The following is a 50,880-nucleotide window of genomic DNA, read 5'->3' as shown; positions in this document are numbered from 1 at the left end:
ACCAAATTCAACCACATATATACTACCTTATCAATATTATAAAAACTGAAAGAATTCTTCAATTACTTCTACACTACAATTAATTAATTCGTATGAAAAGTATATTTTACGGTAATCTATTTATAGTATCAGTGATACATGGAACGGCTAAACATTGAATAAATAACTTTTTTTCCCACAAACGAACGTGTTGTTGTTCGAATAATTGTACTTTTATCTCATTTTTGGTAATATTGACCCATTATTTTACAGAAATTGTACGATTTTAATAGTATGGGTTAATACTTGTTAGGATCAAGATGATCAAGGGGAAATAACTGGAATAGCGAGGCTTTGGCCATCACTTGTACCGTACATGTTTTGCAAGTTTTCCACGAATTAACATCTCTGATTTAAAATAAAATTGAAGTATTGTTTAGTTTTTTACAATAATGAGGTAGTGCTTGGTAGTATTTATTGGGTTGTATTGGGTAGTATTGGGTATATCGTCCTGCACTACCAGTTCAGTCATTACTTAGCACATTATGTCGTTTCGTTAAAACAGAGGCAGTATGCATGATCTGATTTATTATATATATACATGTATATATATATATTGTTTGTAATCAATTGTTTTCAGGGTTATAATCAAGTTATAAAATATTAATATCACCTATGTATTCGTATGTTATATGATGTCTTTGTATGCTATTTTGTATTCGTATGCCACATTATGTTATCATTGTATGCTATTTTATATTTGTATGTCATATGATATCATATATTGCAAATTCAAATTAATAATTCATTATTTCTATTTTAAATGGATTATTGAATGCTATGGCGGTTGAATGCAGTTGACTCAATAGCAAACTCGGCCATCCAAACCCCACAAAAAGTTTAAAAGTAGTCCCTTAAAAACATAGCGAGAGAGAGAGAGAGAGTGAGAGCGCGCGCGCGAGAGAGGGAGAGAGAGAGACAGACAGACACAGAGAGAGAGAGAGAGAGAGAGAGAGAGAGATGGGTTTAACGTCCACTCGACACAAACTAGGTCATTTCGGGACTAACATATGGTTTAATTTTATTTCAATAATTCGCTAGCGCGTAGGGGTCTTTAACAGTGGGAGGACCCGGAGAAAACCCACGAGGTTGGACAGGCGACCCCACTCCATGTCACGTACAAACGCGAGGAATCGAAACCACGCCAGTTGACTCAATAGCAGACTCGGCCATCCACCCCCCCCCCACACACACACACACACAAAAAGTTTAAAAATAGTCCCTTATAAAAACATAGTGAGAGAGAGAGAGAGAGAGAGAGAGAGAGAGAGATGGGGTTTAACGTCCACTCGACACAAACTAGGTCATTTCGGGACTATGGTTTAATTTTATTTCAATAAATCGCCTGCGCGTAGGGGTCTTTAGCTGTGGGAGGAAACCGGAGGACCCGGAGAAAACCCACGAGGTTGGACAGGCGACCCTACTCCTTGTCACGTACAACCGGGGAATCGAAACCACGCCACTTGACTCAATGACAGACTTTATGATACAGCGCGAACACGCTAACCATTCAGCCCCCCGCCCCCCCCCCCCCCCCCCCAAAAAAAAACAAACAAAACAACATAGCAGATATTATAGACCGAAAAAATAGTTTAATGCTAAAACAAAGACGGTTTTCCACATTTATTGATTGTAATGTAAGTCTTATTGATTGTAATGTATATATCCAGGCATCCTTGTAGGAATTTGTGACTTACAATGTTGTGTTGTGTAACCTGTAGATGTGTAGCGCTGAATATTGCTTCATATTTTCCAAAGTTCCAAATTCCAAAGTCACTACTAATTATTTTCATCCATTTTAGTATTGTTCAGTATCATCTCAAGCACATTTGATACCAAAAACAGGGCATTAAAATAGTTGTAAATGCTTTTTTGAGGACTCCATTTTAGGTGTTGTGACAATTTCTGCCAGTTTACCGTTCCCTTCGATGAAATCCGTTATCCCCTTTCTTCTGTTTTCGACAGAAGACGAAGGGATAGGCCTCTAATATATCCCCGAGTGATTGCACTTGATTCTGAGATTTCAATCGTCAAGTTTAAACAACTCGAACTCTCAGTTACAAATTTTATTGTAATGCAAACAAGTCAACTGAAAAGATACAAAAATTAAACAGAACGCCACCAATCATATTATCGTTTCGTTTTGTTTTATACTTTAGATGGCCTACACTACATGAAGTTGTAGCGATAGGTCGCGTCAGAGGTCATACGGGCGGCTTTTGACCCTATGACGTCAGATATTTGATTAACCAATCAGCATTGATGTTTCTAATGGATTATCCACAGTTCCATGCAAAACATGCCTAAAGCTCGCCGTAATAGACCGTTCCATTGGCTAATTCCTAACACCATCCATAACCCGTCAATGATAACAACTCTTCCAGATCCTAGTGTAGTAAAGACAAGTAAAACGAAATTTTGAACTATAAAAAACGAAACGAATGACACTGATATTTTTATCGGCGTTTAGCACGTGAAAATAAAGTTAGTTCCGTGACACGTTTAGACATTGTACTTACTTTAACAGAGGGATTATGGAGAAATACATTTTAGATTATTTTTAAGACTTGGTCGCCTTATTTTGGAAGGATTTGCGAGTTTATGGCCACCTTTTTAATGGCGCTTGTGAACTCGACTTTTTTCATCACTGTTTTCATACAAGTAAATTTGCTTAGCTCTAAGTAAATATTTATAAATGCACAATTTTGATTGCCTACATAACTATGTTATGTTACTATTTTTTTTTAGAATATGTCTCATAAACTTGAAATGAAATCTTCCTACAGAAGCATTAAAGTGACACTACCACTTTTTGAAATATTAAAAAATAAAAAAAGTGAAATTTGCCAAAAGTTCACGACACTTTTGTACATTTCACATATTCCGCATAAGTCAACATCACCACTGTGTAAAAATGGAACGTTTGTAAATCGTGTAATGGTAAAAGGGTAATGCACAAATTGGGTTTTAATTTTATTAGAAATTCGTCCGTTTGTTTTGCAGCAGTAATACCTGTTTTCTAGAATTATTTTCAGGGCTGTTTCTAAACGTTTATTTAAGATAAATACACGTATTCTTACATTAATTTTTGTGTCTCTTTTTTGGTTACCTGGGCCCTTATTCACGAAAACTTAAACTAAGATACAATCGAAATTTTAAGAAATACTGCAATTCGATTGGCTGACCAGTAAAATCAATTTGCATATATCCAATTTGCATATTGGTCAGCCAATCGAATTGCAGTATTTCTTAAAATTTCGATTGTATCTTAGTTTAAGTTTTCGAGAATAAGGGCCCAGTATTTTAAAATTTCTCACTGTTCATTAGATAGGGAGCCACGGTGGCTCAGTGAGTAATATGTTGGCTCGCTAACTTGGAGGTTCCGTGTTCGATCCCTATATTGTCAGTGGTGCAAGACGGGGGCTTGGCAAGGGACAACGTTTAGTCCTTAGGATGGACGGAAAACCGAGGTCGCGCGTGTACACATTGGCGTACATGTCAAAGAACCCTTGGCGGTTGGAATTCGATGTAATAGTAGGTCGGGGTGCCGTTGTCCGGGTAACATTTCCCTCGCGTCACACTGTATGGCGTATGCCAGTCTTCATTAGCTCAGTCGGAGCAGGACAGTAGGACGTTAATCCACATTTCATTTCTTAGATAGATATTCATAATATTGCATTGCTACCAAAATGTTTCCCACAGAACACTTATTTTCAGCAGTAGAATGCATGTTAAACTCTAGAATAATGTGTCAATTTCGTACAATATCTTTTAATTTCATTAGTGAGTGTGAGACTGGGGATGGAGGGTGGGGAGATGTGGGAGAGAACTAGGATATTTGTGAAGGTTTGAAAGTTCCCGTGCGAAAAAACCCGGATCATTGTTTTGCCTCCTATTTATAGACCAAACATAAATCTCTCTTATCTACCGTTTTCATGCTAGAACTGTTGGAAAGTCTTTGAAATTTGAGCGTAGGAGTAAGTAGGCAAACCGCCATGACTATTGCATATTATGGAGCGGGTCTGGTTAATTTTGGGTATGTCATCTAATAATAAATAATAATAATACATTCTTAATATAGCGCATTCTACAAACATAACATAAATATCACTAAAAATGCATGGCAAAGTCTCAACGCGCTTTACAGAGACATGGGTTATAAAAATATATTATGATTTAAAAATTCAACGATGATATGTTGTTCATATAATAAAGTCTAGTGAATAAAAATACGTAAAAGACAGTAAAGGTGATTTGGCTAGTAAGATATTTCGTCACACGATTCAGAGAATTGATCAGCAAGTGAAATGACGTTTGAAGAGCATGGTATAATTAGTATAATTACTACAGTACCAGGTTTAACTTTATCACACTGATCCGCAGTGAATATTTGCTTGGCCGCAACAATCACTGATAAGGATGACATTGATGCGGCTTAATGAGCTAGAAATATTAACTTTTTTCCTGCGACAAATTAAATTCTAAAACATTTTTTGTATATATTGGAAAAATAAATAAAGGCGTTTGACGTATTTGTAGGTAAAAATTATTTCCGATTTAGTGTAAATGGGTATTAAATTGACTAAAATGCAGCATTCTCTCCGAAGCAGTTATGTCTTATGTAAACAATGCACGCGCCATTCAGCCAATGATTCACACGGCGTGCTGTGACAGCACGTGTTAAGGCAGTCATCTATGACAGAGATATTATACGAGACTCGTAATTCTCTGTGAAACAGATTGTAACTTTATATGTAGATTATATCAATATTACAAAGTTACAACCCTCGGACTGTCAGTGGGGCAAATTCTACTGGGCCGAAACAACTATCTAAACATCAAAGTATGCCCAAACGACTCAAATTCAAAAGGATTCTTCTTGGGCTGTTCCAAATAACTAGGCAAGGCATGGTTAATCTTTAATACTGCAATGTAAACAAATCACTCACGACGGGTTATAAAGAGAGAGAGAGAGAAATGGGGTTTAACGTCCACTCGACACAACCAGGTCATTTCGGGACTAACATATGGTTCAACTTTATTTCAATAATTCGCTTGCGCATAGAGGTCTTTAGCAGTGGGAGGAAACCGGAGTGCCCGGAGGAAACCCACGAGGTTGAGAAGGCGCCCCTATCTCCATGCCACATACGCTCACACCAGGGCTCGAAACCACAGCCGCAAGCCAGAGGTGACCGGCCAGCCAGAGGTCGAAGCGCGGCACTCTAGACCACTAGGCCATCCCAACCCCCCCACGACGGGTTATAGTTTGATCTGAAGTTAGTTCCCATCCCGTATCATACAAATTGATACAATAGACAATAGAACCAGTGTTTTGTAATGAAAATATTATATCTTGTTTTGTTACATATTTTATACAATTTCTATATAAATTAATTTTTCATTCTCTTTTCTGTTTGTTTTGTTATAATCTGTTATACGCTGTAGCCTGAATGGGATATGGAAGAATCTATTTTAGCTATAGAGAGGGTATATAAGTAGGGATAATAAAACCACCAGACCGTATAATCTCTTGTTATAAGCTGTAGTCGAAATGGGACGTAGTCGAAATGGGAGGATACCCCCGTAGAAAGTCAAGGTACGGCGTATGTCACTAAACTTTAATTAAATGGCAAGCAATTTTCGAGTCGGAACCGACTGTAATTCCTTACATATACTATTCAAAAAAAGTAGGGGATATTTGATTTTTAAGTGTTATTAAAGTCACCTAATGAAACTGACGAAGAAACAAATGACAAAATGAAATGAAGTTCACATTCATCGATTTATTCCAAATGATCGTTAGACTAAGTAAGGCACAGACTGACCATTATAAGGGTAAAATGATACCCGGGGTCAAACAGCAAAGTTACCACAGCATCACAACCAAGTCAGTAACGGGTAAATCCTCCTCTGTTTGCCAAACAAGCATTGATCCGACGTGGCATACTCCTAATGAGACGTCTAAGGTCATTTTGGTCCAGATTGTCCCATTCCTGTTGCAACGCAGCAGCAAGTTCTTGGACATTGGCAGGACGTTGTTGACGTTGACGTAACCTCTGTCCAAGCATGTCCCAGACATGCTCGATGGGGGAGAGGTCGGGACTCAGTGCTGGCCAAGGTAATGTGGTGATGTTCTGTTGTTGGAGGTAACCTGTAACGATCCTGGCCCTGTGACATCTTGCGTTGTCATCCTGGAAGATGAAACGGCGGCCATGACGTCGTGCGAACGGCACAACATGGACTGCCAAGATGTTGTCCCGGTAGTACTGGCCTGTAACACGCCCTGCAACAACATGTAAAGCCGTTCTTCCAGCAACAGTGATGCCTCCCCACACCATAACAGAACCACCCCCAAATCGATCATGTCTGATGACGTTAACGTCTTGGAAGCGCTCGTTTCGACGACGCCACACCCTCCTACGTCTGTCCAAAAAATCAACAGTGAACCTTGACTCATCTGAAAACATCACATTGCTCCAGCGTCGATTATCCCAGTGTTGACGATCCCTACACCAACGACGTCTTGCCTGAATGTGATGATCTCTCAAACAAGGGATCACGCGAGGACGTCGGGCGCGAAGGTGACCCCTATGCAGTCGATTCCGAATCGTCTGGCCACTCACTCTCACACCAGTGTCTGTTTGAAGACGAGCGCTGATCTGATTTGCTGTGATGACACGATTTCTCAAGGCCAAGGTACGGATAAATCGATCCTGGGCTTGAGTTGTCGCCCTTGGTCGACCTGAGCGTGGTCTGTCCTGTACAGATTGTGTATCACGGTATCTGGACCATAGCCTGCTTATGACAGACCGAGAAACATTCATCGTCCGCGCCACAACCGCCTGTGTTGTGCCGATCTGTAACATGCCAAGGGCACGTAACCTTTCATTTTGGGTAAGCCGACGCATATCAAAATTTGTATTCTGGTCACTAAAACAATTAAACTGATGTTTCCACCCTGGAATTCAATGCCACAATGACTGTAACATTCAAAGTCAGAGTCGTGCAAATCTTGGGTTGGACCCCCATGATGATCCCAAGCATCACCTGCATTCCATGCGGTAGCTATTGGTGCGTTTGGGCGTCACATGTAACTGGAAATGTTTCTTCTGTTAGGTTCTATAGTGACTTTTTTCGTAGTCATTTGCATATTTTAGTATTATGCCCCAAAAATCAAATATCCCCTACTTTTTTTGAATAGTATATAATGTTCAATCCATTTAGAGAATAAAGCATGCGAAACTTTATAAAACGCTTTTAATATATTACCATCATCAGTTCAAATTTCGTTGCATTTAACAAAATTACTTATTATAGCAACATAAAAGTTGATTTATCGTAGAATCGTTCGTTTCAAACCAAGTTGATAATTATATAATAAATTATTTATAAAATTATAAAGATTTAGCAAGATAAGGTGTGGTGAATGAACCATGTGTTAGTCCCGAAATTATCTAGTTTTTGTCGAGTGGACGTTAAACTCCATTTCTCATTCTCTCTCTTGCTCATCCGTGGTTGGACTATTTCCAAACGCCTGCATCTTTTAATTCCTGTATATAATTTAACAGAATTTGTATTTTCCACATATTCTGTCATGTTATATGTATTAAATGTTGGCACATGATATTTGTGTAAAACAGAGTCTATTTCAGATATAAAATGCAGCACTGAAGCCTTTGCATGAACTGGGTTGTTGCCCGTTTTGAATATTCCCGGAGAATGGGGAGATGCCCATAATAATTTAGGCCAATTGTTATGTCCTTTTGTTTTTACTGCAGGTTTGATATACTTTTTGTTAATGTTTGATATATTAAAACCGTCATGGAGGCCAACACCAAACATTACCAACGATTTCGGTGCACGTTTTATAGTTTGTATCCTCTTGACGAAGCCGGCGCCGAAACCAGAAGAGTAAAAGTAGTTAAACATTAGTTTAAACTTTCCACCACACACATCTTGTAATCGAGAATCAGATTCTAGCTTGAGTCTACAAACCTTCTCTGTAAACATATACATCCCTGTACATTGCTCATGGATAGTTGAAACATACAATGAACAAATACTTAATAAAGTGAAATTGGGTTTAACGTCCTATTTTTCTGCAACAACCAGGATAATGATAACCGGTACATGTTACTATGAGGGCCATGGTGGCAAGTTTGGCAATTTCCGTCTACTCTGCATCTAATTTCAATTATCATGGATTTTTCGTTACGTGCACGCCATCGAGTACACGAAATGGAGCTCGCTCGGAATTTTGTACCATCCAAAAGATTTTTATTTATTTTTTTCGTGGGGGGGGGGGAGTTTTGCAGCACAGAAATGGTGAACTTAACTGGACAACCTTGAAGATCTTTCGCGGCCAAAACCAGGGCCGAGACAATCTGGTAAGTGAACCAGCACTTCTGGGCTGTCGTGGCCTCTTATATAATATAATATAGCATCAAAGTGCTTTTAGGAGATCACGTGGCTAAGTGGGTAAGACGCTGGCTCGCTATCTTGGAGGTCGGGTGTTCGATCCCTGCATTGGCCGAGAAAGTTCATTCAGATTTTCCGGCGTGCTTTCCCCTTGTCAGTGATGCAGGATGGAGGGCCTGACAAGGACAGCTGTCTAGTCGTTCGGATGGGACGAAAAACCGAGGTCCCGTGTACACATTGGTGTGCACGTAAAAGATCCCTTGGTAGTTTGAATTCGATATAAGAGTAGGCCGTAGTGCCGCTGCCCGGGCAAAATTTCCCTCATAGAACACTTTATGGCGTATGCCCGTCTTCATTAGCCCAGGTTTGGAGCAGAACAGTAGGACGTTAAACCTCATTTCATTTCATTTCTTTGCAAGTTTGTGTCAGATATCCTCTCACAATCTCATACAACAACTTTTGGTCTTCGAATGAATTATTAGTGAGCAGAAATTCGCCCGTAGATCCGTTATCACTCGTCACATCAGTCAGTTATATAGAGAGATGACTCGTGTTTTCCTTTGGCGTTCGTCACTTCCGATTCTGGAAAACTGTATTACTCAGCTATCGAAGCAATGATCTCTGTGTTAAAATTATATTTGGAATGTGTTTAACCAGCTCTATCACATATGTGATAATCACTGGCACCAATATTGTCCTTTAAGTCTGAAGTCTCTATCACTTTTACAGAGTTTTCAGAAATGGGATTAACTCCGGAACGAACGGCCGTGGAATGGTGAATATCAATCCGGTTTGTCCTTTCAAGCTGCACAAAATCCGTCAAACACCGCCACTCCTTTCCCGTCCACAAGCAAATTGTTGACGGGCGGATTGGCGCACAAGGTGGATGGCGGCACAATATGCCTAAACAGAAATGTAGGCGTATAAAAATAACAGCTGATTCTACAAAAAAAACATTTCATCATTAACCATAGACAATAATATTAAATAAAGCATAGATAAATAGACAACTGTATAATAATACGAGTATTTATGTTAGACATATATTTTATTGAATAAAGCATAGATAAATAGCTAACTGTAAAATAATATTTATGTTAGAATTGGAATTTATATTAAATAAAACATAAAACAGATAAACAAAGAACTGTATAATAATATTTATTTTAGATTTGGAATTTATATTAAATGAAATATAAATAAATACACAACTAGAGGTATGATAAGACACCAACAGGAGCTGGTTATAATCACTGCGTCATCATTTGCTGGAACATAAAAATCATTTGTTTCATATTTAATCGCTGACATATTGTTAACATCGACAAAATACAGCTACAAAAATTTCTAATAAAGAAACATCATGATTGCAATCCTAATTCAAATACTATGAAAGCATGATCTGCACGAATACAATTACAATTCGAATATTATCGCATGACTTGTAAAAAAGCGAAAAGTTAAAGGAGCTAAATAACTATTCTTTGGCATCTAGAAATGGACATAAATGGGTTTCAACGCATTAAAATAATGTAATATGAGAGAGAGAGAGAGAGAGAGAGAGAAAGACAGATAGATGGAGTTTAACGTCCACTCGACACAAACTAAGTCATTTCGCGACTAACGTATGATTTTTAATGATATTTTAATAATTCGCTTGTGCGTAGGGGTCTTTAGCAGTGGGGGGGGGGGGAACCGGAGGACCCGGAGAAGACCCAGGCCACGTACGTACAACCGGGGAATCGAAAGCACGCTAGTTGACTCAATGACAGACTTAATGATACAGCGTGCACACGCTAACCATTCAGCCACCCAACCCCCCTAATGTAATATGAATGTATATAAAGTGATCTACATTCAATCGATTCTGTTTTTACTGTAATTTCTAATCAGTTATGTTCGGCGAAATACGCCGGTAGTATTCTACACGAGATATGTTTAGCCTCGTTCATTAAGTCGCCTCATACAACTGGCACTCGAAAGCATTCTGACACATGATTCGTGTGCCAATTCTAAATTTTTTATTTTGTCTTAAATATTGGATATCAGGAGCCCAACTTTTCACGGCAAGATAACACCATCAATGTTGATATAAAATGACCAAAAAGCCGTGTTTGCAATGTCGAAGACTATGGATTATACCGTCTTCATTAGCCCAGTATAGGAGCAGAACAGTAGGACGTTAAACCCCATTTCATTTCATTTCGATATTGATTTAAAGACCTGGCTCCTTTAAACAAACATATCTTCACTATTTAATCATCCAACAAGAGTTGAAAGTCAACACTGCCAGTAATTTTTCAAACAGACTTTAAGTTACTCTAGCCCTAAACTTCGTCGCTTATTAAAGCGAGAATTTCAATTTTTTTAAGAAAGTCAAAACGTAATTATTTCTATGTCTTTTGCTCAATAGGTTGTCAACTCACAATGATACGATCATAGGTGTCATTCTCACACTTAAAACTCATTTACACAGGAAATAATAACACAATTACCTCCCAATTACCTCCCTTGTTTTCTATTCTCCACCATGGAGTAGCTTTTATCAAACGTTTGAAAATGAAGAGGAAAATGATATTTTTGCCAATTTCTCAGCTGACAATAGTGAATTATAGGATTAATAGGATTATTCTTTAACAAGGTAGGACTGTTTATGGATACCATCTATTTTCAGGCTTTATTTTAATAAATTTTAAAAATATAACTTAAAAATTTGAAATTTCCGCTTTAAGTAAATTGAATACATTTTATTTCGTTCCAGTAAATCCTGACGTACATCCTATATTTTAACGAAGCCCTTAATATCAGTCAAAAAGACACAGCGTCTATGTAGTTTGTATATATTGCCTGCAGGTTTGTGTTAACGGTTTTGTTTGACTGTATTGTTTTCGTCCTGTACTTAATAATAGCACAAAGTATTCAAAATCTTTACTTACGTTTAGGACAAGCTGCAAATAAAAAAAATGAAGATAGAAATATTTTTCAATGCCTGTTCAAAAGCCGAAAGTACTAACTACAAAGAGTTAAATGTGGGGAGGGAATTGATATCACAACGTGGTGCAGAGTGGTTGACATCAAATTCAATTTCGAATTTGCTTTGTTTTCTTTTAAACTATTTTCTAAGGGGGTAATCATTGATCGTATTTTATAATAATCGCTCCTTCTTGCCTTTGCGGTCACTTATGCCTGGGATGCATTATGCGAGTTGGTTCGCGTATAGGTATTCGCCGCCGAAGTTACTCGGGAACTGCAGTCGCCTATATGCACTTTTGGCAACATTATGTCATTGGATAAATATAAAACATCTTTAATATTGGAAAATGATGTCGGCAAAAGCTCGGGCGAATTTGTAAGGTCGCGAATCTTAGAAGCCGCGATAAATTGTCCTAAATCTCACCCTGTCGTTTCGCTATGAGTCTATAACCAGAAGGCGAAGGCAAGGGATCTCGCCCTGTCACGGCTTCCCTTCGTTTGAAGTTAAAAGCGCGAAGCAAGAAATGCTCATGTCGAAGCTAAGAAATGAATCGACTTCCTGGCTTTACACTGATGATTTTTGACCTTCGCACAGAACCTTATAGCGAATATAATTAGAAAAAGGATACTTATTGGCTTCCTAGGTGAAACATATACCATTATTATACCCATGTGACGGATCGTCACTTAATGATGCATCAAAGGGAGATAATACCCTTTAATTATTTCACTCTTGCCTGTGAAGATTTAGTTAGATGATACGGAGGATATTTTATATGCTACAATGTGTATGTCAATAAACCTTTTGATGAACTAAATTTTAAACGTATTTAATTCCTATCTATACACATTGCCATGGTATCATTTTGGGGTAACACAATTGGGGTATTGAACATTACATAAAACCAGTGAGCCGTCTAATGTCAACCCCATGTATACAACCCAAGAGGATATCTTAATCCTTTAAACAAATATTAATCGGTACCTTCTTCAGTATGACTGGTTGTGATCAGAGATGATGTATCTACACACAATTCCTCCAATAACATTTCAGCTGACTTTAACGAAGTCGGAGAGATGGACGTCTTTCTACTCCAAATCCACGAGCGAGTTTTACCACAGGTTCCATTAGACAGTGTCTCGCCACATGCATAAACCAGAGCATAGTTTACATAATCTGTGTCTATAACCCAGTATGTATATGTGTCACCGCCACCTGAAGTTGGGAGAAAATAAATTGAGAGTAGACATGTAATGGTGGTCATCGGGCCCGTTTACTCAGCAAGATTTCTTGAAAGGTTTAGAAAAATATGAATATATTCCATAACGACCAATATGTACACATGTAATGGTGGTCATCGGGCCCGTTTACTCAGCAAGATTTCTTGAAAGGTTTAGAAAAATATGAATATATTCCATAACGACCAATATGTACACATATAGTGGTGTTCTTACGGTTTGCTTGTTGAGCAATATTTCTGAATAGTTTGGAAAAATAAGAATATAAACACCAAACAGCCATTTGTGTTATTACCTCCAGTTGAAGTTGGAAGAAAGTAAATTGCTGGTAACGTTTCTTATACACATACTGACCTTGCCACGGGTTATCAAGGAGAAGCAGATTCTAAGATACACGTTTTAAAAAGGATTTCACTTAGAAATAACTCTAAAATTTTGTTGGAATAGCACATCTAATGCTACAACATTAGCTGTCTTACCGTCTGGCTGTGATGATAACACCATTGTTCCTGGAGTTGCTGTTAGATTCAGATAGGCATTGGAATACAAACAATGTTTAGAGGAATTTCTAATAAAGAAAAAAGAAAATAAAAACAATATATCAGTTTCAGGTGTCGTGTAAAAGGCATATCTGAAGGTGTCCGGGAATTTTATTTTAATTGCCCATTCATTTTATTCTAAACAATTCTCCCCAGTTATCTGATTACTGTGTACAGATACCAGTAGATTCGTTCGAGCTGTGCATAAATCTTTCAAGAACACCCGATGCCATTCTTTTTTTTTTTTTTAAAATCAGTTAGCTAAAATATTTGCTCGATTAAATTATTACTAACTTGATTGAATTTAGAATACATTCGCAGTATTGCCTTCTTTAATTTAATACCCACTTAGATAAACTAAACGGTTTACGTTATAATAGGATACACGTGTAAATATTAAACGGATGATAATCACTTGGAATGCGTGACTCAACCATTATAGTCGTGGATAACAGGGTGGCGCATATATTGTCTACGGTCATGCAAGGTTCCAATCAGAGACTTTACACCTGCCGTTATAATAGTATAAAATCTTTCAAGTTAAAAACTACACTGTTCTGTTTAGAGTATCGTAGTCATTACCTACAGTTAGATTTGTGGTAGATAAGATGCCATAATGTTAAACTAGTTATGGTAATACTATTATTAGATATAGATAGATTGTTGTTATTGCTTAAGACAATTGCCTTCATGCATATGGGAGGTCCGTCTGGATTGCAAATAAGATTTTGGATGTCCTGGAAATAAACTGGTTCAGTGACGTCAAGTGTCCGGTAAAGCAAAGTTGTTCATAGTCTTTGGTACTCGAAAGAATCCCAGTCTTTACAGATCATCAAGAGACAGCTTTGGTTCTAGTCAGCCTGCAAGAGTGCCCGGACAGTCATTAGGTCTGAAAGTTTTTTTTGTTTTTTTTATTAACAATATTTTTATTCAGAGTTGTATTAGGTTCATGTATTACAACTTATATATGTAACAGCATACAAGTTAAATATGTAATAGCAACCTCCTGTGTCACTGTTATATAAACACACATTTAGAAAAATACACTTTTCCCGAGTTTCATCATTTTAAAAGCACACAACGTGAAGTCCATTCAAAATATCGAAGTCCATTGATATAGACGTTTTAGAAAGAAGAATCCAGCATTGCACGACAGTCTTAAACTAATCTTTCTGAAGGCGGTAGTGAACGAGATAATCTATATTTAGAAGCCCGTGGCAAGTATTGTATTACGTATCGTAGGATCAACAGGATTGAATTGTCACATTGGTTATTTGGAACCGTATCGTGTCAAGCAGCATTCTGGGAATGCCAGTTATATAATGTTGAGTGTACTCACCTTGCTGTGATGGAAACCAATACTTGATTATCAGTATTCATAGTGTAGTTATGTCGGTAGTCCAAATAACGATCGGCTACCGGAACATCAAATGGGACAATCCATTTCATCTCATACCATGTTCCGAGATACTGAAATAATTTGTTAGAAGTAATTAAAGCACGAAATGATGAAGGTGCAATATCAAAACCGCCAAGTTCTGTTTAAAAAAAAAGATTTAATATTCAGGAGGAATTATACTGCTATTTGGGTCATACATATACGCTGGATATGAAATACAGCTGTCTTACTATCGCCAAAATATGTACGTTTTGACTGTCAATTTACGAATCGTTAAATGCAATTATTTTTGGCCAAATTATTTTCCCCAGATTTCTTATATATCTATAGCAGAAACTATTTGTCGGAACTTTTCGATGTCTTTGATTTTTACCGGGAAAGTAGGTGCGACAATGCGAAATGTCCGAACTCTTCGAATGAGGAATGTCATAACTCGCCGGATTTGTTAAAACTTTTTAAAACATATTGCTGTTGATGAGACGAAACTGGGAGGGGCTTGAAGTGGTCACTTCTACAACGCGTCCATAACATTTCCAACGAACTAAAGAAGATAGAAGTGATATGGAAGTGGGGATGAAAACATATCAAAAATTGATTTCTAAAGCGTTTACACTTTTTTTCTTCATTTTCTGCTTCTAGGGTGTTTTGATTCTATAGAAATTAAACACGCATTTCGATTCTTTAGAGAGTATATACCATGTACATTTGTTGGGAGAGATCGTTACTGTCCAAGAGACACCATCTGGATTCAGTAAACCCGTTGATTTATAGGACAGCCATGTGGTGTAGGAGATCCGTCAGTAAACTCGATCTGCGAGTTAGGGGGTTGAGAGAGTGACATGTTAATTTTAAGCATTGTAATGTAGACTATTGAATCTGAGTTGATATAAAGATATATTCAAGTAACTGTGGTGTTGTTGTTCCTGGTAGACAAACGTCTTAGCAGCTGATAAAATAAATACACAACGTGATTCCTAGCCAAGAGAAAAGAATTACAAAATATGACCCGAGACAAATCTAGACGATCAGAGGCTTATAAAATCTGTAGCAGTAGAGGATATGCGTCACAAGTTGGATGTGTTGGGATTTTGGAGAATTTTGTGCTTTCCACATCTAACCAGCGACATATATCACTACATCTTACATACTTTACATTTTGAAAATTTAAAGCTAGTATTCCCCCCAAGGAACTTCATTTTAACAAAAGCTGTATTTTCAGCCTTTGGAACAAATATTTTATTCAATTGAGCGTTATTAGTTATATGTCAAAAATCATGACTTATTATTCCATATTCAATGAATCAATACGATCATATAGATATCAAATATTAGTTTCTAATTTATTCCATTAGGCCTCACAAATGCTTAATTCTGCCCACTTTCTGAAGTTATTGCTTATGGCCAACCCATGTTTATGGTAATCTTACAGCATATTAAAAAGCTCACCCCGTACAGTGGTGGTGATGTTTTTTGTTACTAAGAATTAAATAGAAGGCTTCCCGTCAATGATAGAAATTTGAACATTATATATATATTATGATGTTCTGTTCCTGGAACAAGAACACAACACAATCACTTATATCATATAACAGAAAGACATTTGTACGCAAGAAAACCCCCAGCTCATTATATTTGATGAAACATATATGAGAAAATTGACATGTACTGCATAACATACAATGTAGCATTTAAAGGAGCTAAATCGCTAATATTTTGGACCTAGAAAATGGCACAAATGGGTCGCAACACATATTATAATGTAATATGAATTTATGTAAACTGTTTTACATTCAATCGTGTCCGTTTTACTGTGAATTGTCATCAGTTATGTTCGGCGAAATACGCCAGAAGTCTCAACCGCAAGTCAGTTTCTAGCGTCTGGGTATTCCTTTCAACACAGATATTATTTATTGCACATGCTCTCCAAATAAAAATATGATATCACCGTTTGACATGACTAGTGGAATATGTCTAGCCTCATTCTTTGAACACCTTGTTACAAATGGCGCAGAAACGCATTATGGTACACGATTCGTGTACTAATGGTAAAATGTTTATTTTGTTTTAAATATTGGATATCTTTTCCAGGTAAGATCACAACACCAATGCTGATTTAAATTGCAAAACAAATTCGTGTTTTCAATGTCGAAGATTTTTGGATGATATTGAGTTACGGACTTAGCTACTTTAAGTATAAGATTGAGTACCCCCCCCCCCCCCCCACCAAAAAAAAAAAAAACAACAACAAAAAAAAACCCCAACCCAACAACATAATAAATGGATACATTTGATAATCATTTGGGGTTACCCTAGCATAGAATAACACAAAGAGAACGAAATTTATTTATAATTAGAAATACACAATAAATATATAAATGCTCCGTAGCACTAATGTATACGAAAACAACCTATGTCAAAATAACTTTCGAACTTGAGCTGAGGCGGAGAAATATCAAGTATTGCATGAATAACTTCTCAAGGTGTATAAGAATTAATTATTATACTCAATGGTTACCCAATTTTCATTTTGATACATATTGCAAACATCCATTACAAGCCATTAATTAAAATTATTCATGGTCGCAAGAAAGGGATGATCATTTTGTGTTTACTTTTTGACAATGTATACAATTACACAGACATCGAAAACTAGTTTGTAAAGGGTGAGTTATCCGCAAGCCATGCATTTGCCCATAAAAAAGTAGTCAGTGTTCATAAACATGTTAACATTTGATGCTTATTACGTGTTATTATATCAACTGAAAGTGGCGTCATTGGACTGAAAACTGCATTTTTAGTCTGCCGAACAAATATTTTATTCAAAAGAGCCCTTTTGTTGATTGTTTAGTTTTTAAGATACTTTAAGGGGCGATTTGATGATATATTTGGACTAAAAAACATATTCAAACTAATTTATCTATCAAAGCTGTTTCTTCACATCCCTCTCAAAACATTTTAATTGCAAGAAAATTACCCATGACGCAATAATCTATTGTCACGTGACTTGATTGGGGGAAAATCCATTCAGATTGTATTTGCCGTTAGTCGCTGCCCATTTACCATAAATGTCGATTTATAAATATAATTCTTGAATTATCCTCTGGAACTTTTTACCGCCGTTTAATCGTAGAGATTGGACTTTTTAAGTCTCTCAATGTTCTCACAGCAGTTAGCCATTATATCAACACATAAATACCGCTCCTTACGCCACGCGAGGAGACAGACTGTCAGTTACGGATATTCTAACATTTTTGTTCTGTGGGTGGCCTTTGACTGACTTTCGGGGAATCTAGTATTTTGAGTGTCTCTATTTCACATATACATGTATGCCCATGTTCCTGAAGCAACGACTGCTAGTTTCACAACATCTGGCCGTTGCTTGTTTACTTCACAATTCCCGAACTTATAGCTATGTTATCTACAGACACGTGAGCAGTAGCGTCTAATCAGAGGTTGTGACATCGCGACCTCCACGGAAACCTTGACATTGAATGAACCTTGAACTTTGCAACTCGATTATCACAGGGAGACATTTTAGCTTGTAAGCGCGAGACTTGATATTCACGACGATCGAGGAATCTGATAGGCTCACAAGTTGGGCTTGTACCCAATCGAAATTAGTGGCGCAATATGAGTCGTTAAAGCGAGGTCAAGCCTTCTATTGAAGATGACCATACTGTTATTGGAAATAACTATCCGATAATGGCAATCTTGTATGTTTCGTAGGTTAATAAGTCCTAAGAAAAGGATAATCTGCCCAATTTCTAGTAAAATTCAAATGAGACATTTTACGAATGTTCTTATTTATATTTTATGCTCTATATACCAACTGTGTTTACAGTATTTTTTGATGAACTTTATCAAACAATGTAGTGTTCACCCCTACATCACCAACCCTGTGAGCAGGAACCATGTCTGTATTAATAAGTATATTATCTCTATGTATGACCTAAAAGATGTGCAACACTTGAAAGAACATGTGTAACGTTATTTCAGGTATATAGATCGTGTAGATAGGTATTTATTGCAAATAATATACACTATCAAGGATGGTATTACATAAAGGTCCACATGGCCTGATGTTTGTCGATATATGTTTGTATTTGGAAAATGCGGTGGTGCGGTAGCTAGGAGGTCATGGGTTCGCCGAGGAAGTTCCTCGGGATTTTCCGGCGTGGTTCCTCCTTTTCAGTGCGGTGTAGGATGAAGGCCTGACAAGGAAAGTTTTGTTTGGACGGGGCCTAAAACTAGTTGACGCTGGCGTAAAACAGTCCTTGTCAAGGTTTCTTTAACGTGCACGCCAATGTGTAAAAGGGACCTCAGTTTATCGTTCCATCTGATCGACTATAGACACTGTCCTTGCCGGGCCCGCCTTCCTGCACCACTGGCAGGGAGAAATCGCGCCGAGAAGCGAACCCAATATATTTTATTAACAACGGATGAGATGTCTTGTATTTTTTCTTTATTTAATATTAAGTAAAGTTTTGATGTCTGAGAGTTAATATTTTAATGTATAGTGAACAATGGGGCGCTGTCTGCGTCCTACTGTTCTGCTCCGACTGGGCTAATGAAGACGGACAAACGCAATGCAGTGGTGTTCTACGAGGGACATTTTGCCCAGACAGTGGAGCTACGGTCTACTCATATCGAATTCCAGCTGTCAAGTGTTTATGACGTGCATACAAATGTGTACCAGGGACCTCGACTGTTCGTCACATCCGAAGGACTATACGTTTCCCTAGCCAGGCCCTCTGTCCTACACCATGTCGGGAGAGATAAAGAAACATGAAATAGAAAAAATGCAGCGTAGAATAATTAGAACCAAGGAAGAAGATTACAATTCATACTAACGTTTAAATACATACCTGTTTTAAATCGAAATTCTCTTTCGTTTGAACAGTATTAACTTGACAGTTGACAGTCTTATTTTCACTTACAACTATCTGTATTAATACCAGAAATACTACATTTCTTAATAAACACTTTGCTTCCATCTTAAACATCCCTAAGTTTACTCGATACGTAGATTTGTACTGTTCGTGGGATGGATCTTCTTTAGAACACTGATGTGTACCGTTTCATATGCGTTGTTTTATTCAGCGGTATGTGTTAGATTTAAAGTGACGACCTGTCTCCACTGGTCCGTTTCTCGTTAGATAACTGTCTACGGAGATAGATCTTTCATAACAAACATAGTACATGTCTTGATTTATCCAGCGGAGCTGAACCACGGTGGCTCAGTAAGGTACTAGGTCACTAACCAGGAGGCGTTGTGTTCACTCCAGATTTTAGAGCGTGGTTCCCGCTTGTCCGTGGTGCAGGACGGAGAGCCTGAGAAGGACAGCGAATGGGAGCAACCTACTCTTATATCAAATTCCAATTGACAAGTGTTGTTTTACGTGCATGCTAACGTGTACAGGGGACCTCAGTTTTGCGTCCCATCCGAAGGACTATATACTTTCCGTTATCAGACTATGCCTTGACAACAATTTAGACACCCACTATACGATGGCTTCTTTGCACCGAAAAAAACATTGCACAAAACAGTCGGTTTATTATGATTTTGTTAAGAAACGTGCGTAAGTACACCCCTTAACTATCTCTGTTTATTGATCCATCTTTGTCGAAACAAATTGTATTTCCAAAATCATGGAATTATTTCATCATACGTCGTATTTGTGTGGTGGAAACAGCCTTGTCAGTAAGTACAATGATTCTAGATAATAAGACAGGACCCCAGGTAGCGGCATGGTATAAAATCCTTGTTTCTTGCCTATTTACATCATAGCTTGATAATGACTAGAGAAGCCTAGTCGAAACGTCGCTCAGTAAAAAGCAGTAATTGTATTCTATAGAATTGTGACCTGTATGATTAGACGGGTTTCACATCAGGTGGCAGACCACCATTAAATTTCACCACCTCGGTACCCACAAATTGTAGTTTGTCTATTTATAGCAACTCTCTCTCTGTCTCTTTTCTCACCTTTTGCATGTTCATTTTTGTTCTAGAATTGACGAAGAGGGTTCGAATTAACATTTTCTGCCAGGTTTTGGTAAATATTCATTATTACAGATTATATTATCAAAACTGGCCGAAAACGTAAGAACGAGTTGAATAGTGACGATTCTTAGCGAGAAAACAGTTCGCTATTTGTATCATATTACGGTCGCCAAAATGCTCTAAAAGTGATGACGAGTATAATTGTAAGCATCTCTTACAAATATAATTGATATTTATATCATTCTATCAGAGATTCAGATTCCGATAACTTTACGGTACCTGAAAATAACAATAGGCCCATTGTACACGCAACACATAAATTTATAGAAAATTGACATTCCTTGGATGAGAATTGACGTGTAAAACTCACTGAAAATGATGCTTTTTATCATATATCGTGATGTTTTCAGCCTATGTACAAATTCTATGTCTGGCAGTCTTATCGGAAATTAATTTTTGAACCCCGTATTGAACTCAGTAACTCTGACAACTTTAATTTTCAAGGGATATCCAAAAGAACAAAAATCGCCATATTGAATTCTGTTTTTATAGTTTTAAATTTACCTCATCTGGGCTATTCATAATTAGTTTTGTGGATAAAAATTGAACCCTGCACCCTTAAAACCCTTAGCCTATAGGCTATAAGACATATTGTACATGTCATATCTAACGGAAGTAAAAAAAAAAAAATAATGACGATTAATTAAAATTCCGACGTTTGGGATTTCATTTCTGCCATCATGGATTCTTGAATTTTATTTTTGAGATCAGAAATGAACCCAGCGACACCGAAAACCATATAAATGACATATCCAATAGGAATTCTTTTTTTCTTTAAATTCAGAGACATCGAAAATACATTTTTTGAGGGTTTTTTTTTGATCCAATTCGTTATTTCAGCACATTTCGCCTCTTATCGCCATTTGTGTTTGAAGAATTTAAAAAAAAAGATTTATTCTCCCTACACTAAAACATACTGAACCTTGTGGAAGACTGCCATATTGAATTATGTTAATTACGTCATTCCGCCATGGCCGAATTTGAGTATGGTGTTGTCTGATATATGGATCATTGTATAATACTTTGGGGTCTATTTACTGTAGAGGTTACCTAAGTTCTGTAGAGGTGTTCTGGTTAATGTTTTGTCGTCGTTAGCTAGTACCACTGACAACAAGAAATAGGCTAACAAGAATGTGTCTGGTGGTCTAAAGTCGGGCAATGACATCATAGTCTGATAATACAAATATGGTAATCCCATGTGTTAGAATCGTGGTGCCCATATAAGTACACTGTGTTGAAATCGAGGGTAGCATCTTTGCACCTGACCAATCCGGTAAAGGAAGCACCTGGTCAATTTCCCGGGGCTCAATACATGACTCATGCACGCAACCTCTTTATAATAACGTGCGCGGTTGAATTTCCTTTAGATATCATTGAGAGCCTTCCCAGGGGAAGGTCGATTATACAAACAGCCTCCTAGGCTGAGAGGCTGGGAAACAAACATCGTTCGGATTAGAGCACCCTTTAAGTCGTAGGAGAACCATAGGATGTTAGGAGGTACGTCAGTAAACCTGTCCTACGAAGTGGTGGGGTAAAAAGAATGATGGTAATCGTAATCTAGTAAACACAAGCTCGGGAAAGAGAACTCATATTTAGCTTATATTTAATGTCATAGCAGTGTGCGTTATTTCCTGTATTATGGATGTTATAAAGATATAAAAACATAGTTAACATAAACAGTGTTTCAGACTTAATAGATCATTGGAAATAGTTATCACGGGCCGTATCACAAAAGGGAAGTAATTCATCATTGATCTATTTAACGACACCGTAGTGTCACAATTGAACCAAACTTTATTGGTTTCTTTTGAAATTCGTTTTGGGGTAAAACGCTATCCGTCCCATCCTACACAATCATACGCGACGTCATAGGTTGCACGCGATGGTGCAGCGTCAGCTAAGTCACGTGACACAAACTGACAAACATGACTTCTTTTATACATTTTTATTGCGTGGGGTATTTCCTCTCGAATACAATGTTTTGAGAAGGATTTGAAGAAAAATTTAGTTTGATTATGCTTTTAGTCCAAATATATCATCAGATCGCCCTGTTTGTAAAACCAGGAGTGGGTTTAACTTTCCATAATAATATAAGTACTGACCTTGGATGGTGGAGGCCCAGTTCGTGATGAAAGAATAATTATATGGTAAAAAATATATAAAATAAACGAAAGCGCCTATGTGTATTAATCTGTTTAGAGAATGGCAATATACGGTGGAAATCTTGAAATGTTTTGTTTTGTTTTCATACTAACTTGATAGATTACACGGAGTTCTTTATTTTTATCATACTCCTCGCAGTGTTATGTTTGATTAGACCTAATCCCACTCAAACACTGCTGTAACGAAAGCAAATTTCTGTTCCAAATTATGACTGGTCAATAGTCCGATTACCAACCAATACCTAACTGCGTAACAATATCATTCGAGTTTAAACAGAGTTCCAGATATGTTTACATAACGTTACTTCAAGACTCAAGAAATTTAATACGCCCGATTAACCAGAGCATAGCAGAATATTGCAGAAAAACTAATTGTGTGACAAACGAGGCTATCAAAACGACTCAATGTAAACAATACTGCTTGGAGATGAATGATGCCTTCGCCGTTTTTAATACCTTAAATCACTGTCCAAAGTTTTAGAGAAGATCCCAGATTAAATGAAGGGCTGTCATGTTGCTGTACTTAGGAGAGATTTAATTGAACGGGAAGAATAGACACACTCCCTCAAAATCTCAAGTATCAGAAGTCAATCCAGCAATTGCCAGAGAGGGATTTCTCGGGTCATTGCTTCAGGAATGTGTATTAATATGTTTTTATTAGGCACATATTCATATAAACAAAAGTAACTAGACATTGAAATTTGAAATACAACGTTTAAATTACAGCAATATTTCTTAATCAAATTACAGCAATATTTCGTAAATTATAGCAATATTTCTTAATCAAATTACAGCAATATTTCTTATTCAAATTACAGCAATTTTTCTTAAAATCACAGATTTCTTGATTTCCGACAATTCTAACAGCGTGAAAATACAAACTACGAAACGATCCCATGAAATAGCGAAGTGGAAAAATATAGTGATAATAACACAGTTTGAAATCCATATAATAATTCTAACAATTTTGTGAAATACCAAACAACTTTTTACTTAATTATACTGATAACAGATCTGCCAGATATTTTATCCGGCATATAGGCAAGTAACTTCAAAATGATCCAAATGTTTTATGTTGTAAAGATCATCGGATGCAATAATTACATTACATGAACAACTTTAGAAGCATTTATATCTTCTAACTGGTCGGAGTTAAATATTATAACTAGTTCTCTCTCACCAATCTTTCTAGGGGTCAACTCGACGCTCGTTACAAGCGTTTGCTTAGGTTTGACATTTCTGAAAAAAAGAACCATTAAATGAATTGACACCTGATTATCCGACTAATAGAGAGAGAAATGGGGTTTAAAGTCCACTCGACACAAACTAGGTCATTTCGGGACTAACATATGGTTTAATTTTATATCCATAATTTGCTTGCGCGTAGGGGTCTTTAGCAGTGGGAGGAAACCGGAGGACCCGGAGAAAACCCTCGAGGTTGGACAGGCGATCCTATTCCTTGTCACGTACAACCGGGGATTCGAAACCACGCCAGTTGACTCAATGACAGGCTTTATTATACAGCGCGCATGTGCTAACCATTCAGCCAGCCAACCCCCCGGGACTAATAATAAGAAATACAAAACAAACAAGAACATGAACATCCTGAATATCACAAAATCTAAGTCAAAATTATTTCCATGAAAAAAAAACCAATATTAATTCTCGAAAATGTTTTCTAATTATAAAAACCATCACTATTATTTTAAGATGATGCGTGTAAAAAATCTTATAAACAAGGTTTACGAGATATGCTCCGGAACCAATACCGAGAATCGAAACGACAAGACAGAGTCCATTTTAATCTCCATTGGGATAAAAAAAAAGTAACATGGAACCAACTATATAACCGCAGTGACCTTTATTATTGTTTTCTAGGTAGATTCGACTTCTGAAATCCAAGTATTACTCAGCTATTCGTGGAGGTTATGCTTAATCTTTCTTGAACACGGAATTCATCTTCTGATGTCTTTGAGAAGTTTACATAGTAATAATGATTTTCAATAGTGAACGAATACATCGAAACGTACCTTTGTGGGTGTTTTTGCCTCTTTTGTAAACCAGGACCCTCAACTTCTAAATAACAATTAGTTAAACTTTGGTCTAGAGGATTAGTAAACGATACTTCTACGTCGAATGATTTCTTCTGATATATAATGGATGGAACCTAGAGTGAAAAAGATAGCTACAAACACTGGTGTGTTGCTTTATAAATAGACTATTGCTAATCTGGGGAACCCCGTTGATTTATGTCAAAATAAAGTCTAAACTTGAACGATCTGATGTGCCATCTCGTTTAGTGGTTTAACCAGCTCGATACACAAATAAATCTTGTTTCTAAATATTAAACATTAGTTTGCTGACATTTCTATCGAGGACAGGCGTCCATAATAGAGAGGTTCAGATGCACTCCGGGATCGAGAACGATGTGATTCCCTTTTTGCATGCTACGTCATCAGTTCTCGAGATCCCCCGCTGCCAACGGCGGCTGACGAACTCGCTCGTGAATTTGTCTTGGTGGCTTAAGCAATCTTTTAATATAATTATATCGAAACACACCCCTGTCAAATATACCAGCCTTTGTTAGGCACTGTTTGACTGGTTGAATAAATTCAAAATGATGAACAAATCGACACTTTCAAACCGTGCACATGTTGCTCTATTTAACTGAACTGACCATCGCGTTTTGTCTAGAATGGGGATTTTGCTGAACCGTGAAGTGCGTCACGTCTTCCGAGAACGCTTTGTTGTTTTATCTGTTAACGTCACTAGCATCTTTCCGACTTTATAGCATATATATATATGCAACACAACAGATTATTTAAAATCATTTATTATTTTAAAAACAGCTTAATCGCCTATCGTTGGGTTAAATTTGACTACTGATATATTAATAACACCTCTGTAAGCAAAATGTCTACATTTGCCCATGCTTGTTACCAAGAAACTTTACTTAAACATAGGTAGACAGAGCACATTCTGTTCCCCATTGTAACGTCATCAATAGTAGGAGTCCAAACAGAGTTACCTTGATGGTTAAAGATGGCTTTGATAGCTTAAGAATTTTCTGCAGAGTCAATACTTGATTAGTTTCTTGAACCCTGGCTATAGCCGTCAGTTTTATCATACACATGTCCTTTAATTTAGATCTATAATCTTCAACTTGAACTTCTATTACTTGTTCCATACCTGGAAAATATATAACGTGTCACTTGACATTAAAGTGGAATTCTGATCGTCCGTAAAATTCACTTGAAACAAATATGTAAGACAGAACTATATTTTCCAGCTCCATCGGGTAAAAGTTGTGCCAATATCTAGTGTGTTGTATAATTTAATCAATTTGAATTTCAGTACTCACATTTTCCTCCTTGTACGGAATCTTGAAATTGTAGTTTTTTAACTTTATCGCCTTCTACACCAGTATAAAACATGGTCTTAATTGCTAGTCGGCCCCCTACGGTTCTATTTTCGCTACTTTTATTTTTCACTTGGAGAACAACATCGAAGTCCTGACCAACCGACACACCATCTTTTACTACTAGCTCACACTCAACATCCTAGAGAGACAAACAGAGTTAAAAGTCAGCTGATTACGAGACTAACACTTAAAAATAGGGACTAGGGTTTAACGTCTCTTGAACGTAATACGTTGGTCGTCTTGAGACTAATAAATCATAATCGTCAATTATATGGTTACGTGTCCAGGGAGGGGGGGGGGGGTATTCTGCCCGGACAGCGCCGTTTCCTATTATTTTTGTTCTATTTCCAACTGCTAAAGCTCCGCATATTTCCGTTTACACTAGGCCCTATTGATTACACGGCATCATCTTTGTTACATTGTATTGCTGTCAAACATAATATGGTTTGTATTCGCGAACATCAAGGCCATGATATTACATAACCTTCGAATTCTGTTTAATCTCCAATATAACTATCTATATACCATTTTAAGACCTCACAAACACTGCATTTATTCTAAATGACACTGGTAACAGACCTGATGAAATCAAAATCCCAAACAGATTCAAATTGAAACAGGTGCGGGTTGGGTAGCTCTGGGTCCCCGGACAAAATGGTTTCAATCGACCCTACCCACGGTGAAGAATACGTGAATTGACTAGACAATGGAACTAGTGTGAAACACCTTTTCTGCACTCCACTCATGGGTCATTTTTCTCCTTGGAATTGTATTTAAATTTTAAAGAAACTAATTATCAATTTTATTTTCAAATCCGCAGCCCCTGAATTGAAATTTTCCATTTTATTTACCCCTCCCCCCCCCCCCCCAAAAAAAAAATTGTATCAGGTATAAGGTATAAGGCCACAAACTGTAGAGCCCTTCTGCAAATAAAAGTAAAAGGTGGTCCCCATTACAATTGGATTGAAGATCAGTTGTGGTTAAAGGTTTATTTTAGGACTGTACTTGCTGGGGCTGTGCCGGGGGCTGTTTCGGATTTTGTGACAGGCTATATTAGAACACTTACTTTTGGTCCTACGTCATACATGCTTTCATACTGTTGGTCTCTTTGGTTTAACCTTCTATCGTCCCGTTTTCCAAGGGCGTTAAGTAAAGCTGCTCTTTCTTCTGGTGAATCTATATTCGTACGTCAATAACAAATATTATTATTTTTATTAATAAAAGAAGACTTTCTGTGTGATTCGATGATACATTTGGACTAAAATAATATTCATACTAATATATCTATCAAAAGTTTGCTTCAGACCCATCTAAAAACATTTGAATTGAACTGCTACGACATCAGCATTTATCAGTCTTTTATATCCAGTGAGTTATGAATTAATTGAGGGTGAATCCTTTTCCTGCTTGTGTTTGTCGTTAGTCGCTGTCTATTTACCATCAATATTGAAGTCGAAGTCAATGCCTTGGTTATCCTCTGCAGTTTAATCTCGATGTTCTCACAACCGTTAGATATTAGACTATCACATAAGCAGCCTTCCTGACGTTATTCTAGGAGACAGACTGACTTTTAGGGGTACCTTTACATTTTTGGGGTGCTTTTCAGGGAATACAGTATTTTTTGAGTAATACTGGGTGTCTGTCCTTTCCATATACACAAACTGCAATAGTTTTATTGGAAATAAATACTTTCGTGGGACTATTTCTTAAAAGGGACGATATTAATTACTGCCCATAATTGTTTTGCAAAACCATAGAATAGGGTCAAGATATCAAAATTGTAATTCTAAAATAAACATTTATATTTGCAGTGACTCACATATTGTGCCCAACTGACTCCCACTGTTAAAGACCCTGACACACAAACGATTTATTTAAATGAAAGCTGTCAAAATATTTAGTTTGTGTTGAGTGAACAAGACATATAACAACGACGATCTCAAATAATCTACGATTATTCGTAGGCGTTCACCAGCCATGGTCTTAGGCCAAGGAGGAAGTGCAGAAAGACAAATGTTTTATGTGGAGAATGCCATCGGACCGTACTATACTCACAGATTTTGTCATCGGCGATTACCCCCTCACTTTATAATCCTCATTTCTGTCCCTCGTATAAATCTGAAACATTGACGATCTGGTCTATGTTTTTTACAATATCTTTGATATCCACCGAGCTTAATATATTTTGAACTACAATGTCTAATGTCAGGTCTGTGTCACGTGATGACATTAGATTAATTGACCATTTGGTGTAATGTACCTGGACCAAAGAGATGGGTGTCAGATATATGTCAACCTGTGATGTTAATTAGACGGAAGATTCCTGCAACATATCGACTATCATAATCTTCATCTGTGAAAACATTTTTGATAGATATGATATTTAATCACCTTGGTGAATACCTATGAATTTAGGGTGAACAGATAACAGAGGTAAGACTTTGGTTACGTTGGAATATGTGGGGGATAGTTACCATTTACTTGTATGCTACTTCCAGTTTGTGTTTATCAAGATTTCCATGGTGAACCTCATACAATGCTTTTGGGCACGTCGTTACTGTGTTTGTCTTCGACCCAGCGAAAATTAGGGGAACTATTGAGTCGATCGAAGAGATGAGTCAACAGGGATGGTGATCTGTTGTATAAGACTACCACTGACATACATAAGGCAAAAGAGATCCACGTAATTTTACCCTGTCAACATCGGGTATCATTCTACTTTACCTTCCTGATATTTATAATGGCCATACGTTATTTCTTCTCTTTCGTCACCTACCGCAGATTTGGTACTTATTTCAAGGCCAACACTGAAATAAAAATAATAATGGGGTATATTACACTGCTACGCTGATACTGGATATCTTTGAACCCATGCCTTTTAGTCATGGGTAAATTTCTGCCATTCGTCATCAGTACTGTAAACTAATAGTTTATTAAATGGGTGATTACTTTCTATCATTTATAGCATGTTTTCATGATACAAGAATGGCTGCGCATTCACTTTCAGTGCAAATGACCCCGAATATCTCGAAAACGCCTCAACGGTGGACTGGTTACGGCATCGTATTCTACGCAAAATTTTACTATAGAAAAGTTGGGTCTGGGTTTTGTGGCTATTTGATGGACACCCACGCGCACTGTGCCTCCGGTCTATAATGTTTTGTATGTATTATACAGTGGTCATTAAAAAACCCCATGTGTGTAACTAGTTAGTGTAACAAGGTGACTAATTCTAATATATAATTTTAATTCTAATAATTATATTATTAGAGTGGTACAATTAATTATATGGAAAACAAGTTACGTGGATGTAACTAACTTGTTTGTCTGTTCGGGATTGGCACCAGACTAGGGCTGCGCAGGGGCTGAATTGGACTATACTACTTCTGAATCAGAGCTCTATCTGTTTCATATATTTGTGTCATGTTTTCCTATTCATTATCTTTTCTTAGCAGAGATAAACTATAATTATTCTACACACAGTATTAAGTTCCAACCGAGAGTTGAAGTTACTGTGAACCATGAAATGAGGGCCAGAGTATACAATTTGCATCACGTTCAAAATCACCAAACAATTGATAAAATGTTTTAAATAAGAGTAGTCCGTAATGCCAATCTCCTGGAAACACTGCATGCCATAGCATAATATTATATTATCATGGTTTGTTGAATTAGGACGTTGAAGTGACTAATTAGCAAATCCCTACCAGTTGTTTATGGTCTTTGTTCTAACAAAGGAACCATCACGTGGGTACCAATGTACAATATCAGCATTGACTTCAGCAAATACAAAATCTACATCGTACAATAGACCCAATTCGCCTTTTCTAACAGCGACAACAGAAGCTGGGCCACAACAGTATCCTTCATCTAAAAATAATATGTAAAGTATATTAAAACTATATAATTTAATTCACTGATAGCATCTAACTGAATTGAAAGGTTTATCGTTTATAGAAAGCTGATATGGACAAAGAATGGGCCGCAATTGATCACCTCCCTTTGATTAGTATTCACATGTCTTAGAATATCCGAGAAGTAGAATCAGCGCTATAATTTTACACAATAATTCTTCCTCCATAGCAAACGTTTAAGATTCTGGTACTTTCTAATATTTTGTAGATTTGATTTCTCATCTTTGTTTCTTTTCTTTTTGTTAAATTACATACCACCACTGATCTCCTGTGGTGTGGCATCCACAACCTGCCAGCCTCCATAACCTGGTGGTAAATCGGGTCTAGCCATCCAAACTTCATTCCATACATGAAAATTCCTAGAAAAGTATTAACATATCGATCATTTATAACTGTAAAGAGCCCAACATGTCAACATCATCTGATAAATATATTAAGGGGTGAGGCTACCCGAAAAATGCTTTCTGAAATTCTAAAGCTAGTGAATTAAAGATGGCACAAGTAGTTAGGAAATGTAATAAACAAGGGAAAACTAACATTAAAAAAAAGACAAAAAGTTGTTGCCAGGGTAACACATGTTTTTGGAAAAAGTATGAAAAACGTAGGTACACCATATCTCTGATAATAATAAAGATAAATGTCTCATTTTCGGACTGCTTATTCCTAAATGATAACCCTAAAACCAGACAGAGCGTTTTTCTCTATAATTTTTATAGTTTCTTGGAAAATGATGTTTAAAACATTTGTCTCACAACAATATTTTGCCTTTGGAGAAATATTTTGATAACTTTTGAAATATTAATGATAATTCAAACTGCTTTCTGTCTGATTCTGTGGTAGATATTAGTTTATATACCCTGCAAATTTGGCGAAGATATCTTAATTAGTTACAGAGATATAGCGTACCTACGTTTTTCATAATTTTTTCCCCAAAAATGGGTTACCCTGGCAACAACTTTTTTTTAATGTTAATTTCCCTTCTTTATTACATTTTCGAACTATTTGTACTATTTTCAATTCAACAGCTTTAACATTTCAGAAGAAAAATGTTCGGATAGCCTCCCCACTTAAAGGGGTCTACGTCAGGTCAAAGGAATACCTTATATAGACTCATATAGGCTCTGCTACGATTCTAGACACCAAAAATCAACACAAATGGTCATGCAAAAGGGGAGAACGGAAAAAGGATGTATTATATATAGATGAACTACATTTGTCTAGGGGATTACGTGGCTAAGTGGGTAAGGCGCTGGGTCGCTAGCCTTGAGGTCGGGTGTTCGATCCCTGCATTGGCCGAGAAAGTTCATCGGGATTTTCCGACGTGGTTCCCCCTTGTCAGTGATGCAGGACGGAGGGCCTGACAAGGACAGCTGTCTAGTCCTTCGGATGAGACGAAAAACCGAGGTCCCGTGTATACATTGGAATTCACGTAAAAGATCCCTTGGCAGTTGGAATTCGATATAAGAGTAGACGATAGTGCCGCTGCCCGGGCACAATTTCCCTCATAGCACACTGTATGGCGTATGCCCGTCTTCATTATCCCAGGTTAGGAGCAGAACAGTAGGACGTTAAACCCCATTTCATTTCATTTTCATTAGTCTATATGAAATCAAGGGAAATAACTGTTAATATTAGTCGTCTATCACAGAGCTTCAAGTTAATGGTTGAGAGTTGAAATAAATTACATATAGCGTATATAATGGATTTAATTACCAGACAGAATCCGAGTTGGTCTTTTCATCGACTTCGCCGTATGAATTAAAATGGATGTCGATGCAAACACTGCCATCTGTATCGTGAGCAGAACTAAAGTTGGTGACACTTCTGGCGGGAATGCCGAGAGCGCGACATACTGAAAGGTATTCAAGCATGACTTACAGAATATTAAAAACACTATCCATATTATAGGCTCTGAAAGTTGTTACTCTCGACTAAGGCTCACCTGAAATCAAATTGCCAGAGGCCCAGGGTTTTTTTTATTACGTATAAGCAGGTTGAATGTAAAGTCAATCACTTGTAAGACATTCTGAGCACAGAGACACAAAACAACAGGTATAATTTCCGCATGAAAGTATAAGTTGTTGCTAAGACACCAGAAAAGACCCAATATTGGGATTATACATATATAGCAGATATAATTATAGTTTTGTAAGATATTTGTTAAAACGGTTAATTGAAGTGGCGTGTATCTCCTGATGTTTTTGTTTCAAAACGATTCTACTTGTGATCATCCAGGCAGTGGGCCAGTTATATTTCAAAACAGATTCAATGTAAAGTTACCTGTTGTTAAGACACCAGAGAAGACCCAGCATTGTCCAAATTTAACAGGTTGTTTCTTGGTGTAAAATTCTTGTAGTATAGGTGCACTGCCAGTCCAGGTTAAAGGTGGTTTGCCACCTTTGTAATCTCCAGACCAGTTACCCTCTAATACCCCTCCTTCATCAGGCGCATTTACCTGTAATAATGGACAAACGAGATTCGTCTAAAGGCGTTACGTTGGTGCCACTATTACTTCTTCAGTCCAGATACGCCATTTCGTATTAGTTAGTTACTCATATTTCGATCAATCATTTAATTTACGTTGGGATCAGCTCCCTTAAACATACATTATGCAAGAGCTAAATCTATCTATTGCAGGTCTTTCTTTAGGCCTGAAATGTTACCTAAATTATTAATTTGACATTAATTAACCTATCCAGACCATAATCAACTCCAGATGACATCGCTAGCCTACGATCTTTAGTGGATTATGAGCTGATTTACTGAATAACTTTCCTTTACGATTTCACGATTAAGTGGACAATCGATCGAGACTATGCTGTTTATCGTACTGACTTTAGTAATGATGATCGAGGCTAGGCGGAAATTTCAATCGCTTAATTCTCGGTTCATAGTGGATCAATTTGAATGAAATTTCCAGCAAATTGCCTTTACATTATCTAGTTTTTAACTATTATAGTGAGAATTGCCAACTCGTTATCGAGAGATTAGATAAAGAGCTCGCAGTTCTCACTATAAGATTTAAAAACTAGATTATTTAAAGGCAATTTGCTATAAATGTCTGTTAAACTGATCCACTATGAACCGAGAACTAAGCGATTGAAATTTCGACCTAGCCTCAATCATCATTACTAACGTCAGTACAAACAAATAAAAAAAATAGTCTTGATTATCCATTTCATGATTTAATCATGAATGAAAGTTGAGCAGCAAATCGGAGCATAATCCAATACATTTCGCAGGCTAGCGTTGACATCGAGAGTTGATTATTTTCTAGATAGGTTAATTAACGTCTAATTAATAATTTAGATAACATTTCAGGCCTAAAGAAAGACCTGCAATAGACAGATTTAGCTCTTGTATGTTTAATATATTATTATCTAACTGAACTGAAGTACAAATATGCATGCATGAAATCGAGAACACCGATTAAATTATGAGGAACAAGTGGCTTTAATTTATACATTAAAGTTCCGTTTCCGACACGCGAATCCATCTGCTTAACAAAATGTAATTTGTACATGTAAGCCTCACTGATTTGCGGTGTGTAAGGCACTATCCAGGAGGTTCCTGCTTGATCCTGGTGTTGGTCAATATATCTCCTTGGGATTTTCTAGCTTGGTTTCCGCTTGTCATTGGTGCAGAACGGAGGGTCTGCCAAGGTGAAGTGGTTAGTTCAGATGGAAAGATAACGTGAGTTCCCCTATGTATGTGTAATTGACGGCACTTTAAAGATCCCCCTGGCAGTTGAAAATCATACAGCCTATGACAGGGCAGATCACTCATAGAACAATGCATACCGTGTGTCCATCTTTACTGACATTATCCCGGTTAGTTCATAAAGGTATAACGTTACTCCCCACCCCCGCCCCGCCCCCATTTGATTTCATTACAATTTATATATAACCCACGCCAATACAAAAACACCAACAGAGATTTGACATAATCTTACCAATGCAGTTAACTGTCTGATTATCTTGATTGAGTTTCCACGTGCCGGCCATTTTAATTGTGATCTATTTAACAGATACATGGCACAGTCCAATACTTGCTCTTCAAACTAAAATTATATTAAATATGTGGAACTGGATGAAAGTAGTTAAATAACCTAGAAACATTATTGTAGGTATCCTTATTTACACTAACCTGGGAGGGGGGGGGGTCAGAGATACCAATCTAAAATACAGGTCCATGTTAAATAGAAATTCTCTAATCTCTTATATAATAAAATTCAGTTGCTATCTTTGCCGAGAAGTTAAGTTATTGCGTTTCGAGCAGTCGTTCAATTATATTGCACTGAGCCAATTCGGAATATATACGCCGATAGTATTATTATCAACATTTGACAATATTTCAAGTATTTCCAAAATCCTGTCAATAAAAGTACAATTATTGGATTGCACACAATCAACCAATCAGACTGCTATAAGTCAATTAAATATTCACAGTGGCGAACGAAGTCGAGTCGGTGTGAAAATAAAGGTATATTCTTAAAAATCCATTTACTACAAGTAACATTACTGTTTTTCAAAGAACCAGCGGATCAGCCTGCAGAAAGCTAATAATAGGCTTATGCGGGGATGGCGTTGATGTTCGGACTTAGTCAGGTGACTGTAATAATGAATGCATAGTCCACGTTGTATCAAAGCCAATCAACTATAAGTAAAATCAAGGCAGACAAGCAAACAGTGAGGCTGATGTCCTTCGCCACAATTCCAAAATAAATAGATGACACATATTAATTAATTGCACTTTTATCTTGTTGAAAGATATCGAGCTGTCATACTGATTATCTATACTTAGTCTAAGCGGAAAAATGTTTACGGCCGAACTCAGTCGAGGTTTTGAAGTACCTGGTAGTGGAAGTATACACTAGGTTACATCACTCTCCATCAGTCTGAATCAAAGTAATCTTGTCCCAAATCATCGACCAATGAAATTGCTTAGCCCTGCTTAGCTTTAGGGGAATATGTTAATCATTGAACTCAATCTAGACATTCTACATCAAGTTTAAATATTCTACCTCAATTACATAGCCTAAGCAGAAAATTCTCATCTTCGAACTTAGTCAAGATATTGATATAATGAATCTACACTCTGAGATTAACCACTCTAATCCAATTAGAACCAAAGTTTTATGTTCTAAAGTTTCAACCAATCAAATTGCTTATCTCTCCTTCGCCTTGGTGGAAAATATGCGAGACGGACGAACCCATTTTTAATGGCCCCTTACTTTCTTCGAAAGGCAAGGGACAAAGAAATAGTCAGCAGTAGGCCGATAGCATTTAGGTTTGAACATAGTCGAGTGGTGGTGATAATGGGACTATATTAAGCGTCCTCGCTAACCGAATGGCTCTATTTTCAACTTACTTGTCCAAAGTTCCACGGTCTAGATTCGATATCTTCCTCCGTGCCAGCATAAATTTTCCCAGTATCTTTTAATACATATTCCTGTAACCCATCTTCTTTATAGACCATGTCATCTGTCAAAAAAATGATGACTCGAATCAAGGGTAAACCTATTGAAATTTTTTTACTGGGACAGGGAGTCTTGTGCATTCACGAATAGTACATAAATAAATATATATTTGATCAATGGAATATTTGGCATTTGTAATTGTCGTTGGTTATCGAAACAAACTTAACTAAATGTTATTGTAGCTTTTCTGCAAGTTCTCTATGCATACCCTTACACCAGGGGTGAAACAGAATATAAAAAGGTTATCTATAAGTACCTTAACACCAAGGGTTAAACATTATATAAAGGGGTTATCTATACGTACCCTTACACCAGGGGTTAAACAGAATACAAAGATTATCTACACGTATCTTAACACCAAGGGTTAACCATAGTATAAATGAGTTATCTATACGAATCATTACACCAGGGCTTAAACAGAATAAAAACGGGTTATCTATACGTCCCGTTGCACCAGGGGTTAAACGGGATATTAGTCTCGGTCACCCAGAACCTTCTAGTCTTCAACGTACGGAGGGTCTGGGACAGCTGCCAATATTTGACCAGGTTTTTTTTATGTGATTGATTATCCAGTATCTTTGGCCAAGTCAAGTACGAGTTGCGCCCCTTCCCGCAATAAATCCCATAATTCTTGCATTAGTATAAACAAACACGACTCGTGACGACGAATTAGGATTAATTTTTTAAAAAAAACCATAGATATGGCAAATGAAAGGAGAGAACCTTTACAATATTTTTTTTTAGGGGTGTTGGATATTGGACTGGCAATGCAATCAAATGGATTTTCTGAAATGCCTTTCTTAAATTAATTTCATGGGTGTCAACATCTTGTTTTCGGACTAGTTACCTCCCTTATACTTTGTTTATATAATGTAAAAGACCCAACAATCTAGCCAATGACCTATTATTCTCAAATGTTGACAAAGCTAATGCTGTATTCGTTACCGCTTGGAAATATCATGTTTCCCACTAGGAAATAGTAAATACCATACTTGTCGTGTTCGGGTACACAGGTGGTGAAAATCAACATGGCCCGCTGTCATTATCCATTCAAGGATTATTAATATCCCTATAATCACTATTTGTGAAATTTAAATCGCTAAAAGGAAATGAAATGAAATGAAATGGAGTTTAACGTCCTACTGTTCTGCTCCTAACCTGAACTAATGAAGACGGGCATACGCCATACAGTGTGCTATGAGGGAAATTTTGCCCGGACGGGGGGGGGGGGGGGGGTTGGATGGCTGAATGGTTAGCGTGCGCGCGCTGTATCATAAAGTCTGTCATTGTGTCGACTGGCGTGGTTTCGAATCCCCGGTTGTACGTGACAAGGAGTTGGGTCGCCTGTTCAACCTCGTGGGTTTTCTCCGGGTCCTCCGGTTTCCTCCAACTGCTAAAGACCCCTATGCGCAAGCGAATTATTGAAATAAAATTAAACCATATGTTAGTCCCGAAATGACCTAGTTGTGTTGAGTGGACGTTAAACCCCATTTCTCTCTCTCTCTTGCCCGGACAGCGACACTACGGCCTACTCTTCTATCGAATTCCAACTGCCAAGGGATCTTTTACGAGCACGCCAATGTGTACACGGGACCTCGGTTTTTCGTCCCATCCGAACGACTAGACAGCTTTCCTTGTCAGCCCCTCCGTCCTGTCGCTAAAAGGAATATCAGTCCAAAGAAGGCTCAGTTCTGTACAGTATTTACAAAGATATGATGAATTGAAAATTTGTCATCGTTCGGCAAACGATAAAAACAACACAGTGTAACCCTTAAATATTGGTCAATCTTTTGATGGATCTCTTTTAAATCCAATTAAATTCAAGCTAGAAAATATCTACATATTCCGTTGATGGTCTATTTTGGTTTAGTTTTCTTAATTAAATGTTAAATACTCAATCTAAGAACAATTTATCGTACATTAAACCGTGAAAAATTAGATAAAGTATATTGTCGATTTGCGGTACGATCAATTAGCTTAGCATATGCCTACTGGTAATATCTAATTAATTGTTACGGTATGTAGACATTTTAAATTCAAAGAATCGTAGAGCGTTAATCCCGAAAACACATAGTTTGTGCCGATTGGGCGTTAAACCACAGTTACTGAAACATTTTTGTTGATATAGTCCGTACGGTCCTAAAACCTGAACTGTCGTAGATCTACGGTACAATAACAAGTTAGTACAAAATGGAAAGCCGGGTATTTTTCTCGTTTTCTTTTTAATGTGTTTCTTGTCATTGTTCAAAAAATGTATCGCAATATGTAAAATTCTATAAATCACGCATTCAGATCGATATGCACATCCACAACAAACATATAACTACAAAAATAGTAATTTACCGTTCAAAACGGTCAACTTTGTAACTTTGGCTGCCATCTTGTTACGTCATATGTCGTGGACTCGATATAATTTTAGCTACCCCAGTTCTCCAGTAGAAATCACGACTTTCGAGCCAGTTTTTGTTGTTACGAACGCTATTTACCAATTCGTTAGTCGTATTTTCCATAAAACCGAGGAGTAACGAATACAGCAGAATATTTTTCTGGGTGATAGAGACTAACGGAATATAAACAGGTTCTCTATACGTACCCTTACACCAAGGGTTAAACAGAATATTAAAAGGTAACTATACGCACCTTTGCACCAGGGGTTAAACAAAATATAAACAGGTTCTCTATGACTATATCTATAAATAGTTGTCTTCCGGTCGGCTTTTTTCAGAACATCTACTTTCAATTTCCATTTAGCTATGTAACAGTTTGGTGGAGTGAAGATGGTCAGATAAAGTAAGTTTCCCTCCGGTTTTGTTATTTTTGCTCCCCATTCTTTTGGTAGGTCAACATCTGACAGAACAATCTCAACTTCAGTCCCTTTACTTGGTAACGGCTCGTCACCTGGAAACAGATCACAGAAATAAAGAATTAGATTTAATCTTAACCTTAACTTATAGTTTTGTATGAAACAACAAGATTGTTATACTATACAGAGATGAAGAATTAGATTTAGTCTTAACCTTAACTTATAGTTTTGTATGAAACAACATGATTGTTATACTATACAGAAATGAAGAATTGGATTTAGTCTTAACCTTAACTTTAATAACTTATAGTTTTGTATGAAACAACATGATTGTTATACTATACAGAGATGAAGAATTAGATTTATTCCTAACCTTAATTTATAGTTTTGTATGAAACAACATGATTGCTATACTATACAGAGATGAAGAATTAGATTTATTCCTTACCTTAACTTATAGTTTTGTATGAAACAACATGATTGTTATACTATACAGAATAATCGGCGTCGCCCATGACGATGCATTTGAAAAATGTTTTTATCATACAAAATAATTGCAATACTTTGGGCGCTACTAACAAAGGCAACACCCTTGTCGATGGGACCTCTTTTGTCCATAATTTTGTCAGTTTTTAATGAAAATATTTAAATTTTGGATATGATTGTAGAATGTGTACATCTATAACATATATTTCCTTGTCGGTCACTTTTTGAAATACTTTGGGTGCTATTGACAAAGAAAAGGCTCTTGTTGGTCCTTATCACGTCTTGTCGGTGATAAGTAGGGCCGAAATATATACTAAACAAAAAACGTTAGTACGATTTAAAAATCAGAGAGACACTTTAATCAAGTCATTCTAGAAAATGACTTACCAAATGGATCAAACAATTTTTTGTGAACAGTATGTTGACACATTATAGTGATTAATTCATAACAATTCCAAGACATTACGAGAAGGTTTAGAGCCTGTACACAGTCTATACATCAGCATCTGGTGTGTCCACCGCGAGTGTTAATAACAGCAGCGCAGCGTCTGTACATGAAGTGGACCAGACGATTGATGAACGCCATTGGCACCTGGAACCATAAATTTCATCCCAAAGTTGTTCAATCTGGTTTGTGTCCGGACTAAGGGCTGGCCAGTGCATAACGTTGACACCGTTCTGCTATAGAAAGTCCCGAGTAACTCTGGTGGTGTGGGCACGTGCGTTGTCATGCTGGAAAACGTTGTTTCGATGACGTGCGAAATGTGGTATGATGTGGGGTCAGAGGGCTTGATCGATGTAGCGCACTGCTGTGATGCCGCCTCCTCTTCCTGAACCAAGATTTTGGAACACCACGGGACCCACTCTCTGGTTCAGGTCGATTCCACCCCAAACCATTATGCTTGGACCTCCCCACGAGTCTCGTTCCATGACACATTGGTCAGAATACTGTTGGCCACGTCGACGTCATATTCTGGTCCCGCCCTCTGCAGTTGATACGCAATACCGATAATTATCTGTGAACAGAACAGTTCTCCATTGCCTGTGTCGCCAGTTCTGGTGTTGTTAGGCATACTGCAGACGTTCACGTCGATGGCGAAGGGTGAGGATCGGTCCGCGGTAAGGTCTACGGCAATGGATGTTCTCTCTGGTGAGACGTCGGCGCATTGTATCGGTACTGATGGGTCTTCCGTGTGTTCCCACTGTCTGATGTTGGTGGCCCGAAAACGTTGCTGAAGCCTGTAGATGATCCGAACATTGACCTGGAAGTGATTGGTCATAGCTTGGGCAGTGTGGCCAGCTTCGTGTGTTCCAGGCGCCTGGTTCCTCTGAGCTGTCGTGAGTCGTGGCATGCTGCTGACGCTGTATTGTGAATGATTCAATCAGGTATGTGGGTGCATTTTATAGGGCTGGTCTAGGTGAACAGCACGTGCAGCGTGAGTTACATGAAAATCATGGATAACACATTACCATCTCAGAAGTCAGGTTGCGTTTTTGAGAACATTTCCTGGGTTCAAATCTGTGTTTAGGAAGGAGCCTTATTGCTCAGGTAAAGTTGGAGATGTGGTCACAAATATACAATAAAAACATTTGGCAAGTTTTATGCAATGCGTCCATTCAGAGTAACATACCAACCTGACGTTTCTTTTGCTGCTTAGTAATAGTATGAAAGCATTCTTTTTTATAAATGCAACAATGTAATATATGTCGAGATAAAGAAATCACTCGTGGGCTTATTACATAACTTATGATAACAAAAACTAACCTGCTTGAAAGACAAGACGAAGATCATCTGTACTTTTATCATAAGGTCTGTTAAATGTTACAGTGATGTTAAAAGGTTGACCACGTCGTACAACCAGCTGGGGATTGGGTGTTTCATCTGATTGAGTTATATCAAACTCACTGGTATGATGATGGCGGCAGTTTTCAACTATATTAAACCCCACACTAGTTACTTTTAGCGTCAAGATCTCGTTATCTGTAAGTATATTAACAAATTTACATTTACATTACTTGTCGTAAAGCTCAAAATCAATATTGTATACCCACAGTCTTCAACATTACAAACACAATTTATTGGTCTGAATCTAACCGTGCAAATATCAGGGGCGATCCATGAATTTTTGTAGGAGGGGGTTTGCGAGCTTTCTGAGACAATGTATCTTTATGTATAATTATATTTTGTTGGTGGGGGGGGGGGCATTCCTGAGAAATACATGGTCTCTATCGTCATTTTGGTGTATATCTGGGATAACCAGAGGTCACTTTGACAAAACACAGAAACTAAGAAACTAGAAAACTAGAATAAAAAAAAAATAAAAAAATAAAATAAATAAATAAATACATGTACCAAATACGCTACGTTTTACTTTTACTGATATGCAATAAAATCAGTTCTGTACAATTTTAATAGGAAACTTTAAGGAAAGAAAATAGAAAAACCAAAACCGACCGTAACTGTGTCAAACACCAAAATATCCCAAAAATTCAGATTGTGTACAGATGAAGGCAAACAAAACGGAATGTACCAAACGTGCTAATGAAGACGGATATAATATTATGCCATGAGGGAAAATCTGCTAGGACAGCGACGTTGCCCTAAAATAATCTCCATCGAATTCAAAAGTGTTGTTTCACAATTTTACGCCCCCCCCCCTCGCCCCCTGGGCCCGCCCCTGAATATTTACTACACAATGATGAAGCAGCCCAAAATTTTAGTGCATAAGTGAAATGCCAGACCGTACCCTGACGCAGAGTTAACTAAACAGGAGCGAGTGACTGGCATGTCATTTAATGTGGACATCTCACCTATTTAGACGAAAATTACTGATTAGAAATTACAATAAAAATGTAAAACATAGATGTAAATTAGTTTATATACATTCATACTACATTAATGTGTGCATTTTGACCCATTTTAGGTTTCAAAAGTATAGAGATTTAGCTTCTTTAATTAACCACCAATACGTCCTTACAAACTCTTAAATTAATGTTAGCAATTCCTTACGAGAGCATATTCCTGATACTTGCGCTTTTGAGGGAGTGTGTCTATTCTTCCAGTTCAATCAAATCTATCCCCAAGTACAGCAACATGACAGCCCTTCTTTTAATCAGGGGCCTTCCCTAAAACTTTGGACAGTGATTTAAGGTATTAAAAACGGTGAAAGTGTTGTTCGTCTAAAAACAATATTGTTTACATTATATGTGTTGATAGCCTTGTTTGTTACACAATTAGTTTTTCTACAATATTCTGCTCTGCACTGGTTAATTGGGCATAATAAAATCGTTATGTAAACATATTTGGTCCAATTTGGAGCTCTGTTTGGTATTGTTACGCAGTTAGCTATTGGTTGTTAATCGGACTGTGGACCAGTCATAATTTAGAACAAGCATTTGCTTTCTTTACAGCAGTGAGTAGTAGGATTAGCTCTAATCAAACGCAACACTGCGAGGAGTATGTACGAGAGCAAGTGTCGTGAAGAATATGACCTAGTTTTAAAAACTTCCATAAAGAGCCATTGTCCCGTGCCACGATTACATTTTTCAGTGTAAAAATGGTAATTATAGAGATAACTCAACTTCCGGTCACTCAATGAATATCCCCAAGTGAAGAAGTGGACACTTCGTCATAAACCCTCAAACTGTCTCGTTATAAATGCTCCACCGTGCTAATGAAGACGGGCATAATATGCCATGCAGTAAGCCATAGGGGAGATTTTGCCAGACATTCCATCTGTCGAGGGTTCTTTTCCGTGTACACCGGACTCTTATTGTCGTCCCATCTGAACGTCTAGACGTCCTGTATACTACTATGCTACTTTCAGTTTTTGTACTCAAGGTTTCCACAGTGAACCTCATACATGCTTTTGAGTAATAACTTGCCAAATGTTGCTCCAACGGTGGTAGAAAGCGTTCAGCCCAACGAAAATTTGGGTAAAAATTAGAGCAAGTCAAAGGGAAGAGAAATAATATTTGGGTCAATCGGCAAATTAAAGGTGTTCTGAGGCCAAATGTTTTGATAGTTGAATTTAGTTTACTATGGATACATACGGCATGTAAAATATACAAGCATGACAAATTAGACATTATTATTTCAAGTTAGTCGTAAACGTAAGAATGTGTCTGAAACGGTCAAGTACCAGAAAAAAATAGTGATATTTTACACGCAAAACGTAAATTGAAAGAAAACAGAATATTTTACAATCCTGGGATACTGTGAGTTTTAGCTTCATACCGTGGCTAATATAATTGTTTTATAATATACTAGCAGGATACCCGGCTTCGCTCGGGGGTCATAACTCCGAAACCGGAAGTGGTAGACTAACGCCACCTGGCCTATTTTACTCCCCGGTCCGAGCTACCCCTATACCCCAAATTTCAGACTCGGGGCAGACCTAGTGTAGCCGCCAACCACGAACAGACCGGCTTCGCTCAGGGGTCATAACTCCGAAACCGGAAGTGGTAGACTAGCGCCACCTGGCCTATGTTACTCCCCGGTCCGAGCTACCCCTATACCCCAAATTTCAGACTCGGGGCAGACCTAGTGTAGCCGCCAACCCCGAACAGACCGGCTTCGCTCGGGGGTCATAACTCCGAAACCGGAAGTGGTAGACTAACGCCACCTGGCCTGTGTTACTCCCTGGCCCGAGCCACCCCTATACCCCAAATTTCAGACCCGGGGCAGATGTAGCCGCCAACCCCGAACAGACAGACTTCGCTCGGGGGTCATATCTCCGAAACAGGAAGTGGTAGACTAACGCCACCTGGCCTATGTTACTCCCCGGTCCGAGCTACCCCTATACTCCAAATTCCAGACACAGGGCAGACCTAGTGTAGCCGCCAACCCCGAACAGACCGGCTTCGCTCGGGGGTCATAACTCCGAAACCGAAAGTGGTAGACTAACGCCACCTGGCCTATGTTACTCCCCGGTTCGAGCTACCCCTATACCTCAAATTTCAGACTCGGGGCAGACCTAGTGTAGCCGCCAACCCCGAACAGACAGACAGACAGAAAGACAGACAGACAAACGACAGTCACAAATATATATATAGATGGGGGTTACGTGTGCTATGTATCATACGGTTTTTCATTGGGTCAACTGGCGTGGTTACGATTCCCCGGACAAGGATCGCCCGGCTAACCTCGTTGTTTTTCTCCGGGTCCTCGGGTTCCCTCAAACTGCTAAAGTGAAGGTTACGCCCCCTCCCCCACACACACACCTCGCTTTGTGTTGATATTAAAGTATGCATTTAATTGTGCATTTACCAAGGGTCTTTATCATTTCATGATTAGCATTTGAATATAGAAAATTCGAATCAAAGTTTTGTAAAGAACTCGATTCATTTACATATTTTGGGAAAGAAAAGTATGTATTCATATTCAACTGGGGTTTCTTTAAATGTGTCTTTTCTAAGCCAGATGACTAAGAAGATTAACATTATATAACATGTAGTGAATAGCTATTTCAGCCAGGAAATATGTTAACATTGTGCTTTCACTATTTATAGTATTTCAATACAGACTTACTGAAAAGAATAAAATAAAATGAAATAAAATGGAATTTAACACTCTACACCGAAAAGAATAATTCTAGTATAAGGAAACATGGGTGCAAAATTAATACCTGTACATGATCCGTATTTGTTATCTTCTAGTTGAAGAACAGTTTTAGACATTATGTAAGATTTAGATAAAGAGATAGCCATTCTTGCTATAATAATTCGAAAATAGATAATGTAAAATGAATAATTTGAAAATTTCATTCAAATTACTCAATTGCGAGCGAAGATATTAGACTTTGAAGGTTTGACAAGACGTGTGCAATAATTTCAACCAACGTACTGGTTGTTCGAAGCTAAGTCTCGCTCCTCCATTTGTAGCTTAAATCAAAATATCGCTGAACTGTTCTAATCTATTGAATATCGGAGAAATCCGATGCCACCGAGAGTTGATTATGGCCTAGATAAGTTAATTAATGTCTAATTAATAATTTAGAAAACATTTCAGGCCTAAAGAAAGACCTGCAATAGGCAGATTTAGCTCTTGCATAATGTATGTGTAGGACAGGCTTTGAAAAGTGACAGTGGTAAAACCCCGCCAATGTTTCAAAATACGCGATTGGATGAACGTTATATTTAATTAAACAAATCATTAGGAACATTCTGCACACATAGATCATTTACTTCATACTCCGAGAATAATTTTCCGGCGTGGTTTCCCCTTGTCAGTGATGCAGGATTGAGGGCCTGACAAGGACAGCTGTCTAGTCGTTCGGATGGGACGAAAAATTGAGGTCCCGTGTACACATTGGCGTGCACGTAAAAGATCCATTGGAAGTTGGAATTCGATATAAGAGTAGGCCGTAGCGCCCGTCTTCATTAGCCCGTCTTCATTAGCCTAGGTTAGGAGCAGAACAGTAGGACGTTAAATCCCATTTCATTTCATTTCGAGAATAAACCCAAGGTAAAGACGTATTATGAACTGTCATTCCATTAATAGTCATTTGAAAACTGTTTAGGGTTGTCCTGTCGGAGGATTAGTAAAATAAATTGATGAACCAGGGCCGTAACTAGCTCAGAGCACCGAGGGGGGTGGGAAGTGTTCTCAGGGATGCTGTAAAATTGACGGACAATGTATATCTATTGTTTATATGGTCGACAATTTGTTCACAGGACAGTGGGGGGGGGGGCGAAACTTTTGAACACCTACCCCCTTTAGTTACGGGCCTGTGATGAACCATATCCGCATTGGTCTGAATCGGTCAGATGACTGATTATGTATATAAAACATCGACAGATGACTAGTGCCTACATACCTATTATTTCTAGAATAGCATCTGCCGCTACTCGTTTTAGCATTTATGTTTTATGTTATGAATACAAATAATGTATTTTTTTTTATTCAACCATAGCCAACCCAGGGCATGGATTCGTACATTTGCGAACATGTAAATTCAATAGCGTTTTGTTTCATATAACGTGCACATAAATCATACGTGTGACAGCACGTGTTAAGGCAGTCATCTATGACAGAGATATTATACGAGACTCGTAATTCTCTGTGAAACAGATTGCCGCGATGGCTCAGTCAGTAAGACGTTGCCTCACTAACCAATAGAACAGGGATTCGAGAAAGTTCCTTGGGATTTTCCAGGGTGGAGTCCCCTTGTCAGTGGTGCACTGGCGTACACGTAAAAAAAACCTTGATTGTTGGAATTTGAAATAAGGGTAGGCCGTAGTCGCGCTGTCCGGGCAATTTTTTCTCATAGCACGCCCGTCTTCATTAGGCCATAATCGCAGCAGAATAGTATGACGTTAAAATCTATTTCATTCATGAAATCCGGGATTAATTTATCTGTAAAATAAGCTGTCTACTTACTGCTGTTATTAGCAGAGGACTCGGCGTCGTCTATCTCACCGAACGGTGTATTAACTCTGCGAAAAGCTCCAAATGGATCGTCGTCATACGATGGTGGACATCCATAGTGAACAAAACAGCTGTCATCATCGTCATCACTGTCTTGGTCTCTAGCCCTGGATGAGCAGTTCCATAACCCAAGAGGATAACCCGTGCGGAAAGCACGGGCAATATGATTAAATCTACCGTGACCCTGGTGAAAGGCTAAGGATCTGGGAGGCCTTGGCATGCTGAATTATTAACAGCAGATTCTACAAATAATAAATACACTGATAATTTTATATGGCGTCATTCATGCCACTAGAGTATTCTTAAAGACGTAAAAGAAATTGCTCTGTAATCTTATAGCCACTGAAAATCTTTTAGGGGACTTTGAATCTCTTGCAAACTACAATATTGTGCTGGTTGAATCGCAAAAGAAAGGTTCAATTCGGTTCAGCATTTACCAAGACACTAAAGAATTGAAAATTCGCTGTTCGATACAAAAGAGGGTGTTGAAAACGGCCGTGAACCAAAGCGGTCACACTCCACGACTGTTTCCTCTATAACCCTTTTATGCTAACCAGCGCCACCCACTGGACCATGTTTTAATCCGATTGAATACAGTCGATATATATTTTACTGAATTAAATGTTAAGATGCATTATTAGGGTGACCCACCATAAATAAATATCTCCATATATCTAGACAATTTCGCCACAATATTTATATATATGCCAAGCCTCAAATCAGTTTCACACAATTATAGTCACTAAATAAACGATCATGTTGTACTTAATAAGCTATGACCATTAATCATCTATAAATAATAGACTGAAAACTGGTTCCATGTGTCGTCCATAACATCCAGACACTTTTGAGTAAAAGATAGGTTACGTGCCCTTGTTTTGAAATTAGAGTCGCTTAACCAGTCTATCGACCATTCTAAGGCTGATTGACAGGTCGGGATAATCAAGACTACTTTTTTACGAAACATAACAGAAAGCTATAACAAGAAATTGAATTAAGAAATGAGCACGTTAGCTAGCTCAACAATTGTTTTAAGAAGCTTGTAAAAGTAAAATGAAACTACTGCTAGTATCATGTTCCTGTCTAACCCGAGTGTTTCAGAGATAGTATTTGTACTAAACCAAAAGATGCCGCTCTCAACGGTACAGTTAATGATAAAGCGATTTAAAAAATGAAACGAACGTAATTTCTAAATCTGCTGTAATAACCAAGAAGCTTAATTTTACTGCTATTCAAAATCGTCAACAATAAATTTTTTACGGCTGTAATAGTTGATAGATTTGTAGAGAATTGCACGTGCCATGGCTATTTATAGTATCATACTGTCAGAAAGTTGGCCTCGACACGGCGAATGTGAACGCTTCAGTGGTAGTCTCGAACTATCAGCGGTTGACTGTATTTCTGTAGGTGCATGGGCCACCCTAGCATTATGTAAGAGCTAATTCTGCCTATTGCAGATAAATTGTTATTAAGTCATTTATACACATGTCAAAAGCCCATAAGTAACACTCTGTGCCATCGGATGTCTTTAATTGAATGGATTAGAGAGAGAGAGAGAGAGAGAGAGAGAGAGAGAGAGAGAGGGGGCGTCCACTCGGGACTAACATATGGTTCAATTTTATTTCAATAATTCGCTTGCACGTAGGGGTATTTAGCAGTGGGAGGAAACCGGAGGACCCGAAACCATGCCACTTGACTTAATGACAGACCTTATGATGCAGCGCGCACGCGCTAGCCACTCCCACCCCCACACAAAGCAAAATGGGTTAGAACACCTTTGCCATTTAATAATCTAACGATAATATAGTTTATTCCTGAAAAACTCGGCTTGACCATGTAGTGTTACACAGAACTTCCTTTTTAAAATCATGGTGGGATATGACCATTTTGAAACATGAGTGATTGACTGATACGTCAGCAAGATATTCTAGCAAGAGACGGGTTAGATAATGGGTAGATAATGATTACCTAATGCAGATTAGGTTAAAAAAAACAATCTTACCTGCCTGAAATGTGGGTTATTTATTTTATCTCTCCAAGTAAACAACTCCGAATTGCTATTACGAGATCGAAGATCACGATGTTACCAACGTATTCCTATGTCATTCTCGTTCATTCAACAAATATAACTCGACCTAGAAAAATGTTTATTGTAACTGTAAGGCGGATGTTTATTAGGGCAAGGGGGTTGGGAGGCCGAACGGTCTAGCGCCTGTCATTGAGTCAAGTGACGTGGTTTCGACCCCAGTTTGTACGTGACAAGTAGTAGGTCCGCCTGTCCAACCTCGTGCTAAAGCAAATTGTTGAAATAAATATTAACCATGTGTTGGTGCCGAAATAACCTGGTTTGTGGAAGTTACTCCCTCCCCTTTCCCCTTTCTCCCCCACCCCTTCATGGGTGTGAATGAAAAAGGCGAGGGTTGCATGCTAGGTGTCATCTTCTCCTTTGATGTTTCGGTGCCATACTGCCAGCTTTTTTTAGGATTTATGTTGGCTTGGAACATGCTTAGTGTTAGAAGTTTTAAATCGCCCTAGATGAGTGGATCACAGAACTCCTTCGGGGTTTCTATTTATTAACTTGTACGTTAATTAGAAAGCAGTCCAATGTCAACAGTAATAGACATAGAATGGGGTTTAACGTCCGGGTTTCTTCACCAACCGGGTTAATTAAACATAATAGTGTGTCCTGTTTATTATTTTGTACCTCAATGGAGCTAAGTCTTTAAATCAATATTTTCCATAATATTCAAAATTAAAAACACGAATTAGAATTCAATATTGATTAATGTCAAACAATATTGATATTGTTATCTTGCCGCGAAACTATAGGATCCTAATATTTAAGACACAATTAACATTGTATAATCAATACACGAGTCGTGTACCCTATGGTTTCGGGTGTGATTTTGTAATGAACAAATAAAAACATAATAAAAAAATGGAATGTGGAAGTAATTAGTAAAGGCGGATTCACAAACCATAAAATAATAATTTTAAAAAAGTGTAGAATATACTAAGCATGCGTAAACGACTGCCGTTCAATTTCACCGAACATAATTGATTAGAAATTATAATATTTTATTTTTCAAAAATTGAATTTAAATTACTTTACATACATTCATATTACATTAATATGAGCTTTTAGAACCATTTTTTGTCTATTTCAAGGTTCCAAAAATAAAGCCATACACCCTTTAATACATTGATCAGCGTTGTATTATAGTGGTTATGTTAGGGATAAAGAAAAAAGGTCGTTGAGCTACGCTGTAGTCTTTAGCTAAGCATTAGTCCTATGCATGTGTGATATCACGTAGTCACCGTTTATTTTGTTTAGTTTGATATGCAAATGCATCATACTAAAATAGATCTCTTCATAGTATACAAAGCTTGTATTGCGTATTAAAGAAACATAATTTGATACAGGTACAATAAATAGCTGTCGTGATATTTGTCAATAGAATTTAATATAATAAATCTGTTTAAAAGGGGCGGTTCTTATCGGTGGTAGTGGTAGAATATATATGCCTCAATTTAGTATTAAAAGGGGATAAAAGGGGCAGTTCTCGTCGCTGGTAGTATATAACTGGGACTAATGTCTCGATTATATTTAGAAATAAGAGTTCTATCACAAAAAAAACAAAACGGCATGGGGGTTAAACATCTTACTTGCCGACCGGTTTCACAGGTGTAATGCGAAAGCCTTCATTTAACTCTGGAGAAGATGACTGGCCTTGAATGTCACGTGCATGGCAGGTCCATGGGTGATGTCCCATAGCGCGTGCATTGTTTACATCGGACGTAGTGTAACTCAAACTGGTCCGGGTAGAATGGTGTCCTCTACTCATTTTACGCCTTCCCGTACTATTTTATGTACCCATTTACATTAAACATGCATTATGCAAGAGCTAAATCTGATTATTGCAAGTCTTAATTTAGGCTTCAGATGTTATAGAAATTATAAATTAGATCTTTATTTAAACAACAAGACCAAAATCAACTCTGTATACCTACGGATGGCTCGGCTAGGAAATAGGATTTCACTAATTGATTAAATCAGATAAGGGGTAACCTGATGAAAATACGTCAGTTAGATCGAGGCTAAATGATAGAGTGTACTTAGCGTTTCCGTATGCCATTGAAAACTTTACTTGATAATCGAGATATGTAGGTGGAGTTAACGCCTGTCAATCAAACGTTCGGCAAAGGTGAAGACACATTTCGCTACCATTTCTAGGCAAATATTACAACGATGATAACTATGTTCAGAATAAAGTAATTTGACTGAATTTTTCAATATATTCTTCTTTCATCATCTACTTTGGAACTGTTATAGCAAGAATGGCCAACTCTCTATAAATATCTCCCATAATGTATCTTTAAATAGGTAATATTTTTTTTCAGTTACACTTCCAACATTTTCTTTTTAAATAATAAATCAAAACATTGTTTTAGAATTTAATTTGCAAGATATTGATAGCTAATTAACTCGCCCCGATGTCAGCCACCTCAGTAATTGTA

The 50,880-nt window shown here is 37.6% G+C and overlaps 1 protein-coding gene across 2 annotated transcripts; it reads right to left on the bottom strand.

The window, feature by feature from the left end:
• Window positions 1-23,524: 23,524 nt before the first annotated feature.
• On the bottom strand, window positions 23,525-48,504 carry LOC126815478 (hemocyte protein-glutamine gamma-glutamyltransferase). 2 transcript variants are annotated; one of them, XM_050541142.1, is made up of 16 exons: window positions 48,365-48,504; window positions 46,315-46,604; window positions 40,699-40,914; window positions 38,285-38,542; window positions 35,536-35,648; window positions 34,118-34,225; window positions 32,446-32,620; window positions 31,879-32,017; window positions 30,421-30,524; window positions 29,959-30,121; window positions 28,976-29,058; window positions 27,318-27,427; window positions 26,192-26,390; window positions 25,859-26,019; window positions 24,861-24,997; window positions 23,525-24,069 (listed from the first exon to the last, which is right to left on the bottom strand). In XM_050541142.1, the coding sequence occupies exons 2-16, from the start codon at window positions 46,580-46,582 to the stop codon at window positions 23,931-23,933; spliced, it is 2,373 nt and encodes a 790-aa protein (XP_050397099.1). In that variant the 5' UTR covers window positions 46,583-46,604; window positions 48,365-48,504; the 3' UTR covers window positions 23,525-23,930. The 2 variants fall into 2 exon arrangements, with proteins under 2 accessions (XP_050397099.1, XP_050397098.1); XM_050541141.1 differs by having other exon boundaries at window positions 48,369-48,481.
• Window positions 48,505-50,880: the final 2,376 nt, after the last annotated feature.

Source organism: Patella vulgata, chromosome 3, assembly GCF_932274485.2.
Source record: "Patella vulgata chromosome 3, xgPatVulg1.2, whole genome shotgun sequence".
In the NCBI taxonomy this organism is placed as follows: Eukaryota; Metazoa; Mollusca; class Gastropoda; family Patellidae; genus Patella; species Patella vulgata.
This window is presented reverse-complemented; position numbering and strand designations above follow the sequence as displayed.

What these genes read in the sequence shown, in the direction of transcription:
- LOC126815478 (XM_050541142.1), bottom strand. Translation starts at nt 46,582, where the DNA reads ATGCCAAGGCCTCCCAGATCCTTAGCCTTTCACCAGGGTCACGGTAGA. An exon ending in GTCCTCTGCTAATAACAGCA is followed by an intron (nt 40,915 to 46,314) that starts GTAAGTAGACAG and finishes ATATACTTACAG; the next exon opens with ATAACGAGATCTTGACGCTA. An exon ending in AGCCATCTTTAACCATCAAG is followed by an intron (nt 24,998 to 25,858) that starts GTAACTCTGTTT and finishes TTTTCACTCTAG; the next exon opens with GTTCCATCCATTATATATCA.